We start from the raw sequence: 72,089 nt of genomic DNA on the forward strand, positions 1-72,089 counted from the left end.
AAACTATTTATTCAAGATAAGAAGGTACAATAGGTGTAAAGTGTTGAGACGTTAAATATATGTATTTTCTTTCTTCTTTCAATAAATTCACTAATTTACTATATAAGTAACTTATCTTTACGTGCTATGCAAACTCGGTATCGGTGGTGCCCGCACTAGGGAAGCCTGTATCGTGGAGGCCAGTACTCGGTGTGGTACAGATAAGGTAAGGAATAAGCTCTGGCTTTTGCTCCACGATGCATATTAGATTTGTTTTTATAAATTGGTTTATGCTTGTTTCTGAATTTGGCCCAGGTATTGAAAAAATAGCACCTGATACAAAATGGCAGCTTTCATTTTAGCCAGCGTTTGACAAGGGGCTTATTTAGCAATGTCACGTGTAAATGTAAGTATGTGTTAATAATAACTCTATTATAAATCTTTAGTTCACGAAACACCATATTTCATTTCGTACAACCACAACAGCCACTATCTAACTTCCAAGAACTTTGAGGATTTATCTGAAAACCATTCAAAATACACTAAAGGCCTAGGCGGCTAGATATCTCAGCATAGAACCTAAGCCGTGATTTCACACTGCGTGTCTAATACAGGATGAGCCTGTTCCACAAACATCAGCTGCACGCTCCGACAACACCGCCAGCTTTGTTTTAAAAACGTCGTATATGCGTACAAATTAAATAGACACATACGACCTTTTCAAAGAGCACTCTCAACACCGCCAGATTTATTAAACAAAAGTCGTATGTGCATTTCATTTAAACGGGCAGATACGACCTTTTTAAAGAACTATCTGGTGTGCAGAGCTTTGCTAAAGAAACGGCGTATGTGTATACGAATGAACAGTCATATACAACGTTTTGAGCTGGGGGGTATCTAGGGCAGACTAGGTACGTTGTCACTGTTTGCGATGAACGAGTCGGGGATTGACTGGACCAGTATAAATCAAACCTTGAGTTCAAGGATGCAATTTTATTTTACATGTTATCGGTAATTAGATAGAGTATCTCAGGCCGCGTACTGGACGTACCCGACGCGCGTCGCGGCGGCCGCCGCTGTCGTCCAAAACAAATTGATTCAAGTTTTGGACGACAGCCGTCTCCCGCCGCCCCGTTCCTCTCTGGACAATACCTTTATAAAAATAATTTTACGCAATTTGATGTAGGTATATTAACCATACGCCCCTTCGCTTCGTTTGATTTTTTACGATTTTTTATGGAATCAGTTTTCCACTCTTAAAATACTGATAAAATCAGTGGCATAAATCAGGAAAATGGGGACTACGTCTGTATGGAGAAACGATCGTCCACTATTCTCTTAACTAGATTAATCGAGTGCGTGGTTGCTTGTAAGCATTCGGACCTTAGGACACGGTGCACAATAGCAGACATGATTTTAATTAATCCTTACCGCCCATCGGTACCTATTCACTTTTATTCCAGCTTAGATTTAGCTTCAACCAGGTCAGTACGTTAATTACTATGTAGGAATAACTGGTTATTAGTTGTTTTGAAAATGTATGATATTTTTTTATCTAATTAATTCTTAATTCTTCTTAAAATAATTTAAAATAATTCGACCCGTAATGATAATGAACTTTGAAATAATTATATTTGTGTAAATAATGTTTTCATCTATAAAATAATAATGTGCGATTAAATAGATATAATGAGTTGACATGTAAAATAACTATATTTTATCAATAAAGTTTTGATTGATTGATTGATTGATTGATCTACAAGACTAGTAACTGTAACAAAAATAGTGGGGTCCGTTTAAGGATATATTTGGTATCCTGTACTGATCAGGAAAAAGTAGAAAAACCTTTTTCCACGAAAACATTTTTTATTCTATGAGACAGGATGCTGAAGTGGGCTAGCCTTCATATAAAGGCCAAAAATTGTTTGCGTCTAAAAAAGTTTTTTTGGACTGTTTCCTAATAAGCACAATACTCAATATGCCCTTAAATGAATGCCCGATATTTTTGTTACACCCTATATGTTAGAAAAGAAAGTGTGAATAAGTCAATTCTATAATATAAAAAAAATGGGATTGGGACGATATTAATTTGGCAGAACATATGAAACTTACAAAACAATTGGATGTAAAAACCAGGCCTCAATTTGTTTTATTTACTAGTGGCTCTGTGAGTTTGTAGACCTCGCGATAAAATCGGTAAGCCTAAAAGAAAAAAACTTATTTCATTGAACCATTTTCATAGCGTTCGCAGCACTCACAATGTTCTTAAGTGCCATAGACCGTAATGGCACTTAGGTCATTTATGCCAATTTCCACCATTTTGTATATTTTCCGACGAAAAACGAAACGACAGAAAAATTATATGTAGCTACTGAACCTGCTTACAAAATTTCACGAGCTACAGATGAGAATTGCGACCTGTAAAGGGCAATATCCGGACATACGAAAGGAAATTGCCACAGTCAAAACGTAGACCTTCATTAACGTTTCGGTCAATTATTCTCATTAACCGTTTGACCGCCAAAGACGTCATATGACGTGCGCGGCTACAGCCCAATATCAACCTTCATGCGTACCGACAAGGTTCATGATTACGCGCCGCGTACGATATGCGTGGCGTTCAAAAGGTTAAATAAATAAAATCAATGAAATGAATCGCGTACACGTGTATTGTGTGTGTGGGGATTGGCAGAATGAGCGTCAGACGTTATTATACCAGGCCTGAACAACGACAACCTATGCTGGAAACGCAATGTCCCGTTTAAATTAAATTATTTCATCAATAGATATCGCAGTCATTTCATTAAAAATCTGGCCATTATCCATTAAACTCATCAGGTTTCGAGTGTCCGTCAATTTGGTTTTCCGGATTGAATGCACAGCCGACAACCAATTATTAGATGGGCTGAAATGACGCGGTTCCAGACCGCCTGTAATTATGTGCAGCCACAAATTTACCCGGCGGCTTGCTCTATTTGATTGAAATAAAGGGAAGGCCGGGGATGAAAGTAACTCGTATAATATTTCACTAAACTCTTATACAACTAGGGAACAAATCATTTTTTTTATTTGCGTTATTAAGTAGTCACACTATCTATAAATAATAAACGGAATTAGATGAATAGACATCATATACTTAAGAAAAAATGACCAAGTCCATCGGGGGCGGTGGTGGCTGGGAACCGTCTAGTGGTCAGGACGTTAGCCACGTCTGAGGGCACGTTCAACGTGTTGCACTTACGTACGAATATACAAGTGCAACAGAGAGGTAACACGTCGAATGTGGTTCGCAGTAGGCCCCCTGAAGTCGGCTGTTCGGTTCCGGCCTCGGCCACCGGTGGACTTCAGTTTTATAATACATATACTGTAAATGATCTGCACACTATAGCTACCTATCATATGTTTGATGTATTGGATAATCATAATTAGAAATTTCGTAAATGTTCTTCAATTGGGTTTTAATAATTCCTTGAAATTTTAGTAATGGAAACTATCTTTCATCAGGCAGGAATTATTTTTAGAATCGCATTCATAAGACCATCTCGGGACCAATACATCGTCATTTAGTCAAATAAGCCTCATGGCAGAGTACCTATTTATAACAACGGTAAACTATTTTTAACCGGCCATAACCTATTGTATGGGTTAATTTAAACACATATTTTATAACAAAATATACAGCAGAGTTTATTAGCACAAGAAACAAGAATCGAAAGTAAACAACAATGTCAAACACATTGTCATGTCATACACCGTCGGCCAGGATTACAGTAAGAAGGTTTAAACTACTTGACATAAACTAAACCTCTAACAGTACCTGCGTGTGTACGTGTAATTTAAATAAAAAGTCTATCGCTGATGCTGACTATTCTTTAAAGTAACATTCGGATGTCAACTACAGCTGCATTACTTTTGCGACATTACTGCTGCGGGGTTGATATCGCCCTGTATCTGTCATTTTATTTGATCAAATGAGTAACGTGGCATTACTGACGCGATTATGGCGTTCAATCTGTTACTTATTTTATTTATTTATTTAAACTTTTGTTGCACAATATAAAAAAATAAAGTACAAATGGCGAACTTAATGCCTAAAGGCGACGACCGATTTGGCCTAATAGTGGGTAGTGACCCTGCCTACGAAGCTGATGGTCCCGGGTTCAAATCCTGGTAAGGGCATTTATTCGTGTGATGAGCATGGATATTTGTTCCTGAGTCATGGGTGTTTTCTATGTATTTCAGTATTTATAAATATTTATATATTATATATATCGTTGTCTAAGTACCCTCAACACAAGCCTTATTGAGCTTACTGTGGGACTTAGTCAATTTGTGTAATAACGTCCTATAATATTTATTTATTTATTTAAAGGCATTCTCTATCAGTCAACCATCAGGCTAAACAGAAACAGTAGTTTTATCAAGGAAATTGAGAAATACAGCGGTCGCATCAATGTATGTATTGAATTTATTTCAAGTAATAAAATTGTTTTGCATCAAAGCTTTGAAACATAAAAATTAAAATACAAACTTAAAATTAAATTATTACCAAAATATTAATTAACTTACATGAAACATGTCAAATATAAAAGAATAAAAACCATGAAATAAATAAAATATGATTACTATATTATTTTTAATTAAGTAAATTCAATATCCATGTCATATTCGGGTAAAAAGTAAGCATGTATTTTTGTAATCGTTCTCTTTTAATATCACTCCACTTAATACTTTAATGATTTGGATAGTATTTCGTAACAAAATTTGGTGACATAAATGCAGAATTTCGTGAGTGACGTTCGCGCCAAAACCTAACAACATAATCAAGCATTAAAATCGGTGCAGTCGGTAAGTATATAAGGTATATTAAATATGTTAAAACGGGCCACTCACGTATTTTTTACTTAAAATACATGAGTGACCTGTTTTAATATATTTTATGTCTGTGTCTCACGGAAGTTTTGTTATAGAATATTATTTTTGGCTCCGCTGCAGTCCGTCAAAAAATGAAGTATTTCAAAATTAAGAACCTCTTTTTTAAAAATAATTAATGACTTATTTTTTTCTTTCAGTGGTTAAAAAAAACAAACAGGTTACAAATGTCAAGTTTAAAATGAAGTACGTAAATATATAGGTATGGAGAACATAACTACATAATAATATAAATGTATGATAATAGCAGCAACGTAGTTTGTGTGTAAGCAAGGCAGATATGCGGGTATTACGAGCATGTTTGATGACAAATAGGAGTTCTTTACACGACGCCCCTGGAATGCGAATTGAGTTGTGACGAGTACCGAACACACGGACAGGGAGGTGAAAAAAACAAACTTACACATACTAATTTTACAAATCAGAGATCACACAGGTCTTGCAGATTTTTTATATGAAATTGTACTTGCTATTGTAACCTGAATTACCATATTCGCAATAAAATCATGAATTCAATCAACCGGTAAGGTGGGTGAATCCGCTTTTTCTTGTCACTCGTTGCCACGGTGACGGTCGCCTGGGTCACTTTTAAACCGGGCTTTCATAATATATAAAAGTAATAAAATAGAATAACATTTATTTGTATAACACAGGTGATACAATGGGTCTTAATATACAAATATAAACTCTGTGTTTTGCCTATGGGCGTACAAATTTGTTCCTTAACTAACTTAAAACTAATTAAATTTAGTTATAACAGATTATTAAATTATACTAAATTGGACAAAAAAATTAAATTAATAAATACAATTCATACAATTAAAATAAGAGAAAATCTAAATATCAATTCAAGAAACAACATATAATTCAACTCAATTCAAATAATACAGAAATAAATAGTTTACAATTAGATTTAAATGTCAATGAAAAAGTCATTAATGGAGTAATATGTTTTACTAATTAGAAAAGTTTTTAGTTGCTTCTTAAATTGGTTTATGTTTTGAGTTTTATTATGTTCTGGAATTTTATTATCTATTTTGGAAGCCATTCCCAATATACTTTTACTCAGTAAGGCCGTAGTACACATAGATTTTAATGGCAGTGAAAAAGCCTTTCCGTAATGTGTCATCTACTTAGCATATTAGTATTGGGTTGCCATTAGTGTTGAGACGTTGTTTTTTTGCATATTTTAAATTTAAGGATTTGTTTTATCACCGGGACACCAACCCGGACATGTCCCGATGTACGAGGACATATGGCAACAATATATTACTAGAAAGTAGTTAAATATTTTTTTAACGAACTAATCCTTCGATTGTCGTCTGGCTGACGGGACAGGCCAACAATAAAAAAAGTTGATCCACTCAAAAATTATGAAATATGATTTTACCAGTTTGTACCTACCGTGTGTAGTCTTACATGAGAGGCTTTCACAAAATGAGAATTATGTTCATTTCGTGTATTAAGATACAGACGTAATCGAGTTACGTGAGATAATGCGGCGGTGTTTGGAATATTCAACAAATGACATGCAGATAAGCATCGGCATGATTAAGAGGGAACGTAAAGCCAGGAAGGAAACAAAAGATATAGTCGGCCCGATTCGAAGAATCAGATACGATAACGATAAGTTCTGGTTTAGATAAGTTCTCATTTATATATCGTTTGTATGTCGTATAATTGACAGAAGCAGCTCGATTCAGGCAAGCAATGTCACTTTGACGTTAGAACGTAAATTTTGACAAGACTACTTTTTACTATGTTGCACCAATTATATTGAATTGATATCTGGAACAAATATCTGTATCCATCACACAAATAAAAGCCCTTACCGAGATTCGAACCCGGGACCATCGGCTTCATAGGCAGGATCACTACCCACTAGGCCAGGCCGGTCGTCAAAAATAAGGTAGATACCATTGGCGCTTGTTGCGTATGCAGCTGTAATGTTCAGCCAAGTTATGGTTGGACCGGACCGATACAGTGTTATGTTTACGATGCTTGATATATAAATAATCTTTACTTAATTTAGTCGTTATCTTTTATCTATTTTTCAATTTGTTCACTCTATATTATTTTATGTCTTTTTCCTTCTTGTCTGTTACCTTTCGTGATTATTCTCACTTGATGGTCTCATCGGAAGATCAGCGCTGGATTCCGTGGCACTTTATACTTCCTTTGTTTTTGTTATATCATGTAATTTAATGTGTCTTGTTTGTGTTTATGAATAAAAATTATTCTATTCTATAACATTTATATTATATATAGAATAAAATGCTAAATGGAAGCAAACGTCGGACAAGCAATTTAGCCTTCCGTAGCATGCAGCGGTCAGCGCGCCATTAGCATGTCACAGCAGCTTGTCGGACGGTAATCACACCGTGTTTACGCCCCTGACCACACAAACAGGCGTCGAACAAAATGCCAGCGGGCGTATGTTGGAACTACCTTCCAAAATATCAATAAGGCTATTCGTGCTGTGAAGGTAGGTCCAACATATACTCAGGTTTTACATGCCTTAAATATTAGGTACAATACAATATAAATATTATTTATTGCTCACCAATATGAGACATTGTACCAAGGATGCTGGCGCCATTTCCTCGTTGTATTGCAATACTGAGACGTTGTGCGAGAAAGCTGCCAACTCCTCGGTCACCAGTTACGTCAACCAGACGTTTCGCGATTTCTGCAAACAACTTGTGCGCACTGGGAACCCATGCACCTGAACGCCAAATGGTACAAAATGGTACTCTCTACCGATGCTCTTATTAGGGTTCCGTACCAAAAAGGTACAAAAGGAACCCTTATGGTGCGACTCCGTCCATCCGTCTGTCTGTCAAATCGCTAAATATCTCGAGAACCACTTAAATTATCGGTTTGAAATTTGGAATATTTATGAAGAATGCTAACCCAGCCACATTGAAAGTATTATTTCTTTATTTTATTTTAATGGCCAATATGAAGAGGAGGCAAAATTTCAAAGTCTAGTGAGTAGGTCAAGTGGGGTATCATTTGGAAGAGCTAAAATTGATTATTCCAAAAATTTTTTTTACATTTTTAGTAGTGGAAAAAAATTAATTATGACGGAAAATGTGAAAAAAATAACCCCCCCCCCCCTTATCTCCGAAGTTTACCGAAGAAAAGTTATGAATTTTTTACATCATATTAACATTTCTATAAATTTGACAGGAAAAATATTATCAGACCTCTATCTTGATAACTTTTTTTTTAATTAACATAAATCCAAATTTAGTTTGCAATTTAACTAACTTTACTTGTGTTTATTACACTTGAAATTTCTATGAGATTACATTAAAGACACGTTTTTTTTTCAAATACAAAGAACAATTTTTGAAATCCGTTTACGTGACAGAGAATTATCGTCGAAAAACCAACAAATGTGCATTACATCGCGCATATTAGTTAGACAAATTGCTGATAGATGGCGCTGTACACAAATATAATTAGTATAGGTACTTCTGATCAAAAGTCTTTCGCCTTTATAGTTACACGAGATAATTCAACGTCTTTACGGATCCCTTGGTGCGCGAGTAAAACAAACTCGCGCTTCACCGGTTTATATTCATTACGTTTCAAAATTTCGGCGCTTTCCGCCGCTGTGCCTGCTTTTACCGTTATGGTCAGCGTACGATATGATTGAAGACGTGTATAGTGGAAACTGTGCGGAACCAGTCCTTTAGCAGCTAAGATATCATGTAATACTTTCCACAATGTTGGTGGCTCTAATAATGCCCTGGCTTTTCCATTATCGGACGAGGCCAGAGCACTGTTGGAGCTATTAGCTAGCCTTAGTAACCGTAAATGAGTGTGTATGTTGATTATATGGAGCGGCAAAATCGCTAAGAAATAAAGCTTTTTGATGAAAATAAAAACAAAATCAATAAATAAATACGGCTCATGTATTAAAACTCCAAAGGTTTCTCTGGTTTACTTTCAATTGCTTATAAAGTAGTACATTTCGTTTCATGTCTCACGTATCGTATTGCTTCAACTTTAACGGTAAAACTCGTTGTTTATGTGTTTACATTTAAACTTGAGATAAATACTGAGAAGTTATTTTTACGTGTTCTATAACAATCTTAGAAATAAACGTTTACGAATCATGGAAATAATTCAACATAGTTTAATAGTACATTACGATACAAGTGCGAAAAGTAGAAAATCGCAGCGAGAGGCGATAAATTAAAACACGAATGAAGGGAGTGTTTTAACCTCCTAAGGCCCAAAGCCTTACGTCTTATATTTAGTGCTTATTCAGTTCAATTAAATATAAATCATATTCAATTGGAACAGAGTCACATTTGTTTTGTTTCGTTAAATTTTAAAACAAAACTAAATCAACTTTCATTAGCAAATTCTGGATTTTTCATTTGTATGGCTGGGCCTTAGTAGGTTAAATCGACACGAATTGCGATTTACCTTTTCGCACATGTATTGTACAACGTTTTACGGTAATTACCATAAATATCGTAAATAAAATAAAAGAAAAATGTATAACAGTAAAAAATAAATAAACGTTAATCTCACAAATACTGGTACGAAACAGTTGCTGATAACTTACTGAATATGGAGGCTTGATCCTGCTCACGTCTCCTGAATCAATTACAAATATGCATATATATATTTATATATATAAGTACATTGACTAGCTAGCGCTGCACTGGTAGTTCATTAGGGAGGAGGATCAGCGCTGTCTGTGGTCTCCACAATATTAATGCTGGGTCAGCGTCTATTCTTTACCACAACACATGACCCTCTACTAATCTAAAAATATGACATGTACTTCATTGTTATTGCTATTAATGCCAAATTGTATGTACATTTTCTTTGTCTCGTGTCAATTTTCTTTTTGTCTCTTGTTTGTGTCACAAAGCATGTAAGTTGTTGAATAAAGATTTTATCTATAAGTCTGTATCTTTAGGTATTTAAAAAAAGGTAAACAAAATCTACCCTCAAATGGCTCCTTAAGGCAGTTGAGGGTAAATGAAAACATTACATGATCAAATAAAGTAGGTTTAAAGTTAGGTCGTTCAGTGACAGATCCAGGTGGTTTTGTATTTGGTTGGTTAACCAATAAATATTAAAACTACCCGAAAATGTACAAATTGTTTGTTTACGTTTTTTTAAATACCTAAAGATACAGACTATATATATAGGTACAAAACATAAACACCTACATAAGCCGATCACGAAAATGTGCTTATATGAAGTTCCATTAAAATACAGAAATACATTTCAATTCATTTTGCTTTTAAAATGGGCACAAAAGAGCAAACGGATTTAAAATAGCATTTTTCGCAGTAATGCGGTGATTGGGCCGGTGCGGGTGGCTGAAATTGCGTATTGAAATTGCACACGCGTTTTGTTAAAAGCTTTTATTTCATTTGTAATTTCGTATGTAAATTAGCAAACAATGCTGGGAGCGATCACTAATAGGTACATAATAGTAATAACATCGATAACTCAGTTTATAGATTAAAAAACTCCCTTCTTGTCATTTAGTTTCGCGCCCAAATCCTATGTTTTACATTCCTGTACATAGTGTTCCTTTGTCTATCTTCATTTATTTTATTATTTCACTTTCAATTGCTCAAAGGTTGACTGGAAGAGATCCCTTATAGTGATAAGTTCGACTTTGTACATTGTATTTTTTTATAGTGTTTGTAAAATGTATTATGTACAATAAAGTGTTTACGTACATATATACCCGTGATAAAGTTGATCTAGAAATGGTAAAACCACAACCAAGCTGTTTCCGTGATGAATTTATCACATTCCATGGGGTGTAGTTACCATCGAATGGCATGTACCAAGTACCTAGAGTCTGTTCGGTAAGAGAAAAGTCGTTGAAATTATTGGGTCCCATACATTCCACCGCTCTTCTTTTTTTTCCGCACATACTCTATCATCATAAAGTACAAAATCGTTTATAGCTAAACTAGTTTTGGTCCAAAGCCTTAAAGGTTATAAGCCATTTTAGGTACCTAATTTAATTAACCGACTTCAATTTCATAGAAGGAGGAGGTTCTGTATTCGGTTGTGGCTATTTTTTTTTATGTACGTTCACCGACTACTCCGACACCCGTGGTCCGATTTCAGTCATTCTTTTTTGTTTGAAAGGAGTTACTTTCAAGTTGGTTCTATTTTAATTTGGTTCTGATCTGATGATGGGATTCATGAGGAATTGAGGGAACTCCTCATTTTTTAAAGGCACATGTATGGTGATTTTGGTGTTTTCTTAAGCAAATCGAGCATTTCCTCTCAAATACCATTAATTTGATGAAATGGATCTGATGATGACGATTTTGTTTGATGACAATGATGAAGATTATTTTGTATGTACGTTCACCGATTACTCCGACACCCGTGGTCCGCTTTGAGATTTTTTTTTCCCGATTTGAAAATATTATGGGTAACGCATAAACTTAAAAAGGATAATATTTTATTTTATACTTTTTGAAGTCGGGTTACTTTTTTTGTAAAAAGTTTTTATTTAAGAGTTATATTTGAGATGATTGAGATTTAGGTACTTACAGAATATACCGTCAAGTGCGGTAACTGGGGACAGGAAGGTAAGGTTAACAATAGACAAAGGAAATATCCCCTAATCATATGAACGTGGCTGACAGCAGTGTACTTTTTACAAGCTTTTATTTAACTTGCCATGTTAGTATGAATGGGACAAATATTGCAAGTTAAATTTGACCCACTTCCCGGTTTACGATGAAGCTGAAAATTTGCATACATATGTAAGTCGGATGACAATGCAATATACCATAATGCTGATCTGAGGATGGAGACAGAAGGTAGCTATAGGAACTCTGTGATAAAACAACGCAACCTATTGTGTTTGGGGTCTGTATGAATGAGTATTAGTTGCCTGTGGAAAAAAAGTACAGTCAGCGATAAAAGCTTGTACCAAAAATTAAATTTTTGCCAAAAACTTATTACAATCATTGAATCAGAAGTCACCAATCTTAAGTCACCCCTGAGTAGCGTCTCCCGAGCGTCAGCGTGTAGTGAACTCTATGGCCACTGCTCGACGCAACGTTGGCGCAACTGCGCAGCGACGCCATTTTCCATAGCGCTGACTAGACGCCGACGCTCAATATACTCTATTTGGGATGACCCTTAGGGTAGTTTTTTTAACCACTTAGCTACTTATATTAAATTAAATTAAATTAATTCAATAATCATTTAATTCACGAATAACCCATATAAGTGATAGTACCAGCCTTAAATAATAATATTAGATAGATAGATAATAATTTAATATAATAACAATTTAGCCTATATACGTTCCACTGCTGGGCACAGGCCTCCTCTCATGCGCGAGAGGGCTCGGGCTATAGTCCCCACGCTAGCCCAATGCGGATTGGGGACTTCACATACACCTTTGAATTTCTTCGCAGATGCATGCAGGTTTCCTCACGATGTTTTCCTTCACCGAAAAACAAGTGGTAAATATCAAATGATATTTCGTACATAAGTTCCGAAAAACTCATTGGTACGAGCCAGGATTTGAACCCACGACCTCCGGATTGAAAGTCGGACGTCATATCCACTCGGCCACCACCGCTTTACGATAGATAGATAAATAGATAAAATCTTTATTCAACCACAACTTACATGCTTCGTGACACGAACACATAACAAGAGAAAAAGAAAATTGACAAGAGACAAAGAAAAAGTAACATACAATTTGACACTAATATCAATAACAATGTATTACGTGTCTTATTTTTAGATTAGTACAGATGTTAGTAGAGGGTCATGTGTTGTGGTAAAGAATAGGCGCTGACTCAGCATAAATGCTGCGGAGACCACAGCGCTGATCTTCCGTCAGAACCTTAAAACCTACACTAATAAATAATCTTAAGCCATGACTATTACAATTTCCTAAAGTCTACCATGCAACACGTATACTCACTAGTACAAATACTAACCTTCAAACCTTCAAGAAAAGAGCGTACTCCCATCTTAAATGCCAGCAACGCACTAACAACCCCTCTGGTGTTGCAGGAGTCCATGGGCGGCGGTAATCGCTTACCATCACGTGATCCGTCTGCTCGTTTGCCTCCTCTATCATAAAAACAAAAAACAAAAATTATTTCATAGTCAAAAGCTACCCCATTTGATGGTACTCGTTATTCTCGTTTTGCCTTTAGAAATTTTTGAGCATTTAGAAAAGCTAACGTCGTAATAATTGATGCAATTTTAAAAACGGTTCCAATTGCTCCATTAATTGTCGCACATTCTGTCGTCGGTGGATAATTGCTGCAGGAAATCCTGCACTCCCAGTGCATGCTATTCAACCAAATGAATGAAAAAGGGAAAAAACGTGTTGAATAAAGATAAAGACGGACGCCGAGGCGATTTCGTGTTCCGATTTTAAAGAACAAAGTATTTATTATTTACTCGTATTTATTGAACTAAGGGAGCGTATGTGGGGCAGCCGGGCGGAAAACGTCCATCTGGGCGTCCCAGATACCGCTGGAGTGACGAAGTCCTAAAAGACGCTCGCCCTCGGAATATCCAACCGGCGTGAAGTGGCGCAAGATAGGGCAGAGTGGCGCTCTCTTGTGTCAGAGGCCAAGATCCTGTTTGGGTCACTGAGCCAGTGAAGTAAGTAAGTATTGAAGTAAGAGATAGTAAAAGGAGGGACTGAGGGAAAATTTCCTGCAAAATTATGTACAGTTTGACTGCAAGTTTAGGCAATTATCTTAATAAATTATGAGTAACTGTCTTCCAAGTCGATCCCTCACTGCCGAGAATCGACTCCGCTGGCTGATTTTTGTTATGGCAGCTCTCCGCTTCTGCCTGTCGGTTGCTTTGTGGAAAGCGTTGCTTAATGTGATGACCATCGGGACGGATATTTGGTCAGACCTGTGGGTCACACTATCTCGTTGAATTTGATCCTCTAGGCCATCTCAATATAATTATGCTAAATTATTATAAAAAACGTATATTCGCAATAAAATAAAATATCCTTATCCTATGATTTACAAGCTGCAGTGGACTGTTATTCTTACGTATCTCCCAGGGTAAGGTTACCTTTCCACTGAGGCGTAGAACGGAAAGGAGACGGGACGTGCCGGAATCTACCAATTGGTTGTAATTCAGCGAAGCGGAGAAAAGATGTGGATTACAATCAATGATATTGGTTATTCTCTCACGTTTCCTCTCATCTCCGCTAATTTCCGCCTCAATGGAAACGCAGCCTTAGACATAGACATAGACATAGACATTCTTTATTGGTAATAATAACTTACAGGTCACAACTTACATATTATTCAATTATCATAAATTAGTCATTATATACATATTATTTCATAATTATACTTTAGTGATTATGCATATTCTTTTATTTCTTTTTGTTCAATAAATTCTTTGTAGCTGTAGAAATATTTTCCAATGAGCCATTTTTTTAATCTATATTTAAAGCTAGTGTCGCTTACAGCTTCTATTACAACTTTTGGAAATTTGTTGTAAACTACAAGTGCTGCAATATGAATAGACTTACGCAGTGTCTTACGTGAGCGAATAACTCGCGATGTAACGCGGCGCGGCGCGGCGCGGCGGCCCAACGGCACAACGAGATCGCCCACGTAGGACACTTCCATAGGTATCAAAGGTTTGAATTCACCCGCGCCTAGAGTTGTGCCAGCTCGTTAAAACAATTAAATTCACCACATAGGTATCGTAACATGAAATGAGACCGTAAATTATAGAACAAATTCAATTAATTTCTAATTAGACGTGATAATAGGATGCCGACTCAGGTTCGTACGAATATAATTAGCATTAAACCCGAATTGTGCAGCGGTATTCTCGTATAAAAAATGTTGTATGATTTTCAAACAAAAAAGGTTTAGAAACAATTATCTACCATAGGGAATCCTAACTTCACGGATGGTGCCCAACTTTGCCCAATAAAATATAAAAATAATAATTTTACCATGAATCAGATACGCATTGAATTCACAATAAAAAGAGCTGCATAAAAATAGTAATGAAGTAAAAATTTATATTTCTGGTATTGCGGGCGTCCATAGGCTACGGTGACTGCTTATCATAAGAGCCACCGACGTAGTATAAAAAAAAAACACCTTATGGTGTTATCTAAACATCTTACATTTTTTATGGGGATGCCATTCTGGTGGCGAAGATAACTAACAGTAATAAATAGAACGTAAATCAGTACCTACATTGCTTTGATTTGGCCCGAATAGAGTTTGGATCCAGAAATGAGCACAATTTTTAATATGTTCTCTGGTCCTGGTACTCTAAAACTGATAATATGTAGAGTAGGTACTCTAATAAAAAATCAATATCTTGACAAAATCCGCAAAAAAATAAAAATTAGCTTTTGTTTCTCCTCAGACTTACTTTTGTTTCGTCTAACATTTTAAGTCGGATGAAAAATACAAAACCTAGCTAAGTAACTAATTAAAAAAATACGAGTAGAGTAGATGAAAACGTGGATCTTTTGCCATTAAATACACTAGAAACAAGAAAAGGAGCGAGGAGCACTATTTTTGCAGAGCAAACATTATTGTTTTTATTTCAACTGCGCTGTGGGTACGAGCTCTCCAGGAAATGCAGTCAATTGGTGCCCGAAAATGTTTGAACAACTGCGCCCCTAAAGTTATCAAATTATTTATGAAGAATTTATAACTCTGTTTTTATTTTAGGAAATTGTGCAATGTCCGTTTAATAAGGCGGTAATGTCCATATGATAAAGATTTATCATAAAAATATACAAGGATACCTTTAACAGCATATTGGTTATGCATAGTGGTTCTGGCCATTCTATTTATTTTAAACATATAAGATTTTTAATATTGATATGGTCACTATAAGATGTTGTTATGTTAGCTAATTACGTAATAATTTAAGACAGAAGGTCCTTTAAGTACGGAGTGAATAAATTAACCGACTTGGTATGACATGGATCTCACTATTTTTTACGGTAGAAGAACTGAATTTCAAGAGGTGTTTTTTTAGGGTTCCGTAGCCAAATGGCAAAAAACGGAACCCTTATAGATTCGTCATGTCCGTCTGTCTGTCCGTTTATGTCACAGCCACTTTTTTCCGAAACTATAAGAGCTACTGTTCAAACTTAGTAAGTAGATGTATTCTAATGAACCGCATTAGGAATTTTACACAAAAATAGAAAATAAAACAATAAATTTTGGGGGTTCCCCATACTTAGAACTGAAACTCAAAAAATCTTTTTTCATCAAACCCATACGTGTGGGGTATCTATAGATAGGTCTTCAAAAATGATATTGAGGTTCCTAATATTTTTTTTTTCTAAACTGAATAGTTTGCGCGAGAGACACTTCCAAAGTGGTAAAATGTGTGTGTGTGTGTGTCCTGTAACTTCTAAAATAAGAGAATAATAAACCTAAAAAAAATATATAATGTACAACACGTCATAAATGGTAATTTAGGCATCCCGTTTTAAAATGAGAGCGTTATAATGATCGTACAGCTTCTAGGCGGCGAGCTCCTAAAATAAAAGTAAAACCAGAAAACTACCGATAAATACAAAACTTGCGTAATCCAGAAGCGGAAGATTTCAAGATGTTATTTCCCCCGAGTTTACGGAAGCGTTTAGAAAAGGATGTTTCCGAACACGGGCACTTTTATTATTATCAGAGGGCTTACCGCAAGCATCGAAGTTCGCAAATTGCGGGATTTTTTCTCTTTTACTCCAATTCAGGCGTAATTAGAGTGACAGAGAAAGATGCCCGTAATTTGAACTTCGGTGTTCGCTGTAGGCCCTTAAAAAAGGATTGCGTTTCAAACGATATTCGAACGTAGACACACTTGTTGACAATACATATTTCCGTATTTTCTTATATTTCTCAAAAAAGGCGACTGGCGTGGACTACTTATTGTAAAGGAATACGCCATCTTTGTATTTACTTATACAACGTTACATACAATACTTTTTCTACGAGCCAACAAAAAGAATACTTTAAACTAGTAGAATCATATAGGTAAATCAAAAGTATGCAGCTAAGACACGCGAGCATATCTTCCACGCGCCCGGCCGGCCGGTCAGCGACACCTTCTCGTAACTCATGAGGCCCTGGTACTTGCTCCTTGCAAAATTCAATTTTTGGACAGTATTTTTCTCGATTTCGGCCACAGTAACGGAGGCTAAAACAACGCTAAGCGGTCTTCGTAGTCCATGGACATACAGCCTAAAATATAAATATTTTGTAAGTTGGCAGCAATGCAACTGTATTTATTTTGATTTAATTAGGTTGGTAGCCATTAATCGCAGTGTCGTTTTGCCGATGTTAAAGCACAGTTTTGTTATGAGGAATAGACAATATAAATAAATAATAAATAATAATAAATAAATATTATAGGACATTATTACACAAATTGACTAAGTCCCACAGTAAGCTCAATAAGGCTTGTGTTGAGGGTACTTAGACAACGATATATATAATATATAAATATTTATAAATACTTAAATACATAGAAAACACCCATGACTCAGGAACAAATATCCATACTCATCACACAAATACATGCCCTTACCAGGATTTGAACCCGGGACCATCAGCTTCGTAGGCAGGGTCACTACCCACTAGGCCAGACTGGTTGTCTTATATAGACTTTTCTTCATATGTATGTTCTTATATTAGTGTTTATGAATGTATAAATGAGCGATAACAGTAGGGGAATATATAAAAAATAACATGGGATTTTTGTACGTGGCATTTGTTACATATTTGCACAATTAAATGTTGAATAATGGCTGGCGCGTTGCGCTGTTCTGTGAAAAAACCCGAAAGAGCCAATTTTTATGATACGAGTATAAACAGTCATATATAAGGCATCCTATTTCACAGTAATCCTACAAAAATGATCATATACGTCAAATTAGTTAAAAAATATTTTATTACACACTCATGGTTCTTCATAATTAGATGGCTCCTATTCCTGTGATCATATTTCTATGATTCGATTCGAATCAATTTGATTGTACATAAATCTTTGTCGTTTTAAACAACGTAAATGCCCTTTTTCTTTTACGGCTTTTTGTATTGTATGAAGGTGCGCAACCCTCCATATGAGCCCTCGTCTCAGACCGCGTCTGACACTTAGCCAATTTTTTTTTTCAATATATCCCGTTCATTAATTCGTTCATTCGCCTCGTCTGTAACATTTATTGAACGGATAACGCAGGCCACAGTGTCAGGGTTCCGAGAGTGCTCAATCGATGAAGGGCAGGTACTGAGGATTTTTTACTGTGGTCTAAGTTTAACGGTGAGGGCATTTCCATTTTGTTGGTAGTAGTTTTAGTAGTCATCCTAGTTCTTGTAAAAATGCGTTTTTATGAAATAAACAGTTTTTCAATTTTTTTTAGTAAAAAAACTTCGTTGTAAGTACCTACAAAAAATAAGAAACACGAAACGACTAATAAAGCATAACATGTTTACAAAAGGCACCGTATTCCTTTAAGAGACTAGGTTCTAAAGGATATTCGGTTTTCCGACCCTATAAACCAATACACTTTTCTTTTGAAGAACCCCGTACTGTAAACCTCCTTTCTAGTATTGTTTAATAAGAAACCTCGGCAGGCAGGCATTCTACACCCAGAGCGTTCGCAGGAGGAACCTCTATCGGAGCAAATTTGTGGCAAATTTATTACCCAATTACCTGTTTTTTACCTAAAGGTGGCGCACTGTGCGCTTTTCCCCCCGCGGACGCTCCGACTATGGAATGAGCTCCCTGTGGCGATGGCGGTTTTCCCGAGGGGCTACAGTATGGGGTACTTCAAAAAAGGAGTATACAGGTTTTTAAAGGGTCGGCGACGCGCATGCAACACTCCTGGAGTTGCAGGCGTCCATGGTGACCGTCTACCACCAGGCAGGTCGTATGCTTCTTTGCCACTGACCTGGTATTAAAAAAAATGATCTGTCATTTCGGTATCTGGAAAATAAATTCGAAATACTATTCGAAAAAATCGCCCACCGCTTACATTTGGGCCACAACCGCCTGCCATCTAGGGCGCGTTATTTTGGTTCCTGTCCGTAATTACGGCTCGCCGGCTGCAAGGAGTGACGCCTGAAAAATGTATGGCACGTGAGTGACAGGGGCTGGAGTTGCCGTGCAAGACTTTTAGAGGCTTAAGATAACATTTAGGTATACACCCCAGGGCGAAAGTATGGAAACACCATTATTTTTTTGATATCTCATTATTATTGTATATTGGTAACCATAAACTTACATTAGGCAACCCAAAAAGATTAAAAATACACCGTACGTATTAAAACATCCCAATATATAGTAAAAAAAAAAAATAGAAATATGAAAAAGTTATATGTATTTTTAATTGTTTTACAAAATGTTGAAATGGCAAAATTATCGGAACCGGAATTTGAGTTATTTTGATTTAAAATTAGTACCTATTATTATTCATACCATTTTTTATTATCCATCGCATGAAAATCACTGTTTTTTATTGTATATGTTTTTTCTTTTTTTCAATTTATTCCTTAGATTAATACAGTCAAGCTAGACATCTTTTATAAGCTTCTTTTCATACTTTTAGCCTGGGGTGTACATAATGCGAGCAAGATGCACGAGTGAATGATCTTCAAATGACATACAATCGACATCGATTTGTGAATTCGAATCAGCTCCATAGACTATACGAATCCATGGAATCGCAGACTAACTTAGAAGTCTGAATTCCGCAGCAAACAAAGTCGATTGCTCGACTCCCAATCGCGGAATTCGATGCACATACTGACGAAGGAATCTCGCATGCTGCATTTTATTCGATTCAGTGCTTTTATAGACGATCCTGCTCGCTTGGTTGTCAACATACTTATAATACTAGATTATTTTCTGATAACATGGATACTTATTATTTATTTGTTTTATATTAGAAAATTGGGCTAGTATGTGTCGCACTACAGTACGTGACTCACAATAGATAAATGTATTTTAATAACAAATACAATTTCCAATAATATTAAGAGGAATTCCTAGTTGCGATTTTTCCATACAAACGCTCTCGACTGATTCCTCCCTGGATTTTCAACCTAGAGCAGTGATTTTTTCAAATAAGATCAATATCATCAATATCTGTGCCGCTATGTTTTGCTTTTTTGGATTATTTGATTTTTAAGAAAGATACAGCGCCTGGAAAATCGCAAAAACGGCTCAATTGAATTGGCTGTAAAAAAAGGCACAGTATACAAATATGACAAAAAATATCCAAAAAATCAAAACATAGCGGCATAGATTATTTCTTCCTCTTGCAGTTTCCAAAATTTCATAAAGATTGATTGCGTTTTGGAGGAGGAAACAGTCGAGAGCGAAACCTCGAATTTTGAGTTTTTTGCGTGTGAATTTTAGTCCGAGCTGCAGTTGTCCTTATCGCACGAATTAGAGGCGGAGACGGTTTCTAAATATACGTACACAGAAGGAATAGTGATGGGCATAACATGTTAATGGTTAAAATGAGAAAAAATACACCAACAACCAACAGTCGATCGCCGTAATATAACCAAAATACCACGTAGTTCTAAGAAAAGGGTGCCATGTGTTTTCACACTCTTTAATGTAACAACTATTATGTACCATAGTTTCGTAATAAATATTTATATTCTATTCTATTCTAAAATGTACCCGTAATGGCCTGTCACTTCAAACCGTTTTTTTGTATTTTTTTTACATTGCAGGTCATGTAGTGCTTATGTTTAGTAATGTTTACTATTAAAGGCCTGTAAACAAAGCTAAGTAGAATAATAGGTACAACCTGCTTATTTTGATTAAAACATCATAAATACCCATTAACTATTTGATTGTCTTGCATTGCTCACACTTGTGCGTCACAAGTAAACCACTAGATAGCAAATTTACATTACGGCTAGCCGATATCAAAATAAGGGCTATTTTGAAATGCGGCGGTTCAACGATTAAGGTATGTTGGGATAATACCGGATGTGGGTGAAGAACGTAGCAAATTCATTTCTCCCTAATTTGGCTTTATTTTTTAATGTTGGCAACATTGTGTAAGACGCCATTTCATTGCCTCGACTGCCAGTGTCCCAGCGCCACTCAGGGATATCGGGCTTGTGCTATGCGCAATCACATAGAGCAAGGTAAATTTCGTGTATCCGATCTTCGCCCTGTAATTTATTTTGTGTATTGTGATGAAAATGTGTTTCTTTTTGTAATTGTGTTAATGTATAATTTCGTTTTAGATGTTTATTTATAAAACAATCCAATCAAAAATAGACCTAGGATTTATGTAGACCAATATCCGATTTTGACCCTTCCAGGTAAAGATCGGAAAGAAACAATACGATCTTTACACATTTAAAAAACGGCAGTGTATGTCAAATTTTAAATTTTCTTCAATTTACCTACTTAATTATCACATTTATTGTTTTCTTGATCACACTTTTGTACCGTTATTATTATCCAGTACCAACGCGACGGTAAATCAAACGGAAAAGATTTAGGTAATCTATTTAGTATGTATGTGTATGTACACCTACTTTTTGACAATGTCAGTTTTTTAATTTCCGCTGCCCAAAGGTTGCCTGGAGATTGCGTTTTAGCGATTAGACCGCATGTTGTTTACCTGTGCTTGTGTTTCTGTTTTCTTTTGTATTGTTTTTTTTATTGAGGTGTGTAATAAAGAGTATTTGTATTGTATAGGGATTCTTTGTGATACCTTATTCTCTTTCCATTTAAACCAACTTTTATTCACCATCCGATGTTACCCCTTGATGGCAAAACACTCGTTACCCTAAAAAAAGTATGTTTCATATTTACACGTGTACAAAACTAAAATATTTATATATTGAAGATTACCAAAATTCAGGCTGAATCTACGGTTATTATTTAACGATTTGCTCCGTACTTCAAGAATCGGACACGATCTAGAAAAAAAAATCGCGAGTTCTCTCAATTGGTCCCAAAATTGTCCGGCATTATCCCAACATACCTTACCCAGATTGTCATTGCGATACGTTCTTTAATAAGACGGCACAAGTTTAGCCCCATCGTACTACTACTACTATTTAGATTGTAGGTTAACTATACCACACCATACCTACTTACAAAATTTCACAACACACCATGATCACACCCAACTTATTGTCACGGATAGGTACGACGACCGAAGCAAGGACATCATTCTTTTTTGTAGTGTTTATCTGAATTAATTAATAGATACAGTATAATATAATAAATAAATAATCAATATAAATAAATATTATAGGACATTATTACTCAAATTGACAAGTACCACAGTAAGCTCAATAAGGCTTGTGTTGAAGATACTTAGACAACGATATATATAATATATAAATATTTATAAATACTTAAATACACAGAAAACACCCATGACTCGGGAACAAATATCCATGCTAATCACACGAATATATGCCCTTACCAGGATTTGAACCCGGGACCATCAGCTTCGTAGGCAGGGTCACTACCCACTAGGCCAAACTGGTCGTCAAAATAATAATTAAAAACAATATTATGTGATAACATCAAAAACAACTTATGTCGGGTAGCGCAGGATGAATTCCGGCCGGCGAGCCGGCAATGTCAACGGAACGGCGCGCAATGAGCGGGCGCTCGCGTCTCGCATCTGTGTGCGCGCACTCACACTTAGATAGCTCCGGCTCCCGCCCACCGCAGCGCGACAGAAACATAGCTTCAAAAATTCGAGATTTGAAAAGTTGCTCAGCTAGGAATTGCTCTTAAGCTAGAAACTCGAAACACAGTATTTAAAAATAAATTAGAAAAATTATTAATTGCTAAATGTTATTATTCGGTTAAGGATTTTCTTAATGACGATAGTGTACACATGTTTTTTTTGTAATATTATTAATTGTCATTTTTAAATGAGAAGACTTGTTTTGTTTAGTTTTAAGTTAATGTTGTGTGCCCTTACAGGGAGGTTGTCATGGTCTGACTTGTATTTTATTGTATAACATCTTGATTTACTATGTACATGACTTTACAACAAATAAATGATGATGAATGATGATGATGATGATGAACTTTAAACGCAGTGCTCGATTCTCCCTAAATCAAAGCTATTATAGTTGGTCCCATAGTAAATGTACTATGGGACCAACCCCGATCACGAAAAAATTTTTGGGTTTTTCATAGGAAATGTATGCAAAAGACAACATTTTTCTCGCGTTTTCGGGGTTGATCCCATAATAAAAGTACTTTCATACGACACGAAATAAACAACTACCGAAAGCCTCCTAGTCCTCTCTAGTCCTCGGCTTTTAGTAAAAGTCAATAACATTTCAAACAGTACAGTTAACGGTTCAATTTATAATGGTTAAATGTCAATTGCATTAATGTTTCGGCCAACACTGGTTTCAAATGATCATGATTAACACTGTTTTCTTTTAGTAAATTGGCTCTGTAAAGGCTTCTTTTTTTTTAATTTGATGGCCTCTCAGCCTAGCCTGCCTTCGAAGCAGTAGGTCCACGGTTCGAGCCTTGGTAAGAGTATTTATTTGTGAATTTATCACAAATATTTGTCCTTGAGTTATGGATGTTTTCTATGTATGTAAGTATGTATGTACAATAAATAGTATAAATATTTATACTATTTATTGTTAACTTGTAGCCAAAACACAAGCCTTATTGAGTTTATTGTGGGACAAGCTCGATCTATGTAAAACTGTCTTGTAATATTTATTAATTCTAGCTAACATACCCCTTAATCTTTTATATGTACATTTTTACTTGCCACCTCTTAATTTTTTTTGAATGGTTGATTAGACGAGAAAGATTAATAATTAAAAGCTAATAAGACAATGACCTACTTAAACTAGTCATAAAAAAATGGCCCACGTTAACTACCAATTTAAAGAAACAATAACTTTTATTTACCATCGCAAGACCCCATAAAAATAACGGCCATGAAAACATCCAATCGTAATCAGAGTGACCCTCGATAACGAATTAACATTTCATGCTAAGTAGCCATATTTGAAAGCGAAGAGGTGAGGTAATTTCCACGGTTATTTGCCGTAGGGTTCCGTGCTAGATGCTTCGTGACCGTTTATAGGCTCGTAACTAAGGGCTGACCTAGCGATAACGGAGGCTGGTCTAAGGATTAGGAGAAACACGGAGTTCATTCAGTTATACTTTAGTACGATTTTCATGTAATTAAACCCCGAGCAACAATAAGTATTTATGAAAATAAGTTGTTTGTTTGGAAGCCTCGTATAGATTAGTGTAAGGAGCTAAATGATTACTTTATTTTTAAATCCTTATGATAAAAAACCTTTTATACAAGGATTAGGCCCACGTTGGGCGCCATTTTTAAGGACCTTTAATCATTGTTCAATATCTTTCTATTGTATTAGTAAAGAGAATAACTATTACTATAATTATTAAACTTTTACAATACACAGTCCTCTATCATGAATATAATATGAACTAGGAGGGTCTAGTAACTTGGGGATGTTGGGTTCCAACATGAACACGATAGGATTCAGGTCGCAATTCGGGCGCCAATTTTAGAAATTATAATTCTCGATCAAAAACCACACCAATAACATTAATTTGTTTACAAGAAATAGGAAGTAACTAATACAGGTTTGTTTGGTACCAAATCGATAAAAACTTGGTATACTCGTAGTTACAATTTTTATAATGGTTTCTAAATTAAATATTGTCTTCGGTTACCGCGATTGTTACTCATACTACCACTTGACAATACCTTAAAATTTATAGTTCATTTTTTTTAAAGTGGGTAGTTTTGTTCATTGTATTTTTTCCTCAGTTACCCGTCGACCACGAATGCTTTAACCTTTAGACCGCCAAAAACGTTATATGACGCGCGCGGCTACAGCCCAATATCAACCTTCATGCATACCGACATGGTTCACGATTACGCGCCGCGTGCGATAGGCTTGGCGCTCAAAAGGTTAAAGGCAAAACGCCTGCACACGTTACTGTTTTGGAGTCGCCCCACGAGAGCACGTGACGCCATACTTGAACTCAGCACGTATTCTTAAAATGTCATTACGCAGAGAATTGCATCTTTCATCTCTGTTATTTGGTGTTTTTAAAACGTCTAAACCAGAGTATCTATTTAATAAGTTTAAATTTCGTGGTAGCAGGTCAAGCTTGTATGGAATCAGATCGGTTTGCGATGATTTGTTACTGCCTCGCTGTCACTTTGCCGTTTTCAAAGGTAGTTTTAAATACTCAGCAACAAAATGCTGGAATAACTTACCGCCACCTATCAAAAACATAAATACAATTAGTACTTTTAAATTAAAACTCAAACAACAACTTCTAGAATTTCAAAGCATGCTACCTCCTGGTACTAGAGTAAAACCGTCGTATCTGTAGTGGTCGAAATCGTTCTTATGCGCCGTTCAACTTTGTTAATCTCGGTACTTACTTATAGTAAAATTATTACATTCATGTTATTTATCTCCTCAATATATACTTTATTACCCAACGTATTTATTTAGCCTAAACATTAAACCTACTATCACATATGTCATAGTATCATACAGTATAATCTTATAAATATATCCATAAACATAAACATATATTTGCATACCTATACTATTTTCTACACAAACAGTCTTAGCCATACAGTTTCCGACAAGCAGCAAGTAAATTCGTATTGTACGAAGGGTCGGCCTGAAAACCAGCGTTGTAGTAGGTAAGCCTGCTGCAACACATGCTGAGGTTCGCTCCTTTTTAGCATCATAATTTTAAAAGTTTTTTTATATCTACATGTAAACATAAATTTGTGCCTAATTAAGTTTCATTTTAAGGCTTGTAATGTTTTGTAGTATTGCCTGTAAACATGTTTCAATGTGGTGTTAAATAAAAATATTCTATGTCTATGTCTATGTCTAAAAAGAGCCCAAAGACCAACACAATATGAACACCATGTTGGGCGCCATATTTAATAAACAATACTCTTTCTACTAGGACTACTTCATTCTAACAGTTGACGGCTTTACTCAAGAACGATCTCGAAGAATAAATCTACATACCTACATTAAATGATATTCGCCACAACTCTTAGTTTAAGGCAAAACCAATTCAGATGGAATTAAACTAATTTCCTAACTAGCCCGACGGGGCATAAAAACCCAAGCGTTAGACGCAGTCTTCTTTTTATACCGGGAAGAGAAAACTCACTTAAATATTATTAATGTGACGACCTGCTTTACAATGAAGAAAATATCGAGGGAAACTTGCATACATTTGAAAAGAAATTTAATAAAAAACGGTACGGAGCGCACACAGGCGCGGATACAAGATTTGGCTTAGGGGGGGGGCCATTTTGAGAAAATCATATATTTTTGCACAGAAAATAAGGTAAAAAAAAATGTTACTCAATTTAGTAATGTGAGAGCCAGGGTTTTAGGGGGGGGCCATTGCCCCTATGGCCCCCCCCTTGTATCCGCGCCTGAGCGCACAATTTTGTACTTTACATAAAGTGTCATTAAGATTTTAAAGATTTGAACTTGGGAGGCCGATTCTGCGTTAAAGTTCGACCTTGAAATTGCCTCACGCTGATTGCTCAGTGTGAAATTAAATGAGCCGTGCGTGCGTTACGCACAACCAACAAGACGATTGTTACTAGTTCCATTGATTACTTCTACTTTTTTAATTTCCTTTATTTTTCTGGTTCGAATTCATATCTATTTATATTATATGTTGAATATTTTTTTTTTATCATCTACTCAATTTTTACGCAAGGAGGTATAAATGAGTTTTACTTCTAAAATATTTTTTTGTGTAGTTTATAAATCTTTAAATTATTTAACTTAATAGCAGTTAAAAATATGTTAATATGTTGTCAATCATGGCTGAATGCCGGCGGATGGATCTGTGCCTTCGATGCCTAACCTGTCAACAATGACAAATATGGCGGAGGAATGTTTGAAATACCGTGACGTATTTGAGAATTATTTCGCTTAAGATTTAGTTTTTTCCTCACAAGTGTGATGAAAAACATTGTATTTACCACGGGCGTACTATTTCTTTCCCTCGTCAGCGACATGTTGTAGTTTAATATCACCAGCTGCTATTAAAAAAGTTGAATACCGCCAAGAGTCGTGTCGGAATGTTGCGGAGTTCCGTTAAGCTTATTTACTTTTTACCTGATATTTGCCTTAATTAAAAGTTTTCCGTCGGTATTTGTGCACAAAATACCAAGCCATGAACCAGTGTTTATACCTACATAATACACATACCTACTAAGTACGACGAGGAAATTTATTGAGCAAGCGAGCGCGACGAACGAGCGAAGCGTTTCAGCTTGTTCTCCTCTACATCATCATCATTGGCTACGCCATCTATGGCAGATGATTGTTATAGCGTCGGATAAAATGCGGTGTTTTATTTATTTTTTTATTTTACTTGATTGGGTACACTTAACAGAAATCGTACAATACTTATCATGAAACATACAATTGCACATCAAGGCTTAGAAACTAAGCAAGCGATCCAAAACAAGAGTACACATGCTCTAGAAGTAAGCGCAAATGTTACATATTAATTCAACACCATAACAAATATCTAAACATCATACTATAACAGAGTAATAAATAAATACACAATGGAAAAATAAATAAATGAAATGAAATGAAATAAACTTTACATTATTAAGATTGAACATCGCAAATGAGGCAAACCTAAGTCAAAGGTGATGTCATCTGTCAGTGAGAGAGGAGGAGAAAAGAATGTTAGCCAAGCATTTCTTAAGCCTAGCAATGTGGGGGTCAAAAATATCAATGATACCGCAATGATCACCGGCTATGAAGTCGTTTTATAGAATTAAGTTTTTTTTTTTTTGTGTACTCTAAGAGCGAAAAATTTTGTGTTACAACCTCTAAGGTGTGTGCAGCCGAATCGATTCTAGAGTGTATAATTTTGTATACATTTAAAAAGTCGCACATCTGACGGCGAGCTTCTAGTGTGGGAATATTGAACTTGATTAGTCAACTAGTATACGATCTGTACGCACGTCCCAATTTAAATCAAAATGCAAGAACCTTCATAAATAGTTTCTGTACCACCTCTATAGCGTTACTGTGTACAGAGTAATACGGGGTCCATATAGAGGAACCATACTCCAGTACGCTCCTCACCAGGCTGGAGAACAATATAAGCAAACTAACTGGATTCCTGAAGACCTTGGTTATTCTGAAGATAAAACCCAATAATTGCCTGTAGGGACCCGCTATATAATCTTAGTGTGGCCTAAAACCAAGTTGATCATCAAACAGTATTCCAAGATCCTTGACTGATTTCCTGTCAAGACTCTGGCCTGATAATTCATAATCATATATGAGTTTACACTTCTTATTTGAGAATGATATTACATGGCATTTAACATTTAGAAACATACGATTTGAAGGCTGCAGTCTGATACTTGTGTAAGATCTTTTGTAACATTAAGTAGTCGCTCGTATCATTAATGGATTAAAAAAAATTAAGATCGTCTGCATACGGTAAGCAGGGACATGTTAAACAATCACTAAGATCATTTATAAATAGGACAAACAACAACGGGCCCAGGTGAGAACCTTGAGGGACGCCCGAAGTTATGGGGAGCTCAGAAGATGAGAACCCGCTGATGGCGACAAGCTGACTTCCGTTTTGAAGGTAAGAATGAACCCAGCGAAGAAGACTACCATGAATACCATAGTAGGCCTCAATTTTGTGACAGAGAATATGATGATCAACCTTATCAGTACTCTGTGTAGCTGTGTGTTTAATCATTCTCTCTCATCAATTCAATCATCAGCTCTCCTGCCGGTACCTATTTTAGGATTCACACCTTTGTTAGTAAACTCACGCGGTGACTGACCGCTAAAAGATACACCGCCATATAAACGGTGCTTAGAAGTTTCCTCACGAAGTAAACTTCTATTTCATTTTAGACGACTTTAATTAAAACTGCTAAAATCTACTCGCAAAGCATTCAGAATAAGTGTTCATAGAGCAAGAGCGAAGCATCTGTTACGTTTTAGCTTGAACAAAAATGCTTTCGTATGTTACAGATGAAATGAATTCTCCAAAATTTGCTACTAAAATTTGAATCAGAATCTGAATGTATTTGTTTAACATAGGTATATATAGGTGGTACTTTTAAATAGATTCCGTTCCAATCACTATGTTTTATCCACAAATGCGGATGTACAAAATTACAAATTCAATATCATGCCTTAAATATATCTATCGACTTATGTTGCCTGATCATAATTGATTCTTAATTTTTTTAGTGTCAAAATAGACAAGTTCTAGTGTAACTCGCTGGCTGCAAAATAGTTATAGTTAAAGTTACAGTTGGGACAGGTAGTAAAGCGCAGAAAGTAAACTCGCCTTAGATCTAACTAAGTTAGACGTGAGTTAGAGGGGTAAAATTTGGAGAGCCACGCCTGGATGAGATACTTGAAATGTTGCCCATGTGTTTTAGTGGTTATCTTCCTTTATATTATACTCATGTCTATTACACAAAATTTACGGTAGGTGACTTAAGTATTACCGAAAAGAAGTAAATACGAGTATAGGATCATTGTATCTTTAGACGTAAACTCCAGATAAATTACAGAATGTGATAACGCACACATTTTTTTGTGTTTTGAAGTCACATTTGACAAATAATCCAATATGTGACCGTCCACATCAAAATGGACCTTATGGCAGTCGGCGCTTACGCCGTTATTAGCGGCGCTCCAATACTAATGCGGCACTACACGACGTAAGCGCCGACCGCCATAAGGTCCCTTTTGATATGGACTGTCACATATATATTATGAGGGATATTATGTGGTATACATGACCTTATTGCCCGTATATTAAGATGGGGATTGAGCTTCCTGCCGAGGTTTTCCCGAGGGGCTACAGTATGGGGTCCTTCAAAAAAGGAGTATCGAGGTTCAAAAGGGTCAGTAACACGCATGAAATATCTCTGTTGTTGCAGATTTCCATAGGCTACGTTGACTGCTTACCATCAGGCGGCCCGTATGCTTGTTTACCACCGACGTGGTATATATATATATATATAAAAAAAATGTTTTTGCACTTTGTCCGTAGTCAAGTTAAGAAAAAGTATGGAAGTAAGTCGTGTAGTCGTGCTTTTTTTGGATTTGTTAGATGGCGCAACTAGATTGATTCCCCCGAGTTGCACCGTTTCTATTATGTACGGAAGACCGTTAAATTTTAGGTATAAACTATAAAGTGCCGTAATTTTGGAGTAAATTAAAAGCTATTAGGTTCAAGCTAAGTAGTGTATAGAGAACACCTTGGTGCATAGTATATCTTAATTAAAAAGATGTGCAATGTATGATACCCTAAAAAAATTTTTTTTTCGATTGCGGCTCGAGGATAAGTCAGTCGGTTGGTGCAATCTCAAGTTAAGCTTTTTAAAGCATTATAAACATTCAGTTAACTTTGCACGCCTGGGCAAATTATGGAACATGTATTTTTAATTATTTTGTACATTGTGCTTCGGGGGAAATTAAGAGAGACGTGAAAATTTTAAAAACGGTACTTATCTAAAGACACTACATTTGCACTAAATAAAAAATAGATTTTTTTCACCGGAAGTTTGTCAAAAAGTAAATAGAATTAATCGCAACGAACTGCAAGCGAAGGTGGTTGGCAGCACGTGGCGCGGGGCGCGCGGGGCGGGGAGATAGCGCAGCGCGCAGCTAGGGTTTGCAATATCCGACAACTTTTCGGATCCGGATACATAGAAATAGGATATCAAGAACGACTGTCAAACTTCAAAAGTGCGACCAAAAATGAAATGCAAGTTTGTGCGTAAATTGTCTATGTGAGATCAAAAATAGTGATGTCATGTTACAACATATTAATAATCTATCGTTGTTTGACTGCTTTATCGACTACTTATTCAAATGTGTTTGATTGTATAAAAAATGTTATACGAGTAGATATGAAGTCGCTTCCCTTATGGTCATATAGGGCCCAAAAGGTGCCTATGAAACCAGCATCATATTTTAGTATGTTGTTAAGCATGTTATTCTGACTAAAAAACCATCGGGAGACAGTTTCTAACGTGGTTAAGTCACCAGTTATGACGTCATCAAAATGGCCGGTGCCGTGTTCAGAATATTGCGTATACCACAGCAAGTATATCACATGTAAGCTTGTGTGGGGTGTCATGAAAAGCAAAATTAAATGCGCTACAATATCGTTTATACATTTGACCTTGTACATACCATAGTTTGCGAGAATTTTAAGTTTTATTTAAATATTCCCGAAAAAAAATCCGTTTTTTGTTTTCATCAACTTTACTAGTAACTTTACAGGAAGACATTGTATCAAAATATGAATGCTATATTAATAAGCTATAAAATTCCATTAAAATTTTGAAAATCGGTTTATAAACAAGCAAATTACACTATTTTTGTTCCATACCGGATGACACCACCAAGAGTCGGATGGCTGTTTCAATACAATTTGAAAGGCAAATGATGTTTAAGTAAAGGTAACTTGCTGAACGATATTTATAGTAAAGTAATATTTTCGATAAAAGTATTAATATCAAAATTAAGAATACTGAGATCGTTTTATTGTAATTTACTCCGGATCTAGCTAATTAAAGTTACACACTAATTAAACAAAAATATTTATTTTTTTACGTATTATTTTGTCCCAGAGCATGCACCTTCGCATGCGCAAAGCATAGTGTATTTAAATCCGTGTTTTACTCCCCCACACCCTGTACAGCGTTCTTTGCACTTGCAAGACAATAGCTCCTTGCAGAGGTGTACGCTGGTCCATCATTTTTCTTTCGCCAAGCCTAGTTGCAAGAATCTAGCATTTGTGGGTCGCTATTCAGGTAAATTGGTCCCAATGTGGGTCTGTTAAGCCCTTTTTATATGCTGTAGGAGAGCATCCTGTTGAAGGAATATACTCGATCGCTCTGGTTTTTCCTAAACAAGATCCTCCTCGCAGTATTTACATTACCTATTTGTGTCCCTACTGGGAAGTTATATGTAGGGTTTGCAATTAGAATATTGTGATATTCTAATTATTCGAATATCCACCAAAATAAATATCCGAATAAACTGATTTAGATAACACAGAAATAACTATGTTTTAATACAATGATATCACCCAAACTAATTTTAAATGATTACTTGATTACTATAATAGCTAACATAATGTTATCTCTAAAACCGTACTTAATAAGGAGGGTTTATATCTGGATTAGCTGGTGCATAGTTGGAAATACATCCAATGCCTCACCTCGTGTTCATTCGTCATGAAATACTAACTATGAAAGCAATACTTACTTACTTCACTGGATCAGTGACCCAAAAAGAATCTTGGCCTTTGATACAAGAACAACGTCACTCTGCTCTATTCTGCACCACTCCACGCTAGTTGGATACTCCGAGGGCGTTTTAGGGCTACATCGCTCCTGCGCTATATCTTTTCACAGCCCGATTCTCTCCCGTCCATTCCAAGTGACCAAGCCTGCGAAGTCGTGCGGCTATAATCTCGCTAATTATATTGGGTGCCGCAACTAGCTACTCTAGCTCCCTATTTTTCCTACGCTTTCACCTTCTCTATCTTCATCTCTGATAGGTCCCAGAATATTCCGCCAGAATTTCGTCTTCTTCACTAAGAACTTGTTCTTTTTTTTCGGATTCAGAGTCCAAGTGTAATACTTACCGATGTCATTCATAAAAATCTAATTATTGTCTTATAGACTTGAATCATGGACAGTCTACTGATCAGCTTGGACACTAGAACTCGGCGAAGCGCTGCTGAGCATCTTAGGGCATTTTGGATTCGAACATCTATCTCCTCTTCCCGATTACTTTAGGTAGGTCTTTTCTTTTCGATCTGCGGTGGCAGCATGGTTCTATTTTTATCACTTGTCACTATGCCCTTCATGACAAATGATAAAGAGCCGACCATCTTAGCCCTACTCATTTGGAGATATTCTAGTGGTTGATTATCAGACCAATTTTCTCTACTATCCTAGCCTTGGCCTTCAGGTTGCTTTTGTTTTGAGCCTATAGCCCCAAGTCATCAGGATATCCAATGATCTAATGTTTGCATTAAGCAACATTCGCATTCATTGTATAAAGTTACTGCGTGACACCTGTATGTACCTATCAAAATTGATGTGCTGTTAGTATTTGAATTGATTAAATATATGAAAATACTATATTTAAATGACAAAATGGTATGAAATTATTCATTAATTTCATTAGAAAATTGTTCCGGTTATAGGTCAATAACCATATTTAACGGAGCCGTAATATCCGGATCTTATGACCCGATATCCGGATATTTCGGATATCCGGATCTCAAACCCTACGCGCAGCGATTGTTCCGAGACAGTTTGTTTGACACTTTTGACGGGCAACGAGCACAAATCTTTCTTCTGGCATTAAAACGGAACTATTGTTTTAAACAATCATTAAGTGAACTAAGTAGTCTAACGTTTTCGTAAGTATATGGAAAAACGCTATTTTTCGAATTTAATAAACATTGAGCGTACCTGTATTTAATTTGTTGACTGTCTGTCTGCATACTCAGAAACCCTACTATTTTTGCAGTACATGCCACTACTCGTGCCTCAAGAGCCGTGCTTCGTCGGTGCATCTACGCGCGTTCCTTCTCTTGCCACTAATCACGCGCTTGTCGCTTCTGTGTATTTATTAGTCTACGTTTTTGGTACTTGATTACAAAACTGCATGTTCCGTATAAAAATGCCAATTTTTTATGGAGTGCGAATTTAAACAAAATCAAATGAATATGATTGCATCAATTTCCAATAGTATTAAAATTTCCCCCGAAGTACAAAGACAGTAAAACATGAAAAACTACTTTCCGGGTGTCGCACCATGGTGCGAATTTGACATTGGATTTAGATATTTTTTCTAATTATTTACTCAATTTGCACCGAGTACATTACTTTCCCCAGACCCGCAATGGCCAAAATAGATTTTTTTTAATGTTGTATTTTTTTTTACCTGTTCCGTAGCTTAAATTAACATAAATAACACGTGCGAATTTAGATATAAGTGTTGTAAAACGTACGCCAAATTACACCGAGTACACCTTTTTTCTCTTCTTAGTTATAACCATTACATTATTTTCAGCCGATTTCACCCCTTTCCGGGGGGGTGAATTTAGTAACGATTGTATAAAGTTCGATTTTTAGCCCATACAAAACAATCCGTAGTGATTTTATTAGTCCTTAGAATTAGTTCCTGACTTTAGTGAAATTTGAGTTAATTTGACCGTACTAGTATCGGTATTTTAGACGTGACTCTACAATTGCACTGATAATTATCCTGTGTGTTTCTATTTTAATAATTATGCAAATTAATCAGGTTGCATATTTTCACTTATTATACTTAGTATTTTATGGTTTTATTTTTTTATCATAGTTTTTTTTTTGTGTAATTTGACATTTAGAGACAGTATACATCTCTAATAAAGTATTTATTATTTCATAGATTCGATATTTTTTTTTATTGTTTTTTTTTTAATTTATTGTTTGTAAAAATGGACATGTTAAAGTGCCCCTGTGGCCTATTTGCTGAATAAATGTTTGATAGCAGAGTACAAATAAAGAGCCATATTTGCGCAACTACTGAAAAGTGCATTTGCGCAATAAGCGAGAATTTTGCCCAAATATTTGTTTGTTTTGCGTTTGTTTATCTTTAATTTAGCGCATTATGCATTTTGAATGCGGGATGCACTTTCAAATAGCTTTTAACTGCAAAGTGCTGCTTAAAATATGAAATGATTTAGTGTTTTTATGTTAAATATTTTTTTGGTGAAACTGGTGATAACTGATAGGAGTACGTCTATCAAACCAGGAGGTGTATTCTAGTTCTAATTCAGCTTCTTTTTAAACAAAATGGCTTCTATGCATTGGGACAGTTTTGCAAGTGTCAAGGAAGTGAGAGCAAACTTATAAATAAATAAATATTATAGGACATTATTACACAAATTGACTAAGTCCCACAGTAAGCCCAATAAGGCTTGTGTTGAGGGTACTTAGACAACGATAAATATAATATATAAATATGTATAAATACTTAAATACATAGAAAACACCCATGACTCAGGAACAAATATGCATGCTCATCACACGAATAAATACCCTTGCCAGGATTTGAACCCGGGACCATCGGCTTCATAGGCAGGGTTACTACCCACTAGGCCAGACCGGCCGTCAAAATCTGCCGTCAATCGTCACTTAAATCACTTATGTGACGTTTTCGCGAATATCAAACGTGTGCTCTTAGACCAAGACACCGTGTCTTAGTAAAGCGATAGCTGGACTTTACAAACAGCCACGTGGACTGCCGGGTGTTGACTACAGGATGGACAAACGCGTTTCAAGAATAATTCTTCATTATCTGCACACTTTTACTCCCGGTCCCGGGTTCAATTTTTGGTAAGGACATTTATTTGTGTGCTGTGCACGGATATTTGTTCCTGAGTCTAGGGTGTTTTGTATGTATTTAAGTTTGTATATATTATATATATCGTTGTCTAAGTACCCACAACACAAGCCTTATTGAGCATACTGTAGGACTTTGTCAATTTGTGGCGTTTCTGGTTGAAGAAATGACTGAGAATTCCAGTTCGAGCGCCATATTGATAGTCACGCCTCGTGATTAATTGCTTTGTTTTTTGCTCATTAATATTGTTTAAACTGTAATATCGATAGCTTATTGTACAGTAAACTAATGTGGTAGTGTGCAGCGAATGGATAATTAATCTTGAAACGCGTTTAAGCACCATTTTGGAGTCAACGGCCGGTAGTCCACGTGCTCCTTGTAAAGTCCAGCTATCGCTTTACAATAGCGGATAAAATCACCGTACTCTCTTGTACTAACCGTACAATTTTAGTCGTATTTAAAGCTCCTAAGACCTTGATTCTGGCGAAATAGGCCCACTGGACTGAAGCCGTAATTTAAAAAAAAAGAAGAAGAAGAAATTATTCCAGATCAAAGTCATGACCTGTTATTACTTATTTATTTTATTAACCGACTTCAAGATTTCAAAAGAGGTTATCAGTATTCGGTTGTATGTTCTTTTTTTTGTTTTTTTTTTATGTTTGTTACTCCATAACTCCGTCATTTCTGAACCTATTTTGAAAACAGAACGGAACTCTTCAATAACGCATAGTTCTTGTTTGGCAATTTATTCTCTTTGCCAAGCAGTTAGGTTTTCAAGGCACATTTTTATATTTCTATCCTATTTAGTTTTTTTAATAATTATCTTGTGCTTTATTTCATGCATGGTGTGAAATAATTTATCTTAAATACAGTCGAATGCCCTATTGCGGGTATTTTACCAGTCAACCATAGGGCAAATCTAAAATGTGTCAAGGTGGGTGCAGTGGCAAAAAAAACATGTTACCTCCTTTTCTACATAATTAGGCGTAGGACGCTGTCTTCACTCCTGCATATTCCAGCTAAAACGTAGTGATTATATGCTCTTTCATTCCAGCCATAAAGAGGCAGATAATGAAATTTCGATTTTCGATCATCGCGGTAGACCCTCAGGGATAAGATAGTGAGGAAGTGATTTATAATCTCTTTGACTACAAAATTCTAATTGTCTGCCATTCATAATATAAAGTGAAGATTGTGTATCCATAAAATAATGCACACTTCACCATCGCACTCAGCTGTTCATTAAAAGCAACTGTAGTCAACGCGGCATTCAGAACTCACAATAATCGCAACAAAGCCGTCTCAACAATGGCCGATGGACGAAGTTTTGTGCAATTTTAAAATGATACTTTCATTTTGCGACCGCAATTTTTCAGCGACAAGACGGATTGCCGGTTGAGAATAGGCGACATTCGAAGTTTGGAAATATGTTATTGGTTTTTTGTTCACTCGCACCAGTGTCAACCAAGTGAAGTGAGGTATAATGGTTAACTAAAAGTGCCCGTGTCATGTTTGTAATTTACACGTTTGATAGATATCTTGAGTAATTTTCAACCTGCGTTCACGAAATTTGGGAAGCGCTGGAGGCCTAGCGGTAAGAGCGTGCGACTTGCACCCCGGCTCGTGCCAATGAGTTTTTCGGAACTTATGTACGAAATATCATTTGATATTTACCAGTCGCTTTTCGGTGAAGGAAAACATCGTGAGGAAACCGGACTAATCCCAACAAGGCCTAGTTTACCCTCTGGGTTGGAAGGTCAGATGGCAGTCGCTTTCGTAAAAACTAATGCCTACGCCAAATCTTGGGATTAGTTGTCAAGCGGACCCCAGGCTCCCATGAGCCGTGGCAAAATGCCGGGATAACGCGAGGAAGAAGAGAGTTCACGAAATTTGGCAGGATTGTAAATCAGATCAATTCAATATACAGGAGTCAGGGGAGGTTTATTTGATAAGAAGTCTCTAACGCCCACCCAACATACAAATGAATAGCCTTTAGTTCCCATCGTAGCCGTAGTGCTGCACTGTATAGATCGTGTGTTTCACCACGACGCGCGCCTTGACTTGTAATGTCATGGTATTAGAGGTTAGATTTTAGAGGTTAGGTTAGAAGTTAAGTTAGAGGTTAGAGTTAGAAGAACAAATCTGCGCGTCATCGCGGATGACACGAACTATATAAGTCTGCGCATGGCAGTGACCATCTCCGGATGTAAATATCATATTGTGCGCTCAGGAGGGTAACCGTCTCGTGTATAGCTTGTTTTTAGATTAATTTGTCTTATAGGCCATCTGTGCGGTTGTCTTCGGCCCCACGCACGTCTCTCAAATGTCCACGACCACGTTTATCTACGCGATATAGTAAGACACACACAGTAATATTGTACACTACCGTCAAAAAGTTTAAGACTAAACAGAATATGCAAATAATCAATATTTTAATATTTTTTTACGAAAATACTACTTTGCAGAAGATACCTACAATCCTAAAAATAAATCATTAAACAATTTTTTAATCAGAATTTATTAAAAAAGGCATATAAGGTAGAAGTACTAGTGCTCGACGCTGCACTAGTACTCGTCATGGGCACTTTATGTCAAAGTGACACGGATTAAGTTCGAATACAGAAAAATATTCGTTGTTCAAATTTTCCATGAAATAAAGTGCCCATGTCGATGACTAGTGCAGCGTCGAGCGTAGAGTACTTAAACCTTATATAATAATAAAAAGTTTTTTTCATAGTTTTTAATCGAAAAATCCTTGACGCTTTTCCTCTACAGAGTGGTCTTGACATTCTTTCTACAAGAAACACGTTTGATCTGTAACGCATTTATTTTGCAAGAAAACAACAATCTCAAGCATTCGGTAAAGGTCTATTATATAGAGGCTACACAGCCAATAAAGAACAGCAAGGTGTGTTAAAAAGCATGATTTGTCCACCACAATCACCAGACCTTAACCTGATCGAGCTTTCATGGGATGAACTCGCCCGTAGGGTCCAAAATGCTTGATATTGTTGCTTCTTGCAAAATAAATGGATTACCGATCAAACGTGTTCTTGAAAATGAAACTAAAAATTGTGTTTGGTTCTTAAACTTTTTGATGGTAGTGTATCTAGTTAAGGTACTTACTAGTATACGTATGAGCGTGATTCACTGGCGAATGATGTCAACTTGAGATGAAATTTAAACCAACTTGCACGTTCGAATTGGCCGCTGATGTTACTTCAGCAATGAAATACAAGTACGAGAAAATATGTAATCGTTTATTTGAGATAGTTTGTGTCAAACAATATTTTAATTTTTAGTGAGAAAATGTTTTGAATTGGAAATATTTAAACGTAACAAAATACTAAATTAACATATCAATATAGTGAAACTTGAGCTAGTTTTGTTTGACGTCATTTTCATAATTTCGCGTGTCCCGCCGTAGAGTGCAGCCAAGCCTGAAACAAGTTGTTGGTATTTAATAATTAAGGTGATTTATGTGACCCCGTTTGATATGGACTTACATACTTGTGGCAAATTAAGTTTAATATGAATAATATTATGGGATGCTACCTGCGTAGACACACTGGCACCGTCCCACCTCCAACGGACTAATGTAAAAGCGGGCGCAGCGGCGGAAAGCGCCGAAATTTTGAAACGTAATAAATATAAGAGCCTCGGTAGAGAGTACCATTTTGTACCTTTTGGCGTTGAAACTCTAGGTCCATGGGATCCTAGCGCGCACAAGTTTTTTGGAGAAATCGCGAAACGTCTGGTTGACGTAACTGGTGACCGAAGAGCTGGCGGCTTCCTCGCACAACGTATCAGTATTGCGATACAACGAGGAAATGCCGCCAGCATCCTTGGTACAATGCCTCAAGGGCCTATTTTAGATATAAGCTAGTTATAGTAATCATCTGTATATATCCATTATGTATATTGTTATTGTCAATAAATATGAATAATTTATTACAATGACTACTGACTATAGTCTATTTTTTATCCTGTAGACTAAAATGACATTTCATGTGTTGCTGGTTTTTTACGTCTTATAAATAGTGATGTGCTACAACCGGTACTAACCGAAAATAAACTATTGGGAGTTACTTATATATGCATGTAACACCATTTTGAGGCATTTAGAAAGTTTGTATCCAGGTCTAAAACAATATTTCTAATATTTAAAAGCGATTTTAATGTAAGATTAACAGTCACCTCGAAGCTCATAATGCAATTTTTATATGTTTGAGTAGATTAGCAGTGAGTATATTTTAATTAATTGTTTATTTTGGATCTAAAATTAATTTAATATTTATCGGTTATTCACAAACCGAAATCAAAGATCAGCACTATTTGTTTTAAGCTGCTCACATTATTTCTGCGTTTGACATTTGTGGTTGTCATTTTAGTCTACGGAATAAAATAACAGACTATAGTCTTGAAATAATGTGGCATTTAGATGTCACCTTATACATGACATGTTTCTTGTATAGGGTGTACATTACAAGCATAAGGGTACCTTCGCAGCTTTGTATGTCCTTTTACTAAGAAGAGAAGACATTCATTAACTCAAAAACGGCTATGCCAATCAGTTTTCATTGAAAGTGTTTAACAAGCTTTTGTTTTACGATTTTTTTCATATTTTTTGACCCGTGGTTCAATAGTCAATATATTTATCCTTTCGGAGCGATTATTTCCGAAAATATACACTGTATCAAAAATGGTTGTTTAGAGACCCATATTCGTTTTGGAAAACCTATCGAACGATTTTTTTATGTGTCGCCATGCATTATTTATATGTCCATGGCAAATTGCAGCTTTCTGGCACTAACTGTCACGGCGTAAAGCCGCGGACTGACAGACAGACGGACATGGCTAAACCATAAGGGTTCCTAGTTGACTACGGGAACCCTAAAAAGATGTCTCACCTGAGAGTGCAGAAGTAGAAGATCTCGACGAGACTTAGGAAGGAAAAGCCAAGGAATAGACCGAGCAGCCCGCCGCAGTTTGCCAGGAAGTCTGTCAGACCGAACAGCTCCGACCGCCGCATTGACATGTACCGGGGCTCTTTGTAGTACAGCTCTATCATCGTATATGACATCCTGGAAAAAGGATTACGTTAATAGTAGTTTATGTGGCTGCTACATAATTAAAGGCATTAAAATACGAGTGTGGGTTTATGAAACGAATGAAATGAGTTTCTTAAAAGGGTCACTCAAGTATTTTATTACTTATTATGTACAATGTCAACAGCCAAATTTTATTTCGTGATTTCGGGGTTGGTCCCATAGTAAAAGTTACGCAGTTTAACCTAAACATTTATGGGTTTGAGTAAGGATGTTTTAGTCAATAAATATACTGTAGAAACAACACAAGAAACAATAAATCAGTAGTTGATTCAAATTAAAAACGCACCCCGTCTCCTCATCAGTCTCATTTTGGTACCACTCGGGATAAACAACTTTGATAGCATTCAACATACTGTGTATATCGAACTTCGTCTTAAGAACCTCTGCGTCGTACTGAATGCCGATGCAGAGCGGAAGGCATTGGCATTTGTCAACTTTAGAGTCGGTTTCACTTTCCTCCGCGGCGTATCTTTCTGGAAAATGGGAAATCAATAAGCATGAGTACAAGGTTAGGCAGAGACGCTTTCCAAATAGATTTTCGTAAATTGACCCACCTGTTGCTATCTCTATTGCACGCGCATAATTATATTGCTGTCCCGCCCACGATGCTGGTTGTCAATGTCACTGTGCGAGTTTCACAGCATAACAGTAATAGGGCAAACCTGGGCTATTCGGTGATACTTGGTTATTCAGTGATAGTCAGTTTTATTGTCTTTTAGCCGAGTTGCCCTGTAATTTTATTGCTTAAAACGATATAAGAAAGAGCACGAATGTGGCTTATGTGGTGTAATATGGTTCCAAGTCATAAAATTACCAGGTAACTTGGCTAAAAGACAATAAAACTGACTATCACCGAATAACTATGTATCACCAAATAGCCAAGGTTTGCCCTACAGTACAATCTCACTAATCTGGCACTAATGCTGACACAAGAGAGCCGGATTACTGGGAAATTCGGATTATTGGAAGTTCGAGCAAATCTGCTTATTATATTGATGTGTTTTAAAGTATGTCGAAGCAGTACACTATAACTTATATACTAACCCCCTTAAATAAATAAATAAATATTATAGGGCATTATTACACAAATTGACTAAGTCCCACAGTAAGCTCAATAAGGCTTGTGTTGAGGGTAGTTACACAACGATATATATAATATATAAATATTTATAAATACTTAAATACATACAAAACACCCATGACTCAGGAACAAATATCCATGCTCATCACACGAATAAATGCCCTTACCAAGATTTGAACCCGGGACCATCGGCTTTCGTAGGCAGGGCAGGGTAGGCATAAACGTGTACTAAAGTTACGATACCGCTGATCATCGTTTGTCCCTTTCCATCATACCAATACGTCAGAAAGGGACAAACGATGATCAGCGGCATCGTAACTTAGTACACGTTTATGAATAAGGGGGATATTCAAAGAAGATTATACTACATGAATGATAAAACAACGTGGGACTAGTTGTGATTCGAAATGATTAATTATTTATTATATTTGAATAATGATGATGAAATGGATATTCCAATGCATGTACTTCCTTTGTTGTTTTTATTTTTTATTTCATTTGTTTGACATTTAGAATTTATTCTAGAAACATTTTAGACTAGTATTTTTTATACAATTGTTTTTTTTTGTTGTATGACGATATTTTGTGAAATTCTTAGTATTCAATTTGATCTATGAATTATATTCATTAGTATTATATATGAAATAATATTTACAACATCAATAAATTGCTCTGATAATTAGCTTAAGATAATTATATGTAATACTGTCTACTATTCATAAGTGCTTGTTGCTACGCCTACATGAATAAAGTATATTTGAACTGAACTGAACTGAACTATTATCTGGATTTTAGATATTTATAAAAAGATATTCAAGAGTGATAATCTAAGCGCACATAGTAAATTTGAACATAGAATGATCACTTCTACCCCTATTTTAGTGTTCCGGACCATCGAAATGCCGGATAATCGAGATTTCACTGTATAGTTATGCGCGTACAATGGAAATAACAACAGGCGGGACAATGTGTGAAAATCTATTTGAAAATCGTTTCTTCTTTACTATATAATTGCAGTGCAGCTTTAATAACTTGCTACACTGTTTCTTATTCACTCAGACTGATTTTGAACTGAAGTGAAAGTCCAATCCAATCACCAAGTCCATCGACATTATTGTATCCAAACTCTAACTAGTTATTTAATCAGAATTAGGCTCCTATAAGAGCCGTGCGCGTTGCAGGTTCTGCCATCTTGTGGCCTGAATCGAAAACATAAACATGTACGTTGACACTTCACGCCATCAAAGCGAGTGCTGCCATCTTGTGGGGTACATTGGAAACATATACTTCACATACACCTCGCGCTAAAAATCTGACGTCTCCTGTGCTGCCCTCTACAGTTTATGCACGCATCCTATATAACTTTCACTGTAACTGTGTTCACATGATGTCCGTTTCTAAAGGTATTGTTTAACTATCTTACCTAATGCTTTTAAAACGCACTCCTTTTTAAGTTCTCTGCAAAAAGTTGAGCTGTCTTTATCTAAAAAATAAACACAGTAATAAAGATTTAAATTTAAACAATGTAAACAATATTTAAAGCGATTTTAGTTATATGAGTGACCGCTAGAGGCGCCACTAGTAACCACAGTCACAGTAAAATAATGTGGGCATTGTGACTCGAATTTTCTTACTTTTTACAAGGACGAGGGGCCTACCGCGAACATCGAAAATTAAGGTTTCGTCTAACTTGCTCTCTGTTGCTTGGACAGAGAGGCAAATTGATGTGGTTAGATGCCTATATCACCAATTAGAATATTGACATGTACTTGACAAAGACTACTTCACAATGATAATACGGAAGGTGGAGGTAAGGAAATAAATCTTCATTTACCAAAAAGTGTCATCAAAAAACCTTAAATAGGTGGCGCTACAATACCTAGAATACTTGAACAAGAAAATCAAATCATAGACAGCGCACTTCACTCCGTCAATAGCGCCTAGGTTCTTAACTACTCTAGCGCTACTCTGGAGAGATTTGGAACTATTATTTATAGCTGACAGCTGGACATTTTTGCAACAGTTCTACCATAAGAGATGTCACTCCTCTTAATTCCACACTCCATAAATGATAATTTCCTTTACATTTCCGGGTTGATAAGTAATGGCAATGTTATGTACTGTCAATATTTATTTGATGAATCAGAAATTGTACATGTCAATGTCACGGCGAATTGTGGATGTCAGACGACCATTGTCAGAGTGTTGAAACAGAGTCCAGGACTTGAGAAGAAAGAGGTCGTTCAATTCTCTATACAAACGTAGTCCCCATTTTCCTCTCCGGATATTGACATTTTGGAAAATAGGTTTACATAATTTTATGTATATTAACCATAACCATCGATTTTTGTATTATTATAAAAATATATAGAAAAACAGATTACATACAATATTTTAATGCTTCTAACTCCTATAATAATTAAAAATTCGAAAAAATCAAACGTAGGGGCATAGCTGTGGTTGAAATCAAACAAATTGTGTCAAAATAATTATTTTCATTAATATTAATAACCAAAGAGGAAAATGAGGACTACGTGTGTACGAAAAGATGATTTCGCGCGGGTCCTCCACTTTCGTCATTACAGAGGGCCTACCGCGAACCACGTGTTTTGTCCCTGTCACACTGAGGTACGAATTTACAAGTGCGACGGAGAGGCAACACGTCGAACGTGGTTTGTTGTAGGTCCCACTCACGTGGCATGTGAAACCAGACGCAGCCGCAGCTGTCAAAAGTGTAGTCCGACATGCACTCCAGCCGGCAGTTGTTCGGCGTATACGTTCTGAAGTACTTCAATTGACGCTCTTCAGGGAAGTAGCATTGGCGGCTGTAACAAAACGTGTTCAATCACAATAGACATGCAGCAGGCCTACGGGGCCCTCCGGGTCTAATATAACAACGCGTTCCGGGTATGGTGGGGCTGCACCGTTTCTGTAGCGCATCAGGATGTTTGCTGAAGCGCGCGTCGATTGCTTTTATACAACTATGCACAAACGATGCACATCCCTGGTGCGCCGTGTGCGGGCCAGCCCCAACCCAATCCTGCGTTCGATTGCCGAGAGGTTTGACTGCTCATATTTGAGGCATTGTGATGATATGCATGTTTCTAGAAGTACCTATTATGTCTAACCACTAATAGTAATAATAAGTGTGGGTTGCACCAAATCATATGTCATCGTTAAAGCATTCGCTAAATTTTATTGTATGGGAAGTTTCATAGTTCGCTGCTGGATGACGTTGATCAGTTTTATGTGGTTGGTGCATGACTTAAAGGAACTCTGTATGATGGACGAAGGGATCAGTTGACTCACATTTGTGGAGGATAGTTCACCAATGTATTGGAAGTATTCGTGAGGCTGAACTTTATTGCGAACGAAGAGGTCTGCTCTGGCAGTGCAGCGTAGTAGTAGAGAGAAGATTGAGGCATGTCTGCCGGATGCTGGAGGTACACCTGGAATAGAATAGACTCCGAGTAAACTAACTTTGCATCGATTTCAATATTAGGTTGTAACTTGTAACATAACACCACTGTAAATACGAAACGTTTACCAAATTGCTCGCTAGATGGTGCTAGCGTCGAGTTAAATTGCGCAAGCGTTAGTCTTTCACAGTTTCATGGCATGTATTAGACGATCAACGATTTTCCGCTAATATTATACCAGAGTAACCGGAACTCTATTTTCAACTCCTACGCTTACTCTGGTTATAATATTAGCTGAAATTCGTTGAGCATTAGACTTTTTGTTTGCCGCGATATCTATTGTCGAGTAGCAGTACTGAGAGTTCCGCTACTCGATGCTAGATGTCGACTACGAAAATAATAAGCGTTTTGGTACCAAAACTGATGTATGGAGTGAGCACTCTATGTACATCTTATTACTCTAAGATATAATCTATATTTGTTAACAAAGTCGTAGTTTATAATATAATCTATATTTGTCTCACAAATATCTGAACAAGGCGTTAAAGTGCTTGTTTAGATATTTTTGAGCACCTTGGCCGCTCCAATATATCTAATGGCGACTGTACATACCTTGAAACCTTGGTTTATACCATAACATAGCCCATCCCGGTCAGTTGTCTGCTCTCTGAGAATAACTCGCAGGTCCGAGTCTGCGCCGTTTCCCTGGGGGTTGATAATGATCATACACTTGATATAGATCATGCCATTCACAAAGACGCATGCCTTAACTGTAATGTCATGTTATTTAAGGTTAGATTTGACAAATCTGCGCGTCATCGTGGATGACACGAACATATATAATATATAATATAAAAAAGCAATACAGCGCGGGAACGCTGCCTGCTTGATGGGCATCTTGCCGAGGGGCCTAGGCTTAGAAGGTAGTTTTTAGGGATTTTTTAGTTAGGTTTAGTTTTAATTGTCTTATCATATTTTTATATATAATGTAAATTGTATTTTGAGACTTGGCGTATTTTAATAAATACTTGTTTCCATTTATATAATATAAACGTTGTATGACATTGGGCCTAGCTAACATGGCAATCGCAACTTAAAGGTGCGACCAGACCGCAGCTTAAAAAACGGCCACGATACGGAATCGCAGTAACGCGTCGTATGCGTACCGTTTTTGAAGCATGCTCCCCACACCGCTGCTTAAAAAACGGTGACGGTACGGAATCGCAGTGACGTGCTTCAAGCGAATCTTTTTTGTTCGCAAATCTTTGCGTAAAAAACGCTGCATTTACAAAACAGTTGCGTCTTTTACGTCACCGGTGTGGTGTCTGCCATAAGATCTCCGTGTAATATTTTTTGCGATTTTTACGCAGATCAATTTACGGTGCGTCAGCGTATTTTAAGCAGCGGTGTGGGGAGCATGCGTCAAAACGGTACGCATACGACGCGTCACTGCGATTCCGTATCGTGACCGTCTTTTTAAGGATAGAAAACGCCAATCGCAACTTAAATAATGTCAGGAAATGGCGTGACTTTTCGTAGCATATGTCCTCACGATACAATTTTTTTGTCGATATACGATTCTCAACTTGGCTAGGCCCAAGGTCATACAACGTTTATATTATATTATAAGTTATTTTGTTAAGGTTATCACCCTACCAGATTTTTATTGTGTACTATTTATAATTATAATTAAGTGAATAATTACAAATTAATTAATATGGTCCTATTCTGCCTGAAACACAGGAACTCCTAGTTCAGGCATTTGTAAACTTTTCCTTATCCTTAATCCTTAGTCTTTAAGTGCTAACACTGTACTTATACTGTTTTCAATAAAATTATTTGTATTTGTATTTGTATTACTTATATAGTTCGTGTCATCCACGATGACGCGCAGATTTTTCAAATCTAACCTTTAATAATATGGCAATACGAGTTAAGGCATGCGTCTTCGTGAATGACACGATCTATGTCAAGGTGGGCCCATATCTGGTGTTTTTCACCTCACCACTCCAACGCGAGGAAGAAAACGTCAAATTCAAAATTTAAATATTTATCATTCAAAATCATCGCTGAAAAGTCAATTCTATCAGCCAACATACAACAACAACTACTCAAAATTTGCATCATATTATTTTGCCTCACATGTGGATAAAATGCAACTTTCTCTCTGAAGTACAAAGAGAGCCTTTCCGAGCTGGTATGGTAAAAAATAATGTGTTGTTTACTGGCGACGAAACTGCCAGAAATGGTCAGGGTGTCGCCTTTAAGTAAAAATAATTTTGAGAATTTTAGATTTGGTACTCACTCGGCCTTTTTTCGGATAAACGTCCTCCTCGTTACTGGTGTATCCACCTTTAAGGGACCATTTCTTGCTGGGTTTAGAGCTATTTAAGTAGAAATAATCCTCATGTACGCTGAAATAAAGGTAATTTTTGGTGAAACTAATTCATATACTGAAATAGGTGTCATTTACGAAAGAAAAAGAGGTAAGACTTCCAGTGCCCTAGACTGGATTTGAACTGGCGGCTCACACCCTTCCCAATTTTTTGAGTATATAATATACAATCTAGAAATGATGAGCGCCTTTGGCCATCTCTGAGGATAAACAGGATGTGTTCACCTCCTACCCAAATGTCTCTTAGTTGAAAGTGATTTCTAAAAATTCAACAGGGATCGTTACCGGTATTCTGACTACCGGTAACGATCCCTGTTGGTTTTAAATTAGGTATAACCGGTTATACTTGTATTTCGCTATTTATATCAATAAAGCTTTGATTACCGGTATAATCAATAACGGTATTCATGTCTATTGGCGATTTTGCCATTAGACAACAATACCGTTACACCGTTCGTTATATTACACCTATTTGTTGTGATTTAATAGTTAGTGTCTGATTGACATCTTACCTTTCAAGTGCAATTAATGAATAGCGGTATTGAATAAAGGTATTTAATATTGTAAATAGTCTATATATAGCGGTAAAAACAAAAGCGAAATCAAAACAATACCTCTAATTGGAATATTGGTATTCTTTTTATAGCGGTAATAGTTTGGCAATTTATTTACAGGTATTCACAAAAACCGGTTGTACAATCCCTGGAAATCAAAGGGATCATGGCTGGATAGCCCTTACTTTTCCTGTCTAATGATTTCACTCGCCGCCATAGTGTTCATTGCAAAGCAGATTCCCTCCGAAGTAAGGACTGGCTGAAAAATGTCCTGACACGCGACGTCATCTCCTCTCCAGCGGCATCCGTAAAATATGTCTTTGAAACTTGGAGCTACCTGAATAAAAAAATCATATTCGAAATTAAATAAATGGGCTTCTACACAACTGAGGCTGACTTACCGGAGACTGGGAGAGAACTGGGACTAATAGTTGTATAGTGGAGAGTATTGTTTTAATAATAGAACGAAGCGTTAGCGAAGGTCTAAGCGTTAGCGTAGGTCTTTGTTTTGACTCGGGCAAACTGTCCGGATGTTCTCCTCCACAGGTCTCAATTCTCAACCTATTCGCGTGAAATATTGTGAGCAGGTTCAGTAAATTCTGTCGTTTCATTTTTTGGAAAATATTCAAAATCATAGAAATTGGCATAAAGGACTTACGTGCCATTGAGAGTAAGCCGTGATAATGACTTAAAGAAATAACTATTTTTTATTTATAAAATTTAAAACTTATGAATCTAACTTCCTATCACGAGGTCGACAGCTCACAGAGCCACTAGTATATAGTCATTGGGTTTGATCTATGATCATTATATGTTCATTATACATCTACTAGTCTATAAATAAGTAGAATATATATGGTACTAACGTCTATAATATGTTGAACGGCTGTGGCATCAGAGTAGTTCCGTTTTCTGTATGGAACGACCGGCACGTCGACCCAGCAGACTAGCCCTATATCTTCATACTTATTGGCCAAAAGATCATCATCTATGCTGTAAAACAGAAACAAATATACGTATTACCATAATATATTAGACAACACATGCACAACGTATACACCCAGAAAAATGGGCTAAACTAGCCACAACGTAAACGCCGGAGTGATCAGCTGAGAAGAAAGAAGCAGGACTCCTTGGATGGATTTCTTAAAAAAAAATAGACCAATCTATTTCTACTGTCAAAATTAATACATAAACAAGAGATAAGGGATAACAAGATTACATCATCATCATGGGATATACTGACTCCCAAAATTTTAAGGTTTTGAATTGATACTATTAGATCGCGCTCATTGGTGCACCCAAAATACATTGCTAGTCGTGGTATGAAGCATTGAGAATCACGGTGCACCAACTGCGACCGAAATGCACTGTGTCGAAGTCGTATCATAACAATGTCAAAATGCACACTTTTGGTGACGCCAACTCTTCTTCAACCTATTCATTTTGTAAACAATTTATACAACGACTTACTCGTCTTGGGATTTGTTATTCATCAATCGTGATTCCATCTTTTTTTTCATCTCGATCGTCTCGTGAGTGAAATTATAAAGCGATCGCTTCGCTTTGATTTGTGGGCAGATTGTCACTGATGGGAATGGTACCTAAAACAGGACAATAAATAAAAGCAGCTACTTTTTTTAGTAAGTTTTAGTATCGGACCTGAAAATCAGAGCGGCTTTATAGGCAATCCGATATATATGTAGCCAAAGAGCTGCGTAAGTTTAATTTTTCATTGATATGTGTCAGTTTGAAAGTTAATGGCGCCATACATACCATGACTGGAGCAAACACAGTAGCTTAAGTTTTAACACATAAGCGGCAGAATTTATACAGATGTCGATGAAAAATTAAAATACTCAAAACGCCGTTAACATATATGTATATTCCGCCACTGTTCGCCAAAACCCGTTATGTGGCATCCGCTCTAGGAATAAATACAAGGACTTATAAAATTGTTGACGGAGTCTTGATTCGGAGACTCGAGTCTTTTTAAGTTGCTTAAAAGCATTTATAAACAACTCGACTTGTAAAAACGAGTCGAGTTTTTCAAATTTACACTCAAATAACTCGAGTTCCTACCAACACTAAAGTGAAGTCTACCTCTCCAACGGGCACCAGTTGCTCACTAAGAGCCACGATTACGGGGCTGGTTTGCCACTTGATCCAGACGTTTTTGATCAGGATCACACACAAACTGATGCTAATTAGAAATGTTGCCACCCAGAATATCCTGAAAGTAGAAAACGACTTGGTTTCACCTCGAAATCAGAGATCATCAGCTGGGAATGGGAACTCGTACACCACTTCATAATGGCGTTCTAAAGGTTCTCTTAAAAGCCACCCGAAATATCATTGGCGTGTCAGAAGTTATTCAAGGTCAAATATAATGTAACGGGTTTTCATGGGTCATGGTTTCTGTAGCTCCAATATTGTTTACATCTAGATATGAATTGTAGAACATAAAATTAGTGACAAGTTCAAAGATTTTTCATGTGATCAGCCGTTTTCAAGATATACTGAATTTATACAGAATGGATTAAATAAAGCTATTACAGATCCAGATTACATACGATGGGGTTTTTATTCAGAAGTCGAGTCAGGCAAATATCTTAGAAGGCATTCAGGTCAGGTTGTTTGCAGAAATGCAGCAGATTTAGCAGCGGTATCTGCCGCTCTATTGCCATCGAATCCTGCGTGGGCTTTAATCCACGCGAAATTGATGGCAATACCCATTATAGCTAGGTGAAGTTTTTAGCTTTGATACACAAACACAAACGCTTGTTGCATCCTCCCGCAACATCTTAGAAAATACAGGTGAGAGCACAGGAGAGAGGGCATGTCATGTGGCTAAGGGCTCCTCTACACGATGGCCCAGCGTAGGCCAGTCCAAGGGACGCAGCTATGCGGTGAAATGAGATAGCAATATCACTTGCTCCCTCTAACGCATAAATGCGTCCCTAGGACTGGCCTACGCTGGGCCATCATGTAGAGGAGCCATAAAATACGATATTTTGTGGTGACTAGAATCTAGAGTTTTATTAATTGCTAACCTTCATTTGATATACAACACCAATCGAAATTTAAATAATGTCCATACATTATTTAAGTTTCAATTGATACTATTTCCATAAATAGTTACGTGACTTTCCGTTGCATCTGTCATCCCGATACATATTTATTTTCTTTTCGTTTGTCCTTAGTCGATGTATGATTGTCATCTTCGCCAGGCAACCTGAGCATAGGAACGTGGAGGACAAGCGGGGCTCCTCTACAATTTATCGGAGCTTGTTAGAAGACTGTTGTTAAACAATAAAAGTATTTTATACAATCGTGATATAATAGAGATAAACTTGATTATATCACTATTGTATACAATACTTTCTACGAGTCATCTAAAATAATACTTCGTTTACTATAAAACCTAAATAATTAATGAAAATTGGTATCTCAGTAGACAAAAATGTAGTACAAAAGACATAAACGCGCGACTCCACGCGGTCCCGCGCCCGTTTAGTCTTTTCTACGGAAACGCGGCGGCACGTGATTGGTCATTTTTTTATAGTTGACTGCAGCGTATCGAAATTAATCTTATAGTTGAGTTGGGAGTCCATACATGAAAAGAACCCAATTATACGAAATCTTAATTCAACAATTACAGTCAACAAGTATACAAATAAAAGTATGCTTACTTTTCGACAAAAGTTCGGCCTTCCTGAGAGATATACTTGAGTCCATGCAGGCTGCTGTTCTCCGCGTATTCCTGTATCAATTTCACTGCCTTTCTTCGCTTACGTCTAAGCTTGCCACAGTTGTCGACGCTACTTTTGTTATCTTCCGAGCTGGAAGAGTGTTTTAAAATAAAATTATACATTTATATTTAATATCTACTTTGTTTACAAGTCCGAAATTGATAGAGATATCCATGAATCATTAAATAATTTGTAGTTACACCCATAACAACAGAACCTAATGGTGAGGCCTGTAACAGAAGCAAAAAATTAAACTTCAGGCTTTATTCCTTAAACTAACAAATATTTGTTCAGCGAGTTTTAAAAATGACTTGTATGATGTATGTATGTCACTCTATTGCACATAGACAGGTTAAGCGCTGGTAGCCTAGCGGTAAGGGCGTGCGACTTCCAATCCGAAGGTCGCAGATTCAAACCCCGGCTCGTACCAATGAGTTTTTCGGAACTTATGTACGAAATATAATTTGATATTTGCCAGTTGCTTTTCGGTGAAGGAAAACATCCCAACAAGGCCTAGTTTCCCTCTGGGTTGGAAGGTCAGATGGCAGTCGCTTTCGTAAAAACTAGTGCCTACGCCAAATCTTGTGAAGTTGTCAAGCGGACCCCAGGCTCCCATGAGCCGTGGCAAAATACCGGGACAACGCGAGGAAGAAGAAGAGAAACAGGTTAACATAACAGACAAAACAAAACAAAAATGTTATGTACAAAAGCCGAAGGATAAGTTATCCCTTAAAGGGATTTCTTCCAGCTAACCTTTGAGAAAATGCGAAAGGATCAAATAATAACAGGTGAAAGAGAAATTAATATGAACAATAGCAATATAAGAATTTTGGATACACATAAACTAGGGCGAGAACAATAAATAATAATAAAATAAAATAAAAAGGAGACAAAACAAAAATTTAGTTAAATAATAAATAAAAATAACTTGTTTTATGATTTTTAGTACACTGTAAAATTTATTCTAAGACGCAATGTATTGCGAATTGTGGAATGTATTGAATTAATACGTTAAAGGCGTGCAAGCTGGAAAAGCAACGTTGATTTTACTTGAATTTAGGGTTTCGTTTTTCCATTTTCGCTTTTAGCGATAAGGCCGCCTTTTGTTTACCTTTGTATTTATGTATTATGTGTGTTTGCTTGTAATTTATTTTGAGGTTGTGCAATAAAGAGGATTTTTATGTGCACATTGAAGATAATATTAAATTTGTATGAAAAATAGGAAGTCTAGAGATTTCATTTTTAAAAACTTATAATTTAACAAAGGTGTCACCGTTTAAGGAGTATAAATAGTATAATCTATGTTTTCATTCTTTACTCGAGTTACAGGCCCAACCCGATATATAACAGGGTGTCCACTCCAACGGTCCAGTGGCAGATTCCCGATTTCAAATTCAAATAATTTTCGAACGCGAAGTGCGAGACAGGTGGGGGAAGGTTATTTTAGCATTGTGAGTGTTGCGGAGTGATAATGATAAGTGATATTGGATCGTATCAAAGGATTTTCACTTAGTACCGCAAGCCGTTAAATCAAATCAAATCAAAAATCATCTATTTCGAACAAGTTCGATATAGAAAAGAAAAAAGTCCTCATCAACTTTTCATAAAAAGCAATAGTTTTGATTTATATTTTCTTCTAAATATTTTGAAATAAAAATTAATAACCAAGTCAATAAATTTGTTTGTGGATATTAGGCAGATTTTATGAATGCAAGAATCGAGAGACAATATTTACGTCTGTAACTCTTGCCATGCCGGAATGTCGAGTTGAAAGGGGGGGGGGGTCACTTTTCTCTGCAGCTGACTGTAATAGAGTCAAACAAACATAAGTTGGCAGCGATTTTGACAGCTCAGGCAGTGCAAGTGTTATTTTAAACGTCAACCTTGAAATTATGACGTTTACTTAACACTCGCACAGGCTGGGCTATCTTAATCGCTGCCAACTTAGCTTGGTCTGACTCTAATTGACAGAAAGTTATATTTCCCATGCAAAAAAATATGTATGCTACTTAAATCACAGAAGGTAGATTAAATCATAATATAATATGTTTTATAGTTGTGTGGTGTGATGTATTTAAAAGTAGTTTATGTACATAATGAAATGCATTAAAATACGAGAGTAGATTTCATAAAAGGATGACACAAGTGTTTTAATGCCTAATTAAACATCTTTATCTTCAAACATATTACAAGCTATCTATGATATAATATTCAGAAATTTCATCTTACGACCGCCATTGCAACATTTGATCACTGTTTGCAATTGACATTTTATTTCGAATAAAATGTAATTTAGATTGAGTCGTAATTACGCTTTTTGAACGCATCATAGAGTTCATAATATGTGTGTAAATAAAGTAATATTAAACTTACTCCATTTCAACAAACTAACACCCAACTTTACAATTATATCACGAAACACGAGCGCATTTATAGCATCACTTATTTATACTGTTAGTATGGTAATTGTTTTTCATTACATTAAGTCCATTGTGGACGAGCCCTTGTAATGTTATAAGTAATGAAATAGTTGATTAGGATATAAATATCAAGGGACTAAAATAATCGACCTAGACCTCGATCTAGGTTTGTACCTATATGTGAACAAGCCGTATACTTACCCATACTTATAACTATAGATCGTGTCATACGAACGATACAGGTGACATAATGCCAGGGAGCCAGATTCTGATTTCACAATTTGTTACGGGCTCGTGTGATCATTTCAAGAAACTCACTTCGTTCGTTTCTTAAACCCACACTCTTGTATTTTAATTCCTTTTATTATGTAGCAGTCATATAAACTACTATTATATGTTCTCACGGGAGTTTCATAGGTAATTTATCACCGTACCATAAAAATCCTCTTTAATCCTCTTTAAAAATCGATAAATTATTGAATACCATCTGCATAAATTCTAAAAATAAAACCCATTTCTAACTCGAGCAAGCGGTTAATGGCTGCTGCCAATCCAGGCTCGAGTGAGCCCTAGAATTAATTACCTCATGCCAATTACCAGCTGCACCCTAGCGAGCTAGGGTTCCTTCGTGTGTGCACTATGTTAGTCGTTATATGTACCTAAATACAAGTGATGACACGAAACACATTTAATAATAATAATAAAATACTTTATTGTGCATTACTAAAAATCATTGACATATAAGGAGGCAATAAGAATGGGACTAATACAGTGGTGTCACGCACTCGAATTGGGTATACTACTGGAGTGCGACATACGCTCGTGCGAAGTATAATTAGGCGATGTACGATTGTACGACATGTCATTTGTGGGAAATATTGCTAATGCGAAAAATTATTAAACGGTGCACGATTATACAACGTGCCATTTGTGCGAACCATCACTAGTACGAAGTATTATTAGGGCGCTACACCACTATACGATGTGCCATTTTAGCGAACTACCGCTCGTACGAAATATTATTAGGCGATGCACGACTATACGCTGTGCCGTTTGAGCGAACCATCGTTTGTGCGAAATATTATGATTATTATTATATATTATTTCTTTTTATTTGTGTCCAGTTTGATTAGGTAATGTAATGATCGACTGGTATGGCATTAAGTCCGTCGCCTCGTTGTCTTATTTGTGTCATACCATTGACTTGTATCATATATTGATTGAGTGTGTGATGTAAAGTAATGACTTGTTTGTTAAGTGGATACATTATATACCTACATTTGTACAGTTAAAATAATGCGTAGGTAATAATCAAATTTCGTTGAGTCCTATCTAGCTATTAGTAGTTAATAGACATATGTATTAAATAAATAAATAAATATTATAGGACATTATTATTACACAAATTGACTAAGTCCCACAGTAAGCTCAATAAGGCTTGTGTTGAGGGTACTTAGACAACGATATATATAATACATAAATATTTATAAATACTTAAATACATAGAAAACACCCATGACTCAGGAACAAATATCCATGCTCATCACACGAATAAATGCTCTTACCAGGAATTGAACCCGGGACCATCGGCTTCATAGGCAGGGCGCTACCCACAAGGCCAGACCGGTCGTCGTGTATTATATCTCGACTCTTGATCTATTCAAATCAGTGCACAGTACACAGTTAGCTTATACGGACTATATAACTTGCATCTTATTTAAAATTATGTTTATTACTGGCCAAGATACTTCAATATTTTTTAAAGAGTTATCTGTACCCCTAGTGTAACTTTGATCGACATCATAACGTGACGAACGCGTTTGCGTTAAGTTTCATTTTGTATAGGATTTTGAGTTTCCAAAACGTCCCGCTTGGCGCGCTCTTTCGAAATCCAATACAAAATGAGACTAAACGCAAACGCGTACGTCACGTTTGGAAATCGAATTTATTTACACTAGGGGTACTGATGTCATCGATTGTCAAAATAAAATTTATTCTTTACGTCTGCCTATCATAGAGTAACTTATATCTGCTTATTAAAAATGTCCATACAAAAAGGATTTGCAGAAATAATTAAATCGCAGCGTGGCAAAGATCTTATTTTTCGGACGGCTATTTATATTCTTTAAATAAACAAAGACAAGAAGTCTGTTACTGGAGCTGTTTGAAGAAAAACGCGTTTAAATGTCCGAGTGCACTAAAAACTAAATTACAAAATGAAAGGCATGTAATAGAGAATCAAAATTCCAGAGATCATAACCATGCAAGTGACCCAGAAAACCTAATAAAATTGAAACTAAATCATTCAATCAAGTGTAGAGCAAAAGATTCGTTAGAAGCACCTGTTCAAATTATACAATCCTGCGCAAGCTATCTTCCTGCTACCAGTGGGCCGTTTCTTCAAAGTAAGGAAGCCTTAAGGCATTCTCTACCAGTCAACCAATGAGTTAAACCAGAAAGATTAAGGCGAAGGGTAATAGGGCAAGCTCTTTCCATACAAACTTTGTGCGCGTTTTTTTTCGTTTGTGTTTGCGCTACAGTTACTATTTTTGGTAAATATGCTTATTTTTCTGTTAGCTAGGGCTTGATGTAGTATTTTTTCTTATTTTTTTGTATTTTTTTTAAATAAAGAAAAATTTCTGCATCAAGTTCTGCGTATATCCAATATATACAACAAAAAATGAAATTAAATGCTATAGTGCCAAAACTAACAAATAAAACTTGCACAAGGTTTGTATAGAGAATGCCTTGCCCTACCCTGATGCGTATCTATGACAATCTTTTTGACATATTTGTAGTAAAATCGCTTATTTTTGGGACATCTTTTCTTCTTGGTTACATTACATCGGTGACATTCTAAGACTTTCAACGACTGCTGTCAAAAAGTCTTCTTGCCAGTAAAATAAATTAGTACCACTGAAAATCCGCAATATGGCGAAGGCCAAAAAGGTCTTGTCAGGATATAACTATAGAGCGCTCCTACACTGGTTGGATTTAAGCTTTCAATCCGCCAATGTTAGGTAAGTGAATGGAACAAGATCCTTGTTTTATTCACTTATTCATTTGTTTATTTGCGCTGCTGCGTTTGTTTTTGTTTGTATTGAAATCGAGATCACGATCAGTGATGGATTTAATTTATTTTTCAGATGCTTTGTTTTTGTTAAATACACACCGAAATGCGGGTTTTATTAGTTTTTACACAAAATGACAGTTTGTTTTACACGGGTAGGTGCAGATAACTTGGGAAGCGGGATTATTTTGAAAATGGAAAAAAATGCAAATTCGTTAATATGCTCTGCTGTAGGGCTAAGATGGTCGACTCTTTATCATTTGTCACCATGCCTGTCACGTTCTAACAAGTATGTAAGCGAGAAAGTGACGGGCTTAGTGACAAGTGATAAAAATGGAACCATGCTGCCACCGCTGGGTACTAAATTTTATCGCACAATTCACTTTAAGAGTCTCACTAACCCTCAAAGTTACTATCTCATTTTAAAACGACAAGCTGATATAACATGAAACTTGGCATGAACATTTGCCATTCGGAAATTTCGGGTCATTTCTGGACGAGATTAGCTCAGGACCAGGACAAGTGGCGTACTAGAAGAGAGGGTTATCCTCAGCAGTGGGCGATATGGGGCTGATATAAATGATGATGAATATATAAGTAACATATCTAACCAGGTGTTAGTCCTTGCTGCTAAAAATTGTAATACAAATAAAATAGAGCATTTAGAAGTTTGGTATCTAATACTAGACATAGATATATGTTACTTTAATATTCATGCCAAGTTTCATGTCATTTCAACAAGTACTTGGTTTAAAAATGAGAGCGTAACTTTCATTATATAGGGGCGTAGGGGCGACCATGTTCGGGTGACTCTTAACTAGGTTGTAACTTTGGCGTAGCTAGGTATGGGCGAATGGGGCCCTCGCCCACGGCCTCGCACTTGGAGGGGCCTCGCAAAGTCAACCTTTCTATTGCCTTGGTAAAACACATTGAAAAAGGCCTCACAGTGGTTTCGCCCACGGCTAGATTATTTCACGCTACGCCACTGGTTGTGAATTGTGACAATTTTTACTTTTTTTTGCAATTGAAAATTCTATATTTACAATAACAATGGATATATACAGAGGAATACCATAACTAGCTTATATCTTATTGCTTATTTATTTCTCTATGCCAGAAATATTTCAAAAGATACCCTGGAGTAGCTAAATGTAATAAATTTATGTGACAACACCACATCTTGAATAAGGTCACGGCTAATCTTTAAACACTGGGCCGAAAATAAAATATGGTCTTTGTAAAAACAAGATTAATTGCGCCAATATTTCACCCGCCTGTTGGCTTTGCTGCTCCAGGCAGCTTATTTCGCACAAATTGATGTTGTGTACTGAATATTATCCGCATTTGGAAGAAACTGCTACAATGGCGATGCAAAAGTCGACTCTTTTGGGCTTATTCATCCAAATATATAATTGTTTCTATTTCCTTGTTACATTTAATTAGGGTCGGCTTATTATAGGCATTTTTTTTAGCGTCAATGTATTTCGTACATCCTGATATTCGTGATCACTTGTGACAGATGTAACGTCGCGTCATTAATGCGACGTTTTGAATTAAAACAAAGTAGTGATACATTGCTTGCTGAATTATTTTATATGGAAAAATAAAAGTCATCCATTTCTTATAAAGTAACTAACTAAACTAATTGCTTTGGCTCAGCGATTCAAAAAGAATCTTGCCTCCGAAAAGAGAGAACGCCACCTGTCCCGATCCGATTTTTTATAAAACCTATGAAAATGTGATCATTAAAGCCTGAACTAACTTTACTACCCTTTTGAATACTCGCCAATAAACTGTCCACAGTTTGGCGAAAAAATATGTATACCTACCACTTAAGTTTTCTCTTGAAATAAAATAATAAAAAAATAATAAATACCCACGCTGGCTCAATGCCTGTTGAAGATTAAACATACACCTTTGAATTTCTCCGCAGATGTACGCAGGTTTCCTCACGACGTTCTCCAGCACCGAAAAACTAGTGGTAAATATTAAATACCAAAAGATATTCCGTACATAAGTTCCAAAAAACTCATTGGTACGAGCCAGGATTTGAATATCCGGATTATAAGTCGGACTTTAGATCCACTCAGCCACCATCGCTTAAAAAAAGTACGTAATTAAAGCGGTTTAAAGAAGGAATAATTGTACACAACAAGCACGGATCCGGTGCGCCCAGGTGCACGGTAACTCGGTACATGTACCAATTTAACGGGACGTACCCGTAATTGGCACGTCAGCCCTAACTCGATTTTCGCCGCGCCATTGATTGTGTGCGATGAATTTTAATATATTTTACATATCAAATGTTTCTGATATTTTGGTATGAATTGATACTGCAAAATCGAAATTTTAAAGTAAAATTACATCTTCAATACAATGAGAATTTTACGTGAATATCCTTTCACCAAATATGAATATGTAGAGAACTTTGGTTTAATTTTAATCTAAAGAGAAATATCATTTAAAATTTCATTGAATGCTTGCGAAATTTAAAATACCGAGTTGAAATAGGTTTCCATTCCAGTATTGCATGTCTAGATAATTTATTTGGTCTAGTGGTTTTCAACCGCCGAAGCGAGGAGCTCACACAGACAGAAAACCAGCCTTAAAGAGATCTGAGACCGAAACGTTACACACCATGATACAGTAATAAGGATGTGTTGCAATATACACTTAGGAGCAAAACTGTCCCAATAGTAGCATATTAGGAGAATGTGGAGAGGTTGATGTCGATCAAGGGGAGGGGTACATGATTAATACATAACAGTACTCCTTGAAAATTTCTACAAATCGGCCTAACATATAATGTATTTGGCATTTACGGTTATTTTGTAATTTCGAATCGAAAAGTAGAAAAATACACATTTTTATTTTTTCCAATATTTCTAGTTCCTCCTATGAAAACTCCAAATAGGAAACCATACATAATTAAGAAATGTAGCCTCTCTAAAATGAGGTATAGGTAAACTGTTCAAATCGTGAACATAGTTTTCTAGTTATGGCAGAATAACAGTCGTCTTTAACATTGAACTAACAGACACTTTCTATGGCTGTTTTTAATGGTACACTTTTGCACCGAACTATAAGGCACTTAAAAGTGACTTCAAAAATAATTATGCCCCATTAAAACAGTTTCATGTTGATTTTATAGTGGCAGAATTTCTTAATTACATGTGGTTCCCTATTTGGAGTTTCCATAGGAGGAAATAAAAATATTGGGAAAAAAAAAATGTGTTTTTTTCTACTTTTCGATTCGAAATTACAAAATAACCGTAAATGCCATGTACAGTCAGCATCAAAAGTAGCGGATCAAATAACGCTTCATAAGTATATATCATTCTGTAGCAGCTTGACAAAAAGTAATGTATTTAATATAGAACAACTAAGACTGTAAAAGATATGCTTTTGAACGCGAATTTTAGAAATTAATCTAATTTTGGAAAAGTTATACGAAATATCTGATACTTTTGGCGCGTTGTTTCATCCGCTACTTTTGATACTGACTGTACATCAGGCGGATTTGTAGAAAATATCAAGGAGTGTACTGTTATGTATTAATCATGTCATGGAGGAGGTGGGAGGGGGTTAGGGTCGGCAACGCGCATGTAACTCCTCTGGAGTTGCAGGCGTACATAGGCTACGGATACTGCTTACCATCAGGCAGGCCGTATGCTTGTTTGCCACCGACGTAGTATAAAAAAATAAATAAAAAAAAAATGTGCCCCTCCCCTTGATCGACATCAACTTCTCCACATTCTACTAAGATGCTACTATTGGGACAGTTTTGCTCCTAAGTGTAGGTAAGGTGTGTAAATTCAATAGGGGCAAACTTTTAAAAGGTGGTTAGTACAGGACCTAAGAAGAATATCGAGATAACTTTTGCTTAAAAATATTAACCAAAATAATTTGACCAGCAATGTAAAGAAAGCAACACACAAGTTTCCCAAGTTAGTTAAGTCTTTATCATGTCATGTTATGTTCGTGCCATCCACGATGACGCGCAGATTTATCAAATCTAACCTTTATTAACATAACAATACAAGTTAAGGGACACTTTGTCGTGAATGACACGATCTATGTGTCTCGTAATGTTTGCAGTACATTGCTGCTCGGAAAATTTTCGAAAAATACTTACGGGGACATATAAGTATAACCTAAAACAAAATGATAATTCATGATTACACGGGTCAATTCTGTCTGGTGTGCTTTGTTCCCCGTATTGGATTTACACACTGTATTTTTCTGTTTCTCTTCTTTCCATTTTCTTGACTATTCATATCATACATAGTACATATCATCAATTAATTATTTACATGAACATTTCATAAGTGCGAAAGAGACTATTTTTATCGAGTCTTCAATCGTGTACATAATACGGGTATAAGGGTATTTACAGAATAGAAAGGGACAACCAAATATGTATCATATCTATGATATAGTAATAAGGATGTGTTGCGATATTATAATATGCAGGGTGAAATTGTTATGTTTGACCATACGCTGAGGGGTGGATGTGTACGTCATACTGAACAACTTTTACAATGGGGTCATCTCCTAAATCTGCTAAGATTAGGTAAACCACCTTACATTCTTACTTTATGGCTCCTCTACACGATGGCCCAGCATTCGACCAGCGAAATGGCCATGCGATGGTATGGCTTCTCTACACGATGGCCATGCGATGATTGAGAGCACGCACTATGGAATGGGTCACGTGTAGATGCGTACGCACCATCACCTTTGATGCGCGGACGAAAAACTGACACCGTGGCCATCCCATCGCCATCCCGCCGCGCCATAAGCCATCCGACTACCCTCTCTACACACTGGCCCATTGGGCCAGTATGGTGGCCCATTGTGTAGAGGAGCCATTACTTTACCTTGTCCTTAGACACCAGTGACGTACAGGAACCTAAAAAGATCATCCAAGAATTGGCGTCCCACCACGAGCCACTACGTTAATATTATAATTTTCACGTCTGGAATTTCTTCAAATATTGTTTCCGCAAAATAGAAACAGCGCGTTGCGTATGAATTCTCCGAATTTCTCGACAATAAGTAGAAAAGTTTCGGAAAAAAGAACATTTTAGAAAAGGAACATTTCGCGAGACCGTTGGCGCTTCCGAGATCCTTCCATTTAAAGCGAAGTAATAAAAAATATTGTCGCAAAGTAAATATGTAAGTCGTTGTTGCTTCAGAATGTGACTGGCGTTGGTATCAAGGGAGCTATAAAAGAAATGATACTGAAAATGCAGCCTCGAAATTGTTCTGTAAAAAATGTCGCATATACAGCGATGAATTCAAATGAAGATGTAAGGAAACATTGCAAACTATGAGAGACCTTTAGCTAAGGCACTTAGGAAACTAACATGAGTAGGTTTAATTAATAAGTGACGGCTTGAACGTCATAATCGCGGCAGCAATGCGGCGGCGATCTTTACAAATATTATCTAAGAAATTGGCAGAAACAGCGGCGTCATCAAGGCCGCCGCAGTAAATCGCAACAGTAATGCAGCTACAGTTGACATCCGAATGTTACATGGTGCATATTCATCAGGAACAAACTTTTATTATACTTTTTAATTTAAAGAATATGAACATTTTTATTTTGCTCGAGGAAAATAAAAATGGTTAGTACTTTTACACATATTGCGCCTCAATCTTATTACAATATTTTTCCAAGTCTGAGAAATCCTCAAGAAAGGCCAGGTCAAGAGCACCCTAAACCGGCGCGGCGAGCGTGTGTGAGGAATGTTATGAAAGTGAAGGAAGCGAAAGAGGTATGTCAGGATCGTAGCAAGTGGAAATCTGTGGTCTCTGTTTCCCTCCCGAAAATAGGCGTGAATTTATATTAAGGTGTATGTATTTATGTATATTTTTTACCTTGAATCTGTAATTAACTCTTAAGCCAAATTAATAGTGCCGGTAGATTTCACAGACCAATTTAGCGCTTTTTAAAGAACAATTCATAAATTAAAAATATAAATTACTAATGTTACCGATTACTAAATATTTTTTCGGATCCATAAATTATTGTGAATATAAGTATGTAAGTACACAACAAAGGGACGACACAATTTGTTAAAATGATATTGTAGGAGCTATCATAAAAATGCTTATTAGGTAAATGGTATTAAAATTATTGTTTAATAAAAGAGTCCAATAAGCAAAAGACGTAACCGTGACAATATGTGGTATTTTATTATGTGTGTGTGTGTGTGTGTAAATCTTGAGCACATGGTTTATTACACGAATATCCCAAAATAAGAGGTGGTTAGAATTTTTTTCAGGAATCATGTTTGTCTGTGAGTTTTTTTATTCCGCCATAACTTCTGAATACCGTAACGATTTAGATGTATAAAGATAACATTAGAATCCTTAAGTCATCCCGAGTGACATAGGCTATGTGTGTGATAATGTGACGTCATAATAAAAACAATACGGCGGACTGAATATAGCATATCGAGCGACCTTAAGAAAAAAAAATTGTATACCGAGTGGGATTTTATTAGTAAAAAATTACAAATATTTAGATCACATTTTTCACCATCCGTGAAAATCTGTGGAAACAAGCAACTTAGTATTAAAATGTTTCTTACTGTCGCTCGTTCTTAATTAAATTTTTTCACTGGCAGCTAATGAGTTCAACATTGGCTTAACTGGGACCTATTTTGTGTTAAGCACTCAACCCTTTGGCGATAATATCCGGGAAAAGTACATGACGGAAATGCTAAATTAGTAAGCGAGGTTTTTTAGGAAATTTTAATTATTTTGTAACAAATGCTTGAGCCGTGACTTAGGGGCGCAATTCGATATAATTTACTAATCGTGAGTAGATGAACGGCCCGATTTGAAGAATGAGGTACGATAGCGATAAGTTCTGGTTTAGATAAGTTCTTATTTAGATATAGTTTGTAAGTCGTATGATTGACAGAAGCAGCTCGATTCGGGCAACCAATGTCACTTTTACGTTAGACATATCATAGATATATCTTATTGGGATCACAGCAGAATTGAAATAAACGTAAATAAGGTTGCCAGAGCTCAACGAAGGTGCGGAGTGTTGGGTTCGGCAACGCGCATGTAACTCCTCTGGAGTTGCAGGCGTACATAGGCTACGGAGACTGCTTACCATCAGGCGGGCCGTATGCTCGTATGCCATCGACGTAGTATATATAAAAATGTTTTTTGCGGACCTTAATACCCTGCTAGTGTTCAACAGGGCCCAAAAAATTACTTTTATAAAACGTAAATTTTCCAAGAATGCCGTAATAAATAACGTATACTTAACCATTTTGGTATATGAAGAAACTTGAATAAATGAGGAACCTATATTGACTGAGTTTCACAATTATATCATGATTATCTAATAAAATATTTATTAAGTCGAAATGAGAGCGTTGAGAAGTGTGTGTGGTGTAAAATTACAAGATAGAATTAGGAACAGTGTGATAAGGGAAAAGTGTGGACTGAACGAAGATGTAGTTACAAAAATTGAGAAAGGTATGTTGAGATGGTTTGGACTCGTGGAAGGAAAGGAAAGAATGAGTGAAAGAAGGTTAACAAAGAGAGTGTATAAGGGAGAAGTAGAAGAGGGAGCTGGAAGGGGTAGACCTCGGCGGACTTTCTCTGATCAAAAAGGGGAAATCCTGAAGAAAGGCCAGGTCAGGAGCACCCTAAATCGACGAGCGTGTATGAGGAATGTCATGAAAGTGAAGGAAGCGAAAGAGGTATGTCAGGATCGTAGCAAGTGGAAATCCGTGGTCTCTGCCTACCCCTCCGGGAAATAGGCGTGATTGTATGTATGTATGTATGTATGTTAAATTATATGTCTCACTTACCTCAGTTTAAAATGAGAGCGTAACTTGAATTGTATAATAACCACTTATTGGCGGCAGGTTCTTGTGACTCTTAAGGTCAAGAGATAAATGATGTCATATTAACGTAAATAAAAATCTATTCTGAGAACATATGTGACAAGAAATCACTCGTGCAAGCCAAATGACTAACAAGGAAGGGTACCCAACTGTCCGACTCCGATTTGATTCATTTTGATATATGTTATAGAGTAGTCTAAAATAACGGACACGTATTTTTTTTAGCTGCCCAAACTCAACCTATTGGGAGAAATTGTCCTCCAAAGTACTAAAAAGTTACTAAATCTTCTAACTCCTATAGAAAGTGATGCTCAAGCAACTTGCTAGTTAATGGCTGGTTTGAGTATATGTTTGAAAGCAGCAAAAAATAATGAGCACGTGTTTTGTTATATCGGCTAAAACTCATTTTTTCCTAAAAAAATCGTCATTCGAAGTTTTATAATATCTTATCACTATAGTTACACATAAAGACGGGTGTTTTTTTTAGGAAAACTTGAGTTTAAGCAGATTTAACAAAACACGTGTACATTATTTTTTCCTGCTCTCAAACATATACTCAAACAAGCGATTAACTAGCAAGTTGCTTGAGCATCACTTGTAACTTTTAGTACTTTGGAGGACAATTTCTCCCAATAGGTCGAGTTTGGGCAGCTAAAAAAAATACGTGTCAGTTATTTTAGACTACTCTATAACATATATCAAAATGAATCAAATAGGGGTCGGACAGTTGGGTACCCTTCCTTGTAAGTGACATATGATGACCACAATGTTGCGATCACCTGACCATGAATTTACAGGAAAAAATCGAGTACATCAAAACCAATGGTAGTATCATGGTACCATTTTTATCACTTGTCACTATGCCCGTCACTTTCGCGCTTACATACTAGTTAGAACGTGAAAGACATGGTGACAAATGATAAAGAGCCGACCATGTTAGCCCTACAAATATGGATAATTTCCTTCGAAATAAAATAAATCCCTCGACGTAAAAAATAAGGAAAACGTCATAACGAGATAAACAAGTTAGCGAGTGTTCCAGTAATTATCGGGAGTCCGCCGGGGCCGGAGTTATCGCAGTGACATCCAATCCCGGACACACTGAACTCTAGATTAGGCAATTTCAATAATGGACACATCTGACCGGATGCGGCTGCGCATCCAATGTGAAGACCGCCTTACAGCCCGATTCGAAGAATGAAATACAATACCGATAAGTTCTGGTTTAGATAAGTTCTCATTTAGATGTCGTTTTTATATCGTATAATTGACCGAAGCAGCTCGATTAGGGCAACCAATGTCACTTTGACGTTAGAAATATCATAGATAGATCTTGGGATCACAGTGGAATCGAAATAAATGTCAATCTTGACATATCGTTTAGTTTTCGATCTTTTAAAGATCTTAAACGTGTCTTAATCATTCTTCGAATCGGGCCGTTAGTCTGGTAAGCAGCTTGAATTCTTTGGCCTTCCATTCGACCTTACGACTTTGACTAATGTTCTTGACTATATAAATAAAATAATAAATACAGATGTAGATATTGGATATTCTTACACATATATGGACTAAGCCCCACAGTAAGCTCAAGAAGGTTTGTGTTATGTGTGCTCAGACAACGATATAATATATATATATATATATATTCTTAAGTACATATAAAACACCCATGACTCAGGAACAAATATCTGAGTTCATCACAAAAATAAATGTCCTTACCGGGATTCGAACCCAGGACCATCGGCTTCATACTCTTCATAGGCTCATTAGGCCAAACAGGTCTTCAAACAGGACTACATTACTGCCGCGAATGACAAGAACGATGTCGCCAACTCGCCACTCGGATTTTTGACATTTTCGGCAGTAATGGAGTCGGTAGTAATGTCGCGCTACAATACTGCCGCAGTAGTGCAGCTGCGGGCGTAAACCGAACATCACCTTTACTAACGTTGACGAAATTGTAAAAATTGTTATAAACGATACCATGTCTTTTTCGCCAATAATGCTAAAAATAAATAAATATTATAGGACAGTATTACACAAATTGACTAAGTCCCACAGTAAGCTCAATAAGGCTTGTGAACAAGGTCCAAAAATAACACACACTGTATAAAACCACCACTTTATTTACTAATTACACTTCTACTACACACTGTATATAACACTCATTGCTTGATTTGATTTTGAACTGACGACCTATTGTTCCTTGGACCTTATATATAAACCCGAAAAAATCTCACCATCGCGTTCTAGGAAATGCGCGTTGGGAACAAAGTGCCATCTTTTGATTGATTTGGTAATTAATTTTCTTAAACAACAAATCGCTAAGTTGTGAGTTTAAATCCAAAATATTACATAAATGTCATTTCAAATAATTTTACAAATATTTTAGTGCTCATTGCCAACAAAAACAACCATAATTAAATTCCAAAATCGCTACTACTAGTGACATCTATCGGCGAATTAAGTCAAACTGATAATTGCTGAAGAAATTCATATTATTAAAATATACGGTTTCAACATACCGCCCACCAAGAACAAAAACAGTTTGTTCTTAACTCCGCCCACCATGGCACAATGTAACAAATCAAATAGATGCAAAAGGCAAGTGATTATATGAACACAAAATTGACATGCCCATTGCATTTACCTAAAACAATAAACAATAAGATTTTAGATTTGTTACAAGAAGAAACAAAAATTAATAGCAATATTTAGTCAAAAAGAAACAGTTCATGCACAGACTCTTTTTTATGTTTTTACTCAAACTGACTACTCCTGTGATATTGTTCATTTTTTATGCATACCGTACAACCATTTAGATGGATCAACAACATCTCCCTTGATTGAAACCACGTCACCAACAGCTGGCTCAGGAGTTTGATGAGACTTGGATTGACGATAGAACTACCACTCAACAAATGACAATAAAAATCTTGGATTTGTTTCTGATTTAACTGCTATACCCTGAGATTATTGACGTTTGAAGTCAGATACCAGCACTAGAGGTTCTGTGAACAGAGAAGTTCTTTAAATTCAGGCAGAGAACAGTTGATATCACATTGAGTTTTTATTTTATAAAATATCATTGGCCAGATAATAACCAGCGCAATCCAACCGAGTGGGTTGACAAACCAGGATGTACCAGTCATTTGAGTCCTCGTTGAACAAAACTTGAGGTGTGTTAATTGAACTACAAGAGAATACTCAAATATGTCTACTTTTTGATGCAAAGTTCTACCAAAATTCTTCATCGTTGTGTACAGCTTGATTACTTTCGGATCCCGTTTCATGTTGCTAAGTTTTTCGTACTCACTGATATCTGTGTACCTTTCTTTCAACTGGGTTTGTTGATCCAATTGTATTTTAAATAAGCTAAATTGGTTGGTTGCTTCGAAATAAAGTTCCCCTTCTGTGCACGATTTATTTTCTTCTTTAAAGGGTAACTTGAGTAAATACCTGTCACTACAATCCAAATTAGTAGTGGCAGCAACGGTTTCTTCATGCTTATCTTCTTCCTTAGTGAGTTTTTGCTTAGGATCTGGCGCAATAAGATCAGCCTCAAGCTCCGAAGACTTCTTCAGAAGCTCGTTGTCAATGACATGAATGTGGTTAACACTGATCTTGTTATGTAATTCCGACTCACCTGAGTGAATCGGCCCGGATATGATCCAGCCTAAGGAAGTTTGCTGAGCGATGGGTCCTCCTTGTGGAGCTTTGAGAACACCGCCCATGAGTATTTGACTATAAACTTCTCCACCAAGTAGCAAGTCGATTTGTCCCGGTTCATTGAATGTTGTATCCGCTAAACTTAAACTAGACAGCTCGGACCAAGACTCAACATTGACTCGTTTCTCTGGAAGATTCAATGTGAGTTTGCTTAACACAAAAGCATTTACATTTACCTTAAAATCAGAGTCTACGCGAGATGTGATTGTTAACTTCACCGACGAGTTAGAGCTCACAGAACTCTCTCCTTCATCTTCACATAGTCTCGTGATTGTGCTTTTGTGCGGAATCCTGGGAAGTCCGAGCAGATGAACCGCAGACTCTCTAATGAACGACTCTTCTGATCCTTGGTCGATAAAGCACCTGAGTGTTATGAGTTGACCAGATTTCGACATGGCATTAACCAATGCTGTTGGTAATAAAACCAACCTACGAGCTGTCGAAAAATGGTTTTTAATGTTTGTAGTAGTGGGTTCATCATCAGGTGACGAGTGATATGCAGTTGCAGGTGCAACTACATTTGTTACAACTGAGTGATTTGTTTCTTGAGACTCCGGAGACTCAGTTGTTGGTGTGCTATTTTTGGAATGCAATAAGGAATGGTGTTTTCTTTGGCAAATTCGGCATCTAGATGATTGACGGCATGCATAGACTGAATGATGAGGACGTAGACAGTTAAAACAAAGGCTATGTGACTGGACAAAACCACGGCGAGCATCAGTATCAAGTTTAGCAAATCCCTTACAATTACTTATCTTATGGGCTTCAGAACAGAATGCACAAGATGGGGTTGTTACAACTGACACGTGATGGACTTTAACAGAAGTATTAGAACCCTGGTGAGCGTTGGTGCTGGGTCTAGAAAGCTTTGGGTCAATGAACTCCAATGCGCGAAACCGTGTCTCTAAAAATCTTTGAAATTGTTCATAAGTTGGTAGCTCATTGTTGTGTTCAATTGACTTGAGTTCCCATTGCTTTCGCGACTCAGCATCTAGCTTTAAACACATTAAATGCACAATAATAACATCCCAACTCTTAACATCTATGCCTAAGTTCTTCAGCGCTTGAAGACACTCGTTGGTTGTATCTAACAGCTCCTTTAGGGCACTCGCAGATTCAGTAGCCAAGTTACGCTGACTCAACAATCGTTTGAGGATGCAATTTGATAAATATTTCTTATTGTTGTATCGCTTTTCAAGTTGCTCCCAACTGGTACTGTAGTTATCTTTAGTGATTGGAATGTGTCTCAACAACTGTTCAGCTTCGCCAGTTAAATGCCCCTTTAAATAATGTAGCTTCTGTACATCATCTAGATCCTTATTGCTGTGGATCAATGAAACAAACATGTCACGGAAACTCACCCATTCAGCATACTGACCGGAGAAGGTTGGTATTGAAATCTTAGGCAGTTTGATGCGTTCCTCAGTCTTGCTGGTTGACTTACTGAACTCGGTGACATTCATGCTTGACGTTGCAGATGTAGAAGCTGGCTTAAGACTGCTGAGAAGAGATTTAACGAGGCACTTATAAGTTATGTATGCTTCTTCAGTATTATCATACACATTATTTACGACATATGTGCTTTGGGCCAAAGCTTCTGTCTCACTATTCTGTATAATATGCGTATGTGTGCGTGAAAATTGAGTCCATAATTCCTCCAACAATTCCAATCTAATGTTAAGATATTCAACAGAGCTACGACGCTCTTTGGGAGATTTTTTAAAGTTTTCAAAAGCGCGAACAATTCTAGATTGCAAGTCTTCCTGTACTTTCAGAAGTTTGTCCATCGTGATTATATTTCTAAGTGTTAGACAGCTAACTAAAATCGGGCATAAGTTCCCCGTGATAAAATATTCTAAGTTCTGGCTACTGATCTGAATTTTCTAAGTCCCAAATCGATCGGATTGAAATTTTTCAAAGTCCCAGATTATCCGATTGAATTTCTTAAGTCCAGTTGCACGTGAAATTTTCTAAGTCCTCACTCAGAATGAATAATAAAGTACTCACAATTCACCACCGGCACTCACACTTGACCACTACTGACGTCAGACTGTACTCGCCGCTGATAACGTCACCCGATGTCGCAGTTGCCGTGACGTTACGCGACGTCGCCGCTGCCGATGACGTCACACGAAGTCGTCGCTGCTGATGACGTCGGGCCGCTGCACTTGCACCGTGCCGGACGGCGCCCTCTGCCGTCGAATCTCAGAACCGAATAGCCGTCTATCCGGTTCGAAGGACCATGAACAAGGTCCAAAAATAACACACACTGTATAAAACCACCACTTTATTTACTAATTACACTTCTACTACACACTGTATATAACACTCATTGCTTGATTTGATTTTGAACTGACGACCTATTGTTCCTTGGACCTTATATATAAACCCGAAAAAATCTCACCATCGCGTTCTAGGAAATGCGCGTTGGGAACAAAGTGCCATCTTTTGATTGATTTGGTAATTAATTTTCTTAAACAACAAATCGCTAAGTTGTGAGTTTAAATCCAAAATATTACATAAATGTTATTTCAAATAATTTTACAAATATTTTAGTGCTCATTGCCAACAAAAACAACCATAATAAAATTCCAAAATCGCTACTACTAGTGACATCTATCGGCGAATTAAGTCAAACTGATAATTGCTGAAGAAATTCATATTATTAAAATATACGGTTTCAACAGCTTGTAATATAAATATAAAATATATAATTATAATTTCTTAAATACACAACTAACACCCATGACTCATAAATATCCGTGTTCATCACACAAATATATGCTCTTACCAGGATTTGAACCCGGGACCATCACCTTCATAGGCAGGGTCACTACCCACTAGGCCAAAATATATGAAAAAAATGAATATATGAAAATATATGAATATATGATAACATTGCTTCTTATTCTCCGCAACAGTGTGTCCCCTAGTTCGCCTCGGCGTATGATCGCGCCGAGAATTATAAAGCAGCTGACTCGTGCGCCGATGTCACTGTCACGGTGTGACCGTCTGTCAAAAATGTTCGCTTACGTTGTACTCGGTGAGTCAGACATACACAATTAATTGTCCAATTAGATTCTCTGAAAAAATAGTGTTTGGAATTGTTTGTTGTATTTTTAAAGTGATGTGTGTGTTATCAAATGAATTAGTGGTCCAGTGCTACTGATAAAATTGTGAAATAGTTGAATAGCATTAGGACGTGAACAGTTATTTGAAACTAATATACTTAATGACCATCATAGTAAACATAAGTTAGATGCCTAATTA

General features: G+C 36.6%; 2 protein-coding genes across 3 annotated transcripts in view; one reads left to right on the forward strand and one right to left on the reverse strand.

Annotated features, from left to right (window-relative positions):
- Window positions 1-38,654: 38,654 nt before the first annotated feature.
- On the reverse strand, window positions 38,655-54,244 carry LOC133520389 (pickpocket protein 28-like). Of its 2 annotated transcripts, XM_061854780.1 has the most exons (14): window positions 54,097-54,244; window positions 51,664-51,813; window positions 50,075-50,204; window positions 49,445-49,575; window positions 48,838-48,964; window positions 48,157-48,308; window positions 47,328-47,436; window positions 45,635-45,727; window positions 44,913-45,052; window positions 44,298-44,428; window positions 43,027-43,086; window positions 40,809-40,995; window positions 40,322-40,495; window positions 38,655-38,851 (listed from the first exon to the last, which is right to left on the reverse strand). In XM_061854780.1, exons 1-14 carry the CDS (start codon window positions 54,099-54,101, stop codon window positions 38,791-38,793), a joined length of 1,650 nt encoding a protein of 549 aa, XP_061710764.1. In that variant the 5' UTR covers window positions 54,102-54,244; the 3' UTR covers window positions 38,655-38,790. The 2 variants fall into 2 exon arrangements, with proteins under 2 accessions (XP_061710764.1, XP_061710763.1); XM_061854779.1 differs by lacking the exon at window positions 54,097-54,244 and having other exon boundaries at window positions 51,664-51,963.
- Window positions 54,245-71,729: 17,485 nt separating this feature from the next.
- LOC133520390 (WAP four-disulfide core domain protein 2-like) overlaps window positions 71,730-72,089 on the forward strand; it is a 2,532-nt gene continuing 2,172 nt past the window's right edge. The window contains exon 1 of the mRNA XM_061854781.1: window positions 71,730-71,862. Within this exon, the coding sequence (XP_061710765.1) occupies window positions 71,766-71,862 (97 nt within the window). The 5' untranslated portion in view covers window positions 71,730-71,765. The remainder of the gene's footprint in view (window positions 71,863-72,089) is intronic.

The sequence above is a fragment of the Cydia pomonella genome, chromosome 8 (genome assembly GCF_033807575.1).
Source record: "Cydia pomonella isolate Wapato2018A chromosome 8, ilCydPomo1, whole genome shotgun sequence".
NCBI lineage: Eukaryota > Metazoa > Arthropoda > Insecta > Lepidoptera > Tortricidae > Cydia > Cydia pomonella.

Coding starts and splice junctions, on each gene's coding strand:
- LOC133520389 (XM_061854779.1), bottom strand. CDS start 51,845: ATGTATAATTTTATTTTAAAACACTCTTCCAGCTCGGAAGATAACAAA. Junction 49,576..50,074: donor AACTGGTGCCCGTTGGAGAG/GTAGACTTCACT, acceptor GTCCTGTTTTAG/GTACCATTCCCATCAGTGAC. Junction 40,996..43,026: donor GTGCGTTTTAAAAGCATTAG/GTAAGATAGTTA, acceptor CCCATTTTCCAG/AAAGATACGCCGCGGAGGAA.